The 72,089-nt window shown below is 35.1% G+C and overlaps 1 long non-coding RNA gene and 1 pseudogene across 1 annotated transcript; both read right to left on the bottom strand.

Annotated features, from left to right (window-relative positions):
* Nucleotides 1–24,543: 24,543 nt before the first annotated feature.
* Nucleotides 24,544–64,712, bottom strand: LOC131508735 (uncharacterized). Its single transcript, XR_009260126.1, has 2 exons — nucleotides 64,584–64,712; nucleotides 24,544–24,721 (listed from the first exon to the last, which is right to left on the bottom strand). It is a non-coding gene; the product is annotated as an uncharacterized LOC131508735 (long non-coding RNA).
* Nucleotides 64,713–70,011: 5,299 nt separating this feature from the next.
* LOC131489347 (U4 spliceosomal RNA) lies at nucleotides 70,012–70,140 on the bottom strand (annotated as a pseudogene).
* Between the last annotated feature and the right edge of the window lie 1,949 nt (nucleotides 70,141–72,089).

Genomic DNA, 72,089 nt, shown 5'->3' with positions numbered 1-72,089 from the left:
ATATATATTGACTCCTATTGAGATATTATTCTTTTTTATTAAAAAAAAAATTAATGTTTATTTATTTTTGAGAGAGACAGAGACAGAACTTGAGCGGGGGAGGGACAGGATCTGAAGCAGGCTCTAGGCTCCTACCTTGTTAGCACAGAGCCTGACACGGGGCTCGAACCCACCAGCCCTGAGGTCATGACCTGAGCCAAAGTCGGACACCTAACTGACTGAGCCACCCATGTGCCCCGAGATATTATTCTTATTATTGATCAAACATATAAACTCAAAGAGTTACAGAGCTACAACCTGTCATAATATTAAGACAAAATTTTAAGAAACAGTTCATAAGGACACTGGGTGGATGGCTCAGTCAGTTTAAACATTCAACTCTTGATTTCAGCTCAGGGCGTGAGATCAAGTCCCTTGTCAGCCTCTGCGCTGAGCATGAAGCCTGCCTGGGATTCTGTCCTTCTCTCTCTGATCTTACCCAGCTCTCTCTCTCTTTCTCAAAATAAATAAATAAACATTAAGTAACCAGTGCATAAATCTTCATAAATGGTTAATAATTATTGCAAAATATAAGTATTCACATATGGACACAGTGTTTGAAATAAACATAATCGTTTACTACATAAGTAGTTCTATGTCTAAATCTTATGTCCAAATATGCTAAATACATTTTGATCTATGATTAAAGAAGAATGCAGGGACATATTTATAGATTTGCATTGACTGAACCATGGTATAACTTAGTTAATTATTTCAGGCTTCAGGAATGTCTATCTAATTAATATAGCCAAATGTATTTTACAGTAATTCAGAGTTATTGCTACACAGGGTGAGTTATCAAAGCCAAAATCACATTTAAAGAAAATCATATGCCATCTTTGTTTTAACTCATGAAGTTTGATTGTTGCTTCATTCAAAAAAAAAAAAAATTCAGATCATTTAAAATGTTCTGGAAGATAAAGCTAAAATTTGTTTCTGGTTTACTACCAAGAAAGAAAGAATGATAAATAAGCTAAAATCTAAGCCAAAACTTTCAAATCTAAAATGCTGACCTAGAGAAGATCAGAACTCTCCTTTAAAGGAAAAAAGAAAAAAGTTCTTGGGTGCTCCATGGGATCCAGGGCATAGCATTTAGCATTCTCTTGGATTCTAAAATTTCACCTAAAATTTTAGTGGATTTTTCAGATAAGAGGGATGTTTGGGGCATGAGAAGTAAAACCAGAGAAAAATGTAAGTATTTATGGAAATTTATTTTTCTATCTTGATATGTTGCTTTCAGAGGTGCTTATTAACTTGTTTTAGGCCTGGAAACATTTCAAACATTCAATTGTAAAGAAGGAAACTGATATGTACTTTCTCTAATATAAAATGCACATAAACACCTACGAAATTTTATAGATGATTTGTGCCATTTAATACATAAGAAACATATCTGTGTTTCACATTTTAATCAAAAGATTTCAAGACGTTGCACTTGCTTCTGGTTCCTATAGTTGTATCATGAGTGCAGCCCACGTATTCATTTCTGAAACTGGTGTCATGTAGGTAGTAAAGTAAACCAGATGGCGTTTGCATGTTGCAGTGCTAAAGTCTAGGCTTCAAAACTAAATTTATGTGTGATCACGAAATTTGTATCAATTTCTCAAGACCATACCCCATTTAATAAGCTTTTTTAAGGGCTAGTATTCCTCTTTAGAATATGAATATTCGTAACTCCTTATCAAGGTGGTAGGGAGTAGAGATAATGAAATAATATATCTAAAAACACGGCACAGTGACAAACATATAGTAGTTACAAAAAAAAAAAAGTGGTGTTATTTTCACCACCTGTAACAAATGATATTTGTTAACTATGGTCTGTTACAATGGTCTGTGTGTTTATTCATGTATAGGTGGGGCAAATATTTACTTGGTACTTATCAAATACTATTCTGAGTACTAGAAATGTCCCAGAAAAGAACGTACCAGCTCTCATGGAATATTTATTCCAAATTGTAAGAAAAAATTAGAAGCAGGTTTGTAGTAGCAGATTTTTAGTAACAGGTTTGTACAAGGAGAAAAGAAAATCTTAAATATTAAAAATGTAAACAAAATGCCTTTAGCTAAATTTGGGGTAAACACAAGTCCACATATATTTAGTTTTTAGGTTTTCTTTGTTTTGAAATTAAAACAAACATACATTTTATTGGAGAGATTAACAAAAAGTATAGTTTCTTATGTTCGGAAGCTTCCCTCTTTCCCTTCTTATCCCAGAACACAAGGCCTTCGTTACTTTATAGCCTGTTGAAAACGTGATTTAAATATCAGCTACCTTACAACATCTATGCATGCTGTATACCCGTAAGATTTCACCTTACAGCATCCATACAGATAAATCTTGATACAGAAGGTTCAGGAAATGTCCACAGAAACCCTCTCAAAAGAATGGCAGCATTTTTCTTTTATGACCTCTTGTCTTTTGGGCCCAGTAATATCCATGCTCTTTGACATTTGCTTATCTAACACTCCCTCAGACTATATCACCTGTCCCCCATGTGTTCAGTACATTTCCCTTACATTTTCCTCTGTAGTTGGATTTCTGTCACTTACCATCAAATGAGATATGACATTCCTAGTGACATCAGATTACTACACTTAAAACTCTGTTCACACCTAATGTCAAGGCATTCATTCTTTCACACATTTCTTTAGTGCCTCTTTTATATAAGATCCCTAAAGTCAAGATTTGTATCGCTTATTGCCTACTTTTTACCACCGAGAGCAAAATTTGGCACATGGCAAAGAATCAATAAGTTCACATTTGTCGGATGATTGCATTTCATGGAACATGCATTATTTAATGATGCAAAAATGACCAATATAGATAAGAACCTCTGCCTTTAGTGAACTAAAGTTGAGTAGGGAATGATTTCTGCCCTCTGATCGCATTCCTTCTTTCCACTCCTCCTGTTGCTGATTTTTTTTCCTATGATGAGAAGAGGGTAGTTTTGCCTCCCCACTACACCACTTGCTTACGTCAGAGAGAGACTTTAAGATTTGACTTGGCAATTTTTCTACAATGACGAATGTATTGCATTGAACGGAAAAAGAGAAATGAAGGTATTTAGCAAAAATTTGTTTATATTTATTATTTTAAAAATGCATATAAGTTAATGGAAACTTGAGAGAAATAGATGAAACAGAGTGGAAGAAACTACACAATGTTTGTTTAATGTCACCATGGAAATTAAGTGAGTGAGACTCTGGAGTGAACCACATGAATTAGAAGGGTCACCTGAGTATAAGCAGAATTTGATTGAAGTTTGGTTACTTTGATGATGTTTGCCTCAGTTTTTGGTTAAGAAGCAATATGAAAAATTGCAAGTTAGGTGAAAGAAATATTCTATGAAGACAGAAATAAATTTATTTGGGATTAACACTCTACCTAGAAGAATATTGGGGATGGTTTGAGAGGGGTTGATGCATGATGTAAATAATTAAATAAAGATGATAGAAGATAGATATCATTAGATAGATAGATGATAGATAGATGATAGAAAAATAGAAAGATATGTAAGGAGGAAGGGAGAAAATTGTTTTTGGATACAAAATGTAACTCTTCTTATTGGTCGAATCAAAAATTGTGCCAACTGATCATGTCTCTGCATAGCTACTTTGCTTCTTCTGTGAGTGATCTCCATCACCTGGACAGAACTTTGGACTCAACAGTGACATTCACTCTTCTATTTTATTTATGTGAAGAGGCTGCTGTTTGTGAGAGGAATGACTGCCCAAGGAAGAAAACAGACGTGGAGGTACGAGTGAGCAATTTGCCTTTATCATGTTCAGGCACTTATTGTCGAGCATTTTGAAAGTTATGACATCTTAAACAAAAATATTATTGCCACAACTAAGTGTTCATGACAATGTCTGATGTGCTATGAATTTTTAAAACTCCAACAGCAGGCAGGCAACATAGCCTCCTATTGACAGGTTTTTGAAACAACCAAGCTTAAGCACAAAACAAGATGTGTTGAATGTATAATTATCATTATACACTGCCAATATTGTCTATGTGTAAAATTAAATATATTGACGCTTCTGGACTTCTATTATCTTAGGTCTGGTATTGCTTATATGTAAGAGTAATTCTTTAAAAGTTTTTATTTAAATTCTAGTTAGTTAACACCGTGTAATATTAGTTTCAGGCGTACTATAGTGATTCAACACTTCCATATAATGCCACTCAATAAACATTAAAAAAAATGAGCTTGTTTCTTGGTTTGTCTTTCCCCCTTTCCTTCCCCCTGCCTCTTTGCTCATTTGTTGTTTCTTAAATTCCACATATGAGTGAAATCATATGGTATTTGTCTTTCTCTTATTGTACTTATATGCTAAGTTCATAGCATATATAATTCAAAAATATCTAAAACTCAAAGTGACTAAACACTTCATTTTTTAAGTTTTATAAATATTTGATTTAGTTAATACATAAACATTTTTAAGATCAGTCTGAATTCCAGCTACCATATAAAGTGCCAAGATTTAAAAAAAAGAATGACAAATTACTGATTATAAGCATCATCATGAAACTTACCTTTGAGGTGTATATACTCTATTTGAATTACATCATGAAGGAGAGATTAATCATTATAATTAACTCAAGGAAAAGTATACAGAATGGAGCAGCAGGCAGTTCCTTAACAGAATATTATTCAAAAACTTCAAGATGCATTATCTCTTATAATCAAACCATATTTGTGAATAGGGTTTAAATGTGGAAAGCTGGGTGATACAAATGAGTTGAAGTAGAAAATTCCTATTTTTAAATAAATCTTATAGAATTATTTAACGCTTAAAATTAGCCATGTAGAACTATCAAATAAATTTGATAAGAAGTAACTAACATAAAATATTGAAAAAAGTAAATTAAAAAAATATGTGTGATCAGTGGAAAGCCAGAGGTAAATCTCGAGTTGTATTAATATTTGGGTTAGCTATATAAATATATATATAAATATAAAATTACATATAAAATATAAAATATATAGTTTCATATATTATATAAAATTATTATAAGTTTATTTCTATGTATTTTGAGAGGGAAATAGAGAGCAAGCAGGGCAGAGAGAAGAGGAGACAAAATCCCTATGGGGGCTCATACTTTCCAAACATGAGATCATGACCTGAACCAAAGTCACGAGTTGGTAGCTTAACCAAATGAGCCCCCCAGGCACCTCAGAAGAAAAGTATACATAAAACCACTGAATTATCCTAAAATTCCAATGAAATTTTTAAACTTCAGATTTAATCCACTAAAATTATATCACAAAATAATGTCACAAGAAAAAGTTTAAGATAAATACATATCTATTTATCAACATTTAAATATATATTTTAAAATATTTAATTGATTTTATATTAATATTATTTTAAAATAAATAAACTTCATGATTTTTTAAAGTGGCGCATTTTCTAAAAATACAGAAAAACTATGTAAAATGATGTGTAGATTAATTTGCAACCAATATAGAACAATTTATTTTTATTTATAATACAAAATATATCTTCTGTAAATAAATTTCTCACTAATATCTTTTTTTGGTCAAAAGAGTATCTCCCTTAAAACTATCCTTCTCAGATACTTCTTTTATTTAAAAATGTCCTTGGAATTACTAACAATTGTAGGTACATTTTAATATAAGAAACATTATCTTCACAGTGGAGGCCAACAGGCTTACACCTACTGATATCTGACAACCATTACAGGAATCCTGACGGGCAAATTGTTGCATAAAAATTATGTATTTTGCTACAAACAAAATAACCTTTATAGTTTAGAGGCAGTCAAATAAACAAAGCATATAATTACCAAAGCCAAACACATTTTATAAGACATTTTTCTTTGATCTTTTCATTTTGTCTCTGAGGAGACATCTTGTCACAAGTAAACGATAAATACAAATATTTCATTACAAGCAGTGTCAGGATTAACTTTTGGCCACAGAGAGTACAGGTGGAAATCAGAATAGCATGACGTATTACAGTACATGTAGTTTACCTCTAATGAATGAGCCCCCAACTTTAATCCATCTCAAATTCTAGCAAATTCTGTTAAGTTCTAATGATTAGGTATACAACCTTGTGTCCTGTGTAAGTTAGGGTCAGCATGGCTGTATTAAAGCCTTATTTAAACTCAAAGATATAGGAAATACAATTTAGAAAAACTATGATGTGATACAGCATAAACTTTCACATCAAGCAATAGAACGAAACATTGAGGGTTGATGTACTCCTGTTTTCTACCTTCAAAGCCCTTTAAAAACTATAAAAAGGCTGCAGACTTGGGTCTCTAGGCTACCAAGAACTGGTGGCTTCTTTAATCCACAGGGCTGCTGAAACCACTGAAAGATGAAAAGGCCTTGAATAGGAAATGTCACTGAACCCACTCAGGTCTATAATTTATTTTGGATATGTCTTTTGTCCAGCCTAAAAGCCGATGCGGCTTAAAAACCAACACACAAACAACCTTAACATTTTTTGAATTCTCATTCTCTCCTAACTTTAAACCTGAACATATGTTTGTGATGTGGCCAAACTCAGAATTCCAACAAGCCACTCTACCCCCGTGGCCTCCACACTGATTCTGTTTTCTTGCGTCTCCCTTCTCACTCTCAAACCATACGTATAGAAAAGACCCATCCATAAAACTGTGACATTGGCAAATAAGGTTGCAAACTGTTGTAGTGAGCAAATACTTTGGGAGTGGCACTAACCTCTACCACCATTGACGTCACCCTTTGTTAAACATTTCTTTATGTCTTCCGTAAAACTTAGGGAATATCTTTTGTACTTCTTATGTTGCATGCCAGACGGGGCCTGCTTTAGAACACGGAGGTCAAGAAAATCACAGCGCTGTATCCTACTGGCATCAGCAGGTAAAATCAGTAAGGATGACTATCTTTTACTCTGTGCATGTGTGGGGTTGGGGTTCCAAGTTATGAAAGGTTATACAACACTTGGACAGACCCCTATCAACTTGAGTGTTTCTTACGAGCATTTTGAAAGATTTTTTTTCTTGAATTGTAAAGTTGTCCTGACATTTTCCCTCCTACTGTGTGTCTACTGAAGTGAACCTCAACTATATAAATAGTTCTTCATGATAGGGCCACCTTGTCTACATTCAACTATAAGACAAACTAAAGAAGAGGTTGGTCAATCTAACATCTAAAGTGGTCTCTTCTTGTTCCCTCTTTTTAAAAATTTTTTTTTTAACATTTACTTTTAAGAGACAGACCATGAGCAGGGGAGGGGCAGAGAAAGACGGAGACACAATCCGAAGCAGGCTCCAGGCTCTGAGCCATCAGCCCAGAGCCCGACGCAGGGCTCGGACTCATAAACCGCGAGATCATGACCTGAGCCAAAGTCAGATGCTTAACCAACTGAGCCACCCAGACCTCCTACTTCTTGTTCCCTTTTAATAACTATATTAACTATGGTTTTTGAAAAGCTATTACTAAATTTTCCAATAGCCTGTAAATCTATGTCTGCAAAATCAGTAGGTTCATACATGTCATACGTGTTGTAACAGCTTATTGAATAAAAGATGTCTAGGCAGTAATGAATACCATAAATAGGCTTTTCTATTTCAAAAGTTCTCCAGCAGAGATAATACACTGCTGTTAGAATTGTGTGCTGCTTTGCAAATCAAATTAACCAAAACATTGGGTATCACAAAAGCTGCAATTAAAGTGATATGTATTTGTGAAACGTAATCACCAAAAAAAATATAATGGAAAAAAAAAACAAAAAAACAAAAAAAACAAAAAAAGGGGTTGCCATCATCCTGCTGTGTTAACAGCCACTATTCATTTGTACATACCACACTCATAACAGATTTTGCATTCATGTGAATAGTAGTCCTGCCAAAGTGGAGATTTTTTTTTTCTCTTCAACATAGAAAAACTTTGTAAATCAGCAGTCATTTGCTAGTATGTGAGCCTTTACGTTGTCACCAGGAACCCCAGAAAATATATTTTTCGCTAACTTCAGCACATGGCTTCTGTCATAAAGATAACCTCACAGTTCTAGCCTTCACATCTGCATTCTAAACCAGCTGCAAAATGTGTAGAAAGATTTAAAAAAGCATATCTCCCTGCTGACTCAACTGAATTTAATGAGTCATTTCCGAAGTCACACACAAATTGTCTCAACACATTTGCATCTAGACCCAGGGAAACATAGGAAATGTAGCATTGTGCCCAGTTAAAATTGGAATTCTGTTACTAAGAATGGGTACACGAACATTGCAAAGTCCATAGCAATCTCTGATGACATACATAATAATGACTTCGAATTAAATCTGCAAGCAATGATACACACCTTTGAAATGTTATCAGGTAGAAATAGTAAGTTCAAAACATTTCAGCAAAAGAATAAGGTATAATTTGTCAGTAGATGTTTTGTGTGTCAAAGAGGCAAAAAGTGACTGACTCCACTATTAGTGACCAAATCTATAAAACAAATAATATCACATGACTTTCAAAATTCCGTTTCAGGAGTATAATTTTTCTTGTTCACTTTTTGAGAGACAGAGAAACAGAACATGAGTGCAGGAGGGGCAGAAAGAAAGGGAGACACAGAATCGGAAACAGGCTCCAGGCTCGGAGCTGTCAGCACAGAGCCCAAAACGGGGCTCAAAACCACAAACCGCAAGACCCTGAACTGAACCGAGTCAGAGGCTTAACCAACTGAGCCACCCAGGAGTCCCAGGGGAGTTTACTTTCTTTAGGGTTCTAAGATTAGGGATAGGGAACTTATATTTTGATTCACCCATATCCTCACAATACTCAGATAGTGTAAGTAGCGTCAGCAAAAAGCAAACTCGTCAATGAATAAAAATTTAAAAAGTGAAGCAAAGAAGTATTATCATAAGAACATAGGGATAGGATAATACACTTGATATATGTGCGTTTATTGTGTTTGGTAGTTTGATAACACACGTAGAAATTTATTGCTCCATCCAATGTTGGAATTAATACAATTGCAGAAGCAATGATTAAACGGATACAAATCCAAATGTCAGCTCTATCACTTATTGTTTGAGAAAGGGTGCAAGGATGGTCCTATAGGAGTGTTCCTATGCATCACCTGAGATAAGCTTTCCTAAGAGGTTTGCATGACTACACCAAAAGGACAGGAGCCAAGAGCCTGCTCTTTGATTCGGCAGCATTGTGTGGCGTGCGACGCACAGTATTTGCTCTCTGCAAGAAGATAAAGGGAATGATTGAAAAACACGGGCTCAGACTTTCCTTCCAGAAAACTCACCAATCTTATAGTACCATCCTCCACGAAGTGAATAAGTGAGTAGTAGAGAGACTCTGTAAGGCTTATTCTTAGAAAAGCCTCCTGGGGAGAAACGAGGACTTTTGCAAACCATTTTGTATGGTTCACTCTTGAACTCTTGAACGGTCAGCTGTACACAGGCACTGATAATAAATAAAAATGTTCAAAATTATCTCTAGAACTCTAGGTGATTGAGGTGTTTCACTACACTTGCTTCATGACTTCAGACCCCTTCTACTTGGACTCTGCCCATACTTTCTGGGTTAAGAAAGAAACAGAGTACTATGTTTACTTTAAGAAAGAAACTACCCGTATTATGCAGGATCAAGTAACACCACTAAAACTCATGTTTATGAAAAAACACAGATAATTACATTTTATTATGTGTGTTCTAAAGAGAAAAGTAATTGTGTTCTGCAACGTAATTTTATAACGTACCATTCTAAATACTTTCTTTTAAACAAGATCATTATGAAAATGTTTTGCACACAGAAATATTTTTGAATACGTTTCTAAAATGATCACAAAGTATATGGGCTTTGAATGTGTTGAATTATTTTAATACTTTTACACTATAACTGGAATTCTTAAAGAGAATATGCATTTGCATAAGGCTGGTAATCTTTTTTCATTTCTTTTTGTGCTTCATCTGTTGTAATATCCACTGATAATGGTAATTATATGTTTATTATCCATGATTATCTCTAGATATATGTGCATTTTCTTTAATTAGACTATAAAGTCTAAATGGAAAAGCAAAATGAAGTTACCTCTTGTCTCAGTGTTGGGTATTAAATTCTCCTCCTTGTATCCAGAGTTTCCCAACTGCCCGTTGCACAATTTTACTTGGGGAGTAGAGAGTGGAAAATCAATAGAGTGAATTATGTTACAGGAAGGAGGTGCACAGAGTACAGCTTTTCATTACCTTCGCTCCCACCCCCAAATGCTACTTACTTATAAACACCAGCACTCACAAGAACAAGCAGTTTTCAAGTGCATAATATATTGTGATGAAAAGCTGTGTGAAACATTAAATAAACATAAAAATCAGAACAACTATCACTATTTTTCATTTCCATCAGAGGAGAAAAATCCTTCAGACATTTAATTATTTCAGAAGAATTTTCTATCATTAAACCATAATTTTGATAGAAGAGTTAGAATTATATATATATATAAAACATTAAAATATTTTAAATTATACATATATTAAAATATTTTACATTATATATTTATTATATATTATATTTATAGCTGTATTAATACATATTTATATTTATATTTATATTTATATACATTTTATATTATATATATTTATATATACATATATTTATATATATATATAAAAAAAATATATATATATATATATATATATATATATATATAAAACACAGGGTCAGATGTGAACATGTATTCCCTCTACTCAGGGTAAAAGGTTGTCTTCAACTGAGCAGGAGACTTTAGCTCAGGTCATGATCTCGTGTTTGTGAATTTGAGCCCCACAGCTTGCTGTTGTCAGCGAGGTACCTACTTCAGATCCTCTGTCCTTCTCTCTCTGCCCCTCTCCTGCTTGTCCTCTCTCAAAAATAAATATTAAAAAAATAATAGAGGGGCGCCTGGGTGGCTCAGTCAGTTAAGCGGCCGACTTCGGCTCAGGTCATGATCTCGCGGTCAGTGAGTTCAAGCCCCGCGTCGGGCTCTGTGCTGACAGCTCAGAGCCCGGAGCCTCTTTCAGATTCTGTGTCTCCCTCTCTCTGGCCCTCTCCCGTTCATGCTCTGTCTCTCTCTGTCTCAAAAATAAATAAACGTTAAAAAAATTAAAAAAAAAATAGAATAAAATACATAAGAGCCATCCATTCAACAGATAATGTTTAAATGGCTGTTCTATACCAGGAGTTCTAGATACAGGGAATGTACTGGTGAACAAGAATGGCCTGAATTAAAGACTAGCCAGTGCTTGAGGGAAGGTGATTAATGACAAATACCACCTCCAGTTCTATTTACGTGACCAATATGGTTCTACCTCCTTTCAATACAAGTCGTTCTGTCATTAACCAGATCCACTACACCAAGCAAGCAGCTTTCGATATACGTCTATTCCTCTTCCATTGCAATATAGTTTTAAATGGCTCTACAATGATACAATAAATCACTATGGAATATGGATAATAAGTCAATATGAATAAGTTATTATCCTATCTTATTTCTAAGGTAATGAGTAGAACTATTAATTTGGCATAAGTAAAAAGGGATAGCAAATGTAAAAATATATTTTGGTTCATTGAAATATCCAAATGTTATAATAATCGCGTTCTTCAAATGCCAAAGTGATGGGCTGCCTGCGTCCCTGAGAGTCCTCCACCATTCTACATGGTTCCAGATATATTCCTCAGAATTTCTTCATGTATGAGATCCAGTAAAACCTACAATGATTTCAGTAAACACATACACAAAAACAGAACAGGGAAATAAGTTGCTCCGATGAAGAAGCATAGTGTACGTGTAATTTGTATATTTGCTAAATATTGGAAGACAATTTAACAATAGCTTATACTGTACTACTTTTCATGTTTCCCCATTGTTTTCCTTTCTTCAGAAATCTACCTAAACAACCAATGAATGTGTGTGTTGTTTTCATATATTAAAAAAAAATATTTTCCAGAAACAAAACTTACATGGCCACCTCTGCATTTAATACACCATAAAGTACGTGGTGCCGACGCTGAGAGAGAATCTGGTATTTGACAATTTTTTTTTAAAGAGCACCCATCTGTAGAGGCAGGAGTGGGAAAGGAAGAAAATGAACCCTGGGTTTCTCTGGAAACGACCTGTCAGAATTCTCCCACTTGAGACAACATTGTCAGGTTTTTGTTCTTCCTTCTCCATTAGTGTTTGGATGCCACGTGTTCCAGGAAGTCCTACACTGGGTCAGATAACTCTTACACTTGAGACAATCCTTAGAACTGACAGCTTTCTGAGGCTTTCCTGTGACATTGCTCCCGGCAGGCTCGGCAAAAATCTTTGCTTGAAGAGGAATGTGTCCATCACAGTGTTTGCCTTTCCGCTTGTGTAAAAACTAAATTGTTTGTTTCTTAATTTTCTGTTCGTTCGTTTTTTCCTTCTTCCTCCCAACTCCTCGATATCAAGGTGTCACAAACTGAGGCATGCAAAAAAAGAAACACTTTTATTTAGGCAATTTCTTAAATTCCTTCAAATGCAAATTTGTGCTAAAATATTCCTTTGATACTAACAATTTTTAGGGTTTGTGAACCAAATCCGTCATGTAATGCATAAGTTTATGGCTAAATTCTGAAGGATTATTGCATAATCCAATATTCAGGTTGATGTACACATTTAAATAGAGAACATTATTTGATATGGAAATGCGCTTTGTGAAAGGAGAACGGGTAAGTTTTTAAAGTTGCTCTGAACGACACAAGGTGAACGATTTATTGGCCGTCTGCCGCCTTCAAACGGCTGCCAGTGAATGTCATTACATGTGGCATCTTTCAGATAGCGTGGGCTGTTTCAAGGAAGTGCTTCTCATGATAAAAATTCAACTCAAGGACCATGAAGAGGAAAGCGTGATGTCTATCCTAATAGCCCCAAACACATACCTCAAAGGTTCAAATCATTCATAAATCCTAGTATTTCAATAATGTGATTTGCACCCATGCATTTTAGTCCCAAGAGACAGCACTTCACTCATACAGAAAATCACTTACCTAATCATGCTGGATTTCAAACCCATGCTGTCCTGTTTGAACCGCTGGCAGGATTTGGGAATTAGAAGTGGAGAAGAGGTTTCAAAAAGGAACCAATGTTCTTGGCTTCCCTGATTTTACGCCCAGCAGCAGAGACTTTCTTAAGGGCTGAGGGAAAGGCGTCATGCTAAGCCCAGAACTGCTGTACGGAGGAATACAATGTGTTAGAGCTTTTTTCCTGTGCTGATTCTGATTTATCCTGAATCAAAGTATTATCCTGTCGTTATCACAGAGACTTAACATTGGTAATGTCTACCTCTTGATAATATTGATTTTCTTCTGTTATTAAGTAATACAAAGGGAAGAGAATTTGGATGTTAAGGGGCAAGAAAACCCAGAGATAAGTAAAATTTAACTTTAGACAGTTATAATACAGTTAACTTACATGATGCTTTAGGGATTACACTTTAAATGTACTTAGAAAAATTCAACACCAGCATTTTCAACTATCATTAAATAGTCAGCTAAAGTACAGTTGTGAACGATTGCATTTTGTTGAGTTTTTATATTGTTCACAAGTGTTTTAGACAGTGACAAGAATTTCTTTTAAAATAAATTTAATTGTTCAATGACCAAAGCGTACTTATTGATCAAAGAAAATTAGAAAAGAAATAGACAGCGTATGTAATTAAATAACCTACACTGATCACAATTATTAACACTTTATACATATATTTGCCTTATTCGTTCTATGCATGCGAGTACGTGATCAATTATGTAACATGAAGGATTCATTTTGCACATAAACTCACTATTTTTTCCCTTCAAAGTAAATGCAATGAACACATTTTCATATAACTTTGTTTAACTAGAAGAAGAATATCTGGACAAAACGCACAAATTTAAATTTTTCTTGTTATTTAATTCAGAAGAGATTTCCAAAAATGGTGTATTTCTAAATTTCACTTGTACAGCATAATATGACTACATCTTTTTCCTGAAAAATTGGCTAGATATTAATTTCTATTTTTATTTTTTAATTTACAATATATTTATGGATGATATCTCATACGTCACACTAATTTTGGACAGTAATAAGATTGAGTCCCCTTGTTATTAATACTGTGCATTTTGCCCTCTGTGGTTCGGCATGTTGAACACTGCAATGGTTAAAATAAACATTTTTGGAACCAGATTAGCTGTTTCAAATCCCAATTCTATCTCTAACTCGTTTTGTGATATTGGCAAATTTCATAATCCTTCAGTGCTTCAGGTTGTAGACGAATGAGTAGGAAGTTACTGCAATAATCCAGGAAAATTAGAATATTTGTATCAGAGTCAAGAAGTTTATTAGAAGTATTAAATGAGTGACTGCATGTAAAACAATCGAGAAAGTGCCTTAGAGAATATGGGTACTTACATTGTTTTAATAATTTAAAATTTCTATATATAAATCTTTGATTCATCTGGAATTAATTTATTATATGATATGAGATGAGTTTTATATCTTTTCTCCCAAAACAATTCTTCAAGACAACTTTTTAAACAAACAATTATTTCACCGTGATTTATAGCATGTATTGTTGATAGATTAACTTCTCTTCACATATTCTGGACTATATGTTCTACCTAATCCATTGTTCACTATTCATCACAGTGTTCCCTGGGCAGCATTTAACAACTGACTGCAAACTTGAAAAAACCCTTCTGCACATCTGTGGGACCATATTCTCTGGATCAGTCCCACCTCAAGTCAATTCTTTTTTTACCCTCTAAACTTTGAATTCCATGAGTATCCCAAAACTGGGTCTTGGATTTTCCTTCGACCATAGATGTGTTCCCATTTTTTATTGTTTATTCACATGACATTATACATCATGTTGATGCTGACAAATCCCAAAATTATTTCTGTGGCCTGGACCTGTCCTGTGAGTTGCAATGTGCTATAACTGCCTGATTGACAACAGGGTCTTGTAGGCATATCAAAGTCACCAGGTCCAAAACAGATACTTTGTCCCTATCTGTACTGTAACCAACTTGTTCCTTTCCTTCCCTCCACTTCTCGGTAGCATGATGAGCATACCACAACGTCACTATTTTTCCAGTTTTGAAATCTGGGAGTCATTCATCATTTTTCCTTTTTCCCTCTGTCCACGCATGTATACAATTAGTTCATTCTAAATCAAAAGCAGTGTGATTACAGTGGGAAGCAAATACTTTGAGTCAAGCAAAACTGACATAATTCTGGCTCTTTTGTTTACTGACTATATCATACTCTGTAAATTACTTAATCTTTCTGTCTCTAAGTCTTTTTATCTGTAAATATAATGCTTAACTTGCGATTTGATTGCAGGATTACACTGAAACTCCCATTGTCATGTTTATGGCTCCCTTCAGTCATTATTATTGTACCCATCAAGTACCTAAGCATTTGGTTTTCTCTTGAAAAAAATTTTTGAATTTCATTAAAGTGTTAAAAGAATGATTGAGATAATACATGGTATAACTACAGAGAGGTGTGAATATGCCTGGGAGGTAAGAACATATCATTTCTTAAAGAAATTGTCACATTATATTAAGGTGTCAGATTAAAGGTAATACGTGTGTTGCTTTATTTAATATGCTGATGAAAATACTAAAATTGTATTTTAAAGCATATACTAAAATACTAACATTGTATTTTAAAGCAAAAAAATACTTCCTTTTATTTCCTATTTAATCATTTTAACAAAAATTCATGATCATTGTTAATTATTACAGTTTTAAAATATCATCTGTCATTAATTTTTTTGTGTCCTTATTTTTGAAAAATAAGGATTTATGCTTCTGCCTTGTCTCCTTGAACACTCTTGATGTTGCTTTTCCTACGATTAGTCTCAGAATTCAGAATATTGAAACTGTTAATATGTCTTCTATGCACAAAATACCTGAGGTTCCCAGAGGGAACACCAGGTTAAAAAAAAAAAAAAAAAGAATTTTGTTCCTTTATCCTATACCCAGAGGATAATAGAAATAACTGTATTTCTTAGTATGTTCTGAGTGGCAATTAACTCAAATCTATTGTGAGCTATCTTTCATTTATTCAACTCATGAATCAAAGAACAGCTCATATTTCAAGTTTAATTATGTATAAAAAGATACATTAACATAAAGGCTTTTCAGTCAATATGTAGTTTCCATTTAAAAGAAGTATGCTCGGGGCACCTGGGTGGCGCAGTCGGTTAAGCGTCCGACTTCGGCCAGGTCACGATCTCGCGGTCCGTGAGTTCGAGCCCCGCGTCAGGCTCTGGGCTGATGGCTCGGAGCCTGGAGCCTGTTTCCGATTCTGTGTCTCCCTCTCTCTCTGCCCCTCCCCCGTTCATGCTCTGTCTCTCTCTGTCCCAAAAATAAATAAAAAACGTTGAAAAAAAAACTTTTAAAAGAAGTATGCTCATGTTCAAGAACGATAACTGGGGCAATAACTATCTACAATATGCTTTTTTTTTTTTTTTTTTCCCTCCAGGCTTTAATTCCTTCTCTAGCAGAGATAAGCAAAGTACATGGCATCAATAGACATGGACTTTGTCAATATCCTCCCTGTTCTTAATAGGTTCTTACTCTCAAGGACATTATTAGCTATATTCCCACAAATTGTATATCATAACTCAAGAGACGATTTCCCTCTTTTCTATCTACTGGTGTGAGTTAACATAAAACTTGAGTCAGAACTGTTCGGCTTTATTGGCACAGTGAGGACAAATTAACCATTGTCATTAATCAATGGTTTGGGAGACATTTTGCCAAAATTGTTGAGTGTATCTTTATTTGCTTGTCTTGGCAAAACTATAAAGCGTCCTTTGCGAAAATTCAAGTGTATTCCCCACAGCTTGAGCTGGAAGTAGATTTTGATTATGTCTTGATCATTTTTTTTCTTCTGGCTGTGAAGAAAACCATTCTCTCCAGCCTGGTGAACACACACCTATCCCCCCAGTAAAGAAGAAATCATTTTACTGAAATTTTTCTTAAAGAACTTGGTAAAGTCTGTCACTTAATCGGACTTCACTGTCCACATCCACATCAACCTTCACGGAAGGTAGAAAGAACAGATGGAAGTCTGAAGCTAAATGAGTCAATGTTCACAGAGACCTTAAAACCTGCAGAGTCTAGGGTACTTCCTCCTTCCATGGTTCAACTGTAGTTTGTGAGTTAATAACATACCAAACCACGTGTCTAGAAATATTACTTCTGATTCTAAAATCTACATTTGTTTCCATAAATGTTGTCAGGGGCTAATGGAATCCATTCTTATCACCAACATGTACTGAAACCTTAGTATTCTCTTGAGCCATGCCTGCAAACTTGTTTCTCAAACCTAGATATCAGGTTTGTTGAAGAGACACCATAGAAAGACATAAGTATAAAAGTCACTGACAAGCAGTTCTGCCAACTAGCAAAGTGTAAATCTTCAAAAGACTGATCCCTTGATTTCTGTATGTCAGATGAGGAGCACAGGTCTTCTTTGAATCGTGGGAAGGCTACTCCACCCAGAATCTCAAACTGAAGATGCTTAGGATTCTTCCAAAAGCGAAAGGTCTTGGACAGGAGTTGGCTTCCACTAATGACATCCAGACCAGGGAAATCATTATGTGATAAATAAACATCTACCAATCATTCTTCATAGAAAAAGAAGCACAGTTTGTCATACTCAATCTGTATGTTTTGATTCTTTTTTTGCACAACAATCTTTTTTTCATCCCTGCTTCTTCTTTAATGTTACATTTAATTACGTTACCCGTAAAACTATGATTCCTAATACTTCTTTTGTCATCTTTAGTCACTCCCTGCTGGAGTTCAATAACTGGTTGCAACTTGTTTATGATTTGGCTAGAACATACATGTGAATCATGGTTGAGTTTGCGCACATTCTCCTTGAAGTGCCAGCCAGGTCCTTTTAACACTGGTCCCTTGTCATATAACATTTGGGTTTATCAATATTTGAACTCAACTACTTATTGATATTTTATCTAGAGAGCAGAGCATTAGATAACTAAAAATCTAAAATCCCAACCAAGCTCATCTAGGAAGGGAAGCCTATGCTTATAAGGGACACAACACTCACAGATCATTTATAGAAGGCAGCTTCTACAACTACACTTTCAGAAAGAGAAGTCTTAGAAAGGCAATAGATTAAAATTGTATGTATTTAATACTTTCTCCTATTTAGAGACTTCAAACAAATCAGATCTACGCTGCCCCTGTGTGATAAGTTTTCCATTTTATATCCACCATCTGATTAACACTAGAATGGCACTGAAAGCAAACAATAAAATTTATCAACCCTAATGACTTCTATGGATTTGTAGTACCAGAGTCTAGTGACTATTACAACAAACTTGAAAGAAATGAACCATATTAGTGTGATAGGCAAAATACTGCACTCTCAAAAATGTCTAGATTCTAATCCCTCGAAGTGATGAAAATGTTGCCTTACATGGCAGGAGAGACTTTGCAGATGTGATTAAAGGTAAGGACCTTTAAATAGAATCATCCTATAGTTTTGGGTGGCCAAATGTAGTCATAAGGCTTTTTTCAAGTAGAAAAGGGAGACAGAAGAAGATGTAATGTGTAAGGGACTTAATACGCTCTCTACTGTTGAGCCCTAACTTGTATATAAAGTGTTGGTATTTTGCTATGGGGTCTTTGGGAAGTAATAAGATTTAGACGACATCATGAAGATGGTGCCCCCATGTTGGGATTGGTGTCCTTTGAAGTAGAGGCAAACACACAAGAGAAAGTTCTTATCTTCAATGAGCAAACACTGACGAAAAGCCCTGGGCACACATAGTGAGGCGTCTGTCTGTAAGAGGTTGGAAATCTAGGAAGTGGGCTCTCTCTAGGAAATGAATATGCTCGATCTTTGACTTTCTAGTCTTTAGAACTGTGAGAAATGAACATCTGTTCTTTAAGCCATCCTACTTTTTGCATTTTGTTGTGTCAACCCAAGCTGACCAACACAGGGTCCATGAGCTGAAGAATGTAGTTGGGCTCTAGGTATTGAGAAAGCAAGAACATGGATCCTCCTGTAGTATCAAAGGAGGAATGCAGTCTTGCTATTATCTTGATTTTAGCCCAGTAAGACTTGTGTTGAGCTTCTAATATGAAGAACTATCGGATAATGAATTTATGTTGTTAAGCTACTAAGCGTGTGGTAATTTTTGCATCAACCATTAGAAACTAATAAATTTGGTAAGTGAATACATGTGTTCATGATGGTCAATTAATATCACTCAGGTTCCATTTGGGCACATTATGTCTATTCCTTCATAAAAACAGAACAAAACAAACAAAACAAAAAAGACAACTTTATTAAGTAACTTGGTTTTGAAAAAGGAGAAAAAGTTGAGCTTTTAATCAAATTTGAAATGCTTGAAATCTTAACTACTTAACAGGAATTCTATAAAATTTTCCTCTCTCATCCAGTCTCTTCATATCACACTTTACACAAGGCATGAAAATTAAAAAAAAAAAAAAAAAACTACATACTATGGTTCACTGATTACAGATGAGCCATAAAATGTCAGTGAGCCCAAGGAACTCCTCAACTGAGAAGTTAATGACCATGGGCAGCTGATGGTCTAAAGCATTATAAATCATGTAATTAGATACTGTTGGCACATATTCTTGTGGTAGCCAACCACCAAGTATGTCTTCAATTATCTTTACCTCTTAGTGTTAATGCTCTTGTATAGTCTCTTCCCACATTGATCTAGAAGTGCTCTAAGTGACTAACTAGATATGGCAGAGGTGACAGTGTGTGACAGTGTGCAACTTCTGAGGTAGGCCTTAAAAAGCATGGTGGCTTCCATTTTGGCTTCTTCGATTATGCACTCTAGATGCAGCTAGCCATCATGTTAGGATGACTTTGAAATAGCCTTAGAAAAGATGAATATAGAGATAAAATGAGGCTGTCCATCACCAGCCAACACCAGTTTACAAGCCATGCAAATGAGCCATCCTGGAAGTGAATGTCCCAGCCATAGCCAAACCTTAAGATGACTACAGTTTCAACCAACAAATAAAGAGTAGCCTCTCGTAAGATCCTTTGCCAGAACAACCTGTCTTTATCGCCTACTCACGAAATTAATAGATATCTTCTACAGTGCCCATTTCCAGCTCTCCACACTCGTCAAATTGTAGTAGAATTTGTTCTTTTGACTTAATATGGGTTCTCTTGTCTTCCTTAGAAGTGGACTACACATATCGATTATAATTCTTCCTTTAGTATTTGTCTCTAGTATTGTTCAAATATGTGATTTCAAATGTTGTTCAGATGCTGTCCCATCAAGTGATATTACAGATGATCAACCAAACAAAAGAATAGAAAAAAAAGACACTATACAGTGGTCAAAATAACTCCCAGAAAACACCTTATCTATAATTACATCTCTTCAAACAACATTGTACGTCTGGATTGATCATGTTCCCAAATAATAATGGTCTCTCCTCCATTTCAGGCCGAGGGACAATGAGCTGGGATAAAAGCAATAAAACAACCTAAGTCAATATAACGTGGGTTTGTTTGTTTGTTTGTTTTATCTCCACAGTGTAAGCCTTTGCCCCTGAAAAAAAAAAAAGAGTATCAAATACTAAATAAATGTATTGTTTGCCTCAGGAAATCACTCAAGAACAATTGAGCTGAGACACTATGCTCATTCACCTAGGCAAATATCTTACCTATGCAACAATGGTTTCTTATCAAAACTTGCTTCAAGACCTTCACCTTGCTGTGAAGCTTCACTTGCATTATTGCATACTGACCAATTTTTATGTTACTCCCCTTGGAAGACTCATTTAACTCATTTGAGCCCATACTCCGTAACAGGGAAAAATCCTTCTCTGAGTCCTCACTATTGAGACATGACTAAGAGTCTGTCAAAGTGTCATACTTCCTTGCCAGAGAGAGTTTTAATAAGTTTAGTTTTACTTCAAACACAAGTTGTCCTGTGCTATTTTCGGGAGTTACATTGGTTCAAATACAAAACGTTAGCTAAGGTACTATTTCGTGAACTTGTGATTGTGCCATATATGGTAGACAGTGTTCATTACTGTAAAATATACCTATTATGCAATCAACAGGCATTTTTGAGTACATACTAAACTCTAACTGATATGAATACAGAAGATGGATCAAAAACATACCCTCAATGAATATACATACCTTTATACATAATATGCTGAGTAGAGAGCCCCTGACATAGTCAGTGTCATGGCAACAGGCAAGTTTAGGTGAGCATTTCCCATAACAAAAGAAGCTATGTTCATTTGTGCACTGTGTATTTGTGTTTGTGTTTGTGCTTGTGTCTGTTTGGTGAGACAGCTAGCAATATAATTTGATGTCTTAAATATCCAATTAGGAAAGGCATCTCAGTAATAAATAAATGGAGATTCTGGTTTAGTTATTAGTGTTTTTTTTTGGTTATCTGAGCTTTTTACTAGGATGTGATATCTTATCCCATTTTTACATTCACATCTACAGACACACACACACACACACACACACACGCACACACACTTAATATGGTGATATTCTGCTCATGGTAATGAAAGGAATAAAATATTATTTCTACTATCACCAAAACTAGTCATTTTGAGAGATGCCTCATCTGAAAATTAACAATTTATAGTTCCCTTAGAGATTAATATGAAAATTTGATGTTTCCTTTCCAGAAATTCAAATTCATATTTCAATAAACAGGCATCTCTCTCTGCAAAACCTGGAAATGTAGTTCTTTTGAAAAATAATCTGTGCTGGAAAATTGCATGTCATTTTGGGAAAAGACCAATCACAAACAGTAATTACACAGAAAATCAAGCCACAGAAACATCCGTTTCCCTTACAGTAAGAGTCCTTACTGCTCTGAAATGTACACAGGAAAACCAAATGGGGGACGAATGTTCCTGACACTTCAGAGAAAAAGTCACTTGAACAACAGCTCAGCTGACATAATCAAACATATGCAAACCTGGAAAGGAACAAGACGACTGTTTTTCATATTAGTTCAGCTGTCAAGAAAGTGTAAAATAAAACTATCATTCTTTACTGCATGATGATTTTTTTTCAAATCATTATTTGTTCGTTTTGCAACTTCAACAGCTAACTTGTAGGCTGTGTTCCATGACATTGAAGGACTACGAAATCACATTCATGATAGTGTAAAGGGAGATGACAAGAGAGTATGGTGGCATTTGGATTAATTTCTATTATTAGATGCAATTTGTGACCAAATAATTCAAGGTGTATTTTTTCACAGCATTTTTATCAAGATGAACATTTACTAATGAGTCATTTTAGGGGACTTTTAATTTTAAAAATCAGGGCCATCTTTTCTAAGGGTTAGACTGCTTATAACTTTAGTTTTTTTGTTGTTTGTTTTTGTTTTTGTTTTTGTTTTGCAATTTATAGTTAAAGCCTAAGACCTTAATGATTTCTATTTCCTTTCAATGTCTAACTTCCTTTACAGCAAAATTCCATATTTGGTTTATGTAACTACAGTACATTTGTTATTTGCAACCAAAAAGTGCTCAGTGGTAAACATTGCCTGCTGTATAAGAATAAGTTAAATTCCAGGGTGCCTGGGTGGCTCAGTCAGTTGAACTTCCGATTTTGGATTAGGTCATGATCTCACGGTCTGTGAGTTTGAGCCCCGGGTCGGACTCTGTGCTGACAGCTCAGAGCCTGGAGCCTGCTTCAGATTCTGTGTCTCCCTCTCTCTCTGACCCTCCCCTGTTCATGCTCGGTCTCTCCTGTCTCAAAAATAAATAAACATTAAAAAAATTTTAAAAAAAGAATAAGTTAAATTCCTATTCTCTGTTTTCTATAGAATTCCTATTTTCTTCCATAGTGTCAGATCAACTTAAAGTGTAATAAGATGAAGGAATCAGCCTATAGGAGTGTAAATCTAAACTGAGATGAACCCGTGAGTGTCTGATGATGGATGGCGGAAGAAGTTGTTATTGAAATTTGTCTCAGGACTCTAACCTAGTATTGGATATTTTTAACTGAGGCCCAGTGCATCTGAAATTCCAAGCAGGTAGAACATTTTGAGTGGAGATCTCTTCCAGGAATTGCCCCTCGCAGGGAAAACATGACAAGATTAAGGAAAGCTCCTATAGAGTTCTCATAGGTGACCCAAGCAAATGTGTTCTAGGCAGGTGCTGATCTTAGGAGATCTGCACTCATCCATCCAACAGTTCTCAGGATCAAACTGAGAGCCAAAATTATTGGACTTACGCTTATTCTTTTTCCTATGAACTTCCTTTTTATAGGCTCATAAAAATATGATGACATACTACAAAAGGAAAGTCAGCAATATTCACGTACTAAGGCAGGTTTTTGTCAAGAATAAAATAGGATCAAATGATCGAAGAATTCCTAAAAAGCATTCCTCATTTGTGGGGTCAAAACACATACAACATTTGAAGATCCAACAAAAAGAAATTCCATTTTAGGTCTAACACAAAACTTATTTTCACTATGATCAAGGAGGCTTTCAAATGGATGATTCAAAAGGTTTAAGAGAAACTCCGTTTCTGGGTTAAAAAACCTGAGTCATAATGGGAAGAGGGTCTTGGCTAGTTCCTGTAAAGCCCCCAGGGATGTTGCTTAGTGACTCCCCAAAAGACCAACTAAAACATGTTGAGTAAGTTAAGCTAAATAAAGTAGAAGTACAACTATAGAGGAAAACACTACCTTGACAGGGTGGTGTTTTATTAGAGTAGATGACGAGGTGATATTTATAGGCCATAGGAGTGTGGGTTCAAGTGGGTACGTAGGCCTTTCAAGGCCAGTAACTGATTAGAATAGGTAAAATCCATGACATAAGTACTGAGGATTGAGGGACACTTTTAGATGAGGGCCTTGAAGTGAGTCTTCATAAGTAAACCGCTATTTAATAAACAGCTATCTGCCCAGGTGAGAAATCTATTGTCTGAAAAGAGAATTGTTTGCTCACACAAATTGGTTTGCAGAAATTTCCTGAAGCAAACAATAAAGTTATTTATTGGTTTACCATCCTACCTTCCTGAAAAAATAATATGAAATAAATTTTTAAATCATGTTGACATAGACAGTCTCAGGTTTTATTTCTAATAGTTAAGCTAATGTAAATACAGGTAGTCTAAAGTTTCTATGTACTGTTGATTAACACTATCCAGCGAAGATATTACTTTTATTTACTATGAGCTTCAGCTGAAAATCTAAAACAAACAAACAAACAAACAAAAAACTTAATTTCTTCTCTTTAATGAGATTATTGTAGCTGTGATAATCAGCGGGCTGTGCGTATGTGAGGAGTGTGCTTACTCTGTCAACATATTCCAAAACATCTTCTCTAAAATTTCAATTTTGAGTGAATGGGAGAACTGTTACATTGTTTAAGTCTTTTATTACTTAAATCCTATATTACTTCAATTGATTGCTCTGTATTTTTATGGCCAAGTTTTTGATATGTTGTCATGAATTTAAATGAAAAATCTGTTCAGCATGAAAACAGGAGTATTTATTTTCCAAAAGGATTCTCCACCATATGTCATTTACAGAACAGAGTCAATTCTTCAGGGCATAGACGTGTACATTTCCTTCTGTTGGTGTGGAAGTAGGCAAAATGCCGATGATTATACATTCTTCACAGGATTCTGTGCAGCTTCAGGTAAAACTGTTAAGATGCAGAAAAATAAAAATAAGCTGCTAGAGATTCATAATCACAAATCGGGAAATAAAAATAGAATCATTGCTTGAATTTCATATTTCTCTCTAGGGAATTAAAAGCAGTATATAAACATTGTTTACAAATGTCGATATAGTCCTATGCTGATTCCATATGTGAGCAATTGACCTTCTGTCGAAGTCACTGTTGCATTTGTTTTTCAGACTGGAAAGTACTTGTCTGCCAGAAATTTTGATTTCTTCATCTGAAATGAGGGGATAATATATCTGAAAGCATATATATTTTCTAGCATGAAAACATTGCTTTTGTATTCTGACTAATATATGACTGAAAAAAACTCATATTTAAAAGAATCTAGGGAACAAGGTGCCATATCCAAGATAAATTGTACGATAAGTACATATTCCATGAATTTATACCAAATAAATATTTCACAAATAATAATAAAGGAACTATTTTACAGCCTCATTCCCACAACTAATAGCAATGGTGCACACACACTCATATGTGACTATATATACATATATATATATACATGTATATATATACATGCATACATAGTATAGTATAGTATAGTATATATACATAGTATATACATATATACATAGTGTATATATATATATATATATATATGTATATATATGTATATATAGTCACATATTATATATAAGGAGAGATGGTTCCATGCATATCATTAGCACTGTCTTCATCGTCATCAGTACCACCATAGAGCTGTTACTTCTTTTTTATATATGATCATGTGTGTATGTGCATGTGTATTCCAGGTACAATCGAGAATTTCTGCATCATTTCAAATATGCTGTTCTCTTATTACCAGATCAGTAAAAGGTAGTTTATGAATTATAAAATTATACACATAGACATCTTCTACTTTTTCAATATTCATTAAAGCTCAAAAAATATTTGGATTTCCATTCAAAACTCTTCCCTATCTCTTTGTCTATCTTCTTTAATTTTCACTGTTGCTCAATAGCTACCTTTTTGTCAAACAAATTCCAACATTAGGCTGCCCAACCTTGGTCTCAGAGTAGTCATACATATTACCGTATTAAGGCCTTGTCCTCCCTAAAGTCTTGACCACAAAAAAAAAAATGTAAGAAGGAAAAATACCGCAAATGTCAAATAAAGGCCCATTCTATAGTGTAATTGGTAAAGCTCTGAACTGATCGTCCTAACCCATTATAAGGTAATCAAGCAACTGAAGAGATTGGAAAGTATTATAAAAACTTTATTGCAATTAATCTTCATGGTCATTAGTCTATAGGAAGGTACTGTGTAATCGTACCCCTCTTTTTGTTTTCTCTTTAATGCCATATTTAAATATAAACTGATGGAATTCATGAGATATAAAGTGACATAAAAACAATGTTCTTCTGGCTTTCCAGTGGATCTTATTTCATCTAGGAAGTACATTTCCTCCATATGTATGTGATAATTATAGTCTCATAATTTGGATTTATTGAAGCTTGTTTTTAAGGAGCTTTGGGGCTGATAGCAGGGTCTCCTTTTCCTCTTGTATTTTCATTTGACCAGCTTTATTGTCTGTGACTTCCCCACATTACTAACATAATTACTGTGACCAGTGCTTTGATTGTTCAATATAAATGTGGAAAGAGATGAGTCATATTATTAGATAAAACACTGGAGACAACATATTATTAAATAAAGATATATTAATCAGCCAGGAAAAAAGTCGTAATACTCCTGGAGGGTCATTTCCAATAGTTGATATAATTATCATTGCAATGGCCATATAAATGAGCAAAAAGCTAAAATAAAAGAAGAAAAAACCAGAATAGCTTAATAGTAACTTTTTGCTTTGATTACACTTGAATTTTGTTTATTTAATACTATATACAAGTATCATTTTTGTTAAATGGCATTGATAGGACACTCATGATGAAGTAGAAAATTTAGAAGAAATATTTGAAGACCACACTTACAACATCATTAACTAAACTTAACTCAAATGCCCAAGTGTAGACTTGACCAGTAATATACCTATGAAGGAAGCTGGAAAACAATCTGAATGACACATATTTAGATTTGAACAGAGGCAGAGAAATATCATGTTCTTGGAAAAGACTCAAAATAATAAATGTGTCATTTCTCCTTAAATAAACTATATCTTTCATGGTATTACAAAACAGTATTTTTGGTGTTTACTTTCCCGGAGTTAGGTAAGTTGACTGAAATTGACTCAGAGGGGTAAAGAAGCAGAAATATGAAGTCAAGGTATCTGTAGGACAATGCTCTCCCTAAAGGCTCCAAGAGAGGATCCTTCCCATCTTTGTTTTTTTTTTCTTCCCTCTTAGCTTCTGATGTTGGCAGTAATCCGTGATGCTCCTTGTAAATGCATCCCTCTAATCTCTACTCTCTTCACACAAGCGTCCCTTCATATGTCTGAGCTTTCACATTGGCCTCCTCCTCTGCATGTCTATATTTCTTCTTTTCTTATAAAGACACCAGCCATATTGTATTAGGTCTCGTCTTAACCAGGTTACATCTATGAAGATCCTATTTCCAAATAAGGGCACAGTCCTGGAAACTGAGGGTTGGAATTTCAGTGTATTTTGCGGTGACACAATTCAAACCACAGCACCATCCTAATGTTTCACTCACTAATGAATTAATATGTATTGTTACATTTACATGGTGACTTTCTTTTATTTAAAAAAATTTTTTTTAATGTTTATTTATTTTTGAGACAGAGAGAGACAGAGCATGAACAGGGGAGGGGTAGAGAGAGAGGGAGACACAGAATCTGAAGCAGGCTCCAGGCTCTGAGCACAGAGCCCGACGAGGGGCTCAAACTCACAGACCGTGAGATCATGACCTGAGCTGAAGTCTGACGCTTAACCGACTGAGCCACCCAGGCGCCCCTACATGGTGACTTTCTAAATTATACTGTGTTGTATAGTTTGGTCCACCAAGAGGACCAAATGGAATCACCTACCTTAATCAGTTCTACTATGTTGCCTAAGCAGTGAACGCCATTGATGCTCAAATACAAGAATACCTTTCATTTTACCTGTAGAAGAAAAGTAATAGAATCCACCTTTGTTCATTTCCTGTTTCTCTCTTTTTATCCTGACTTCTCTTTTTGTTGTTCTTGCTATGTCTGGTTATTGGTGTAGGAGCAGAAAATGTTTCCTTTATTCTCTTCTGGGTTCTTTGGCTGGTCTAATAATTAAATTGACATAAAACAGATTAACACGATAAAAACAAATTTAATTTTGTACTTATAGGAGCCCCACCAAAAATATGAGCCTCGAGGGAATAACCAAGCAGGCAGATTTTTTACATTTTAGACAGAAAAACAAAAACAAAAAAATTGTGAAGAACTGATAAAACAAAGAAGTTGGGGTATGGGGTGGTAAATTAGTGAGGTATTAACAAGTGTTGTTGGCATAGCCTCTTTGGCCTTAAATTTCCTATTTTTCATAGTAAGGATGTTTTCTGCCTTCCTGGTACAGGGAAGGTGCCTTTCATATGGGAGGTTTATTTCCTACTTTTACCGAGACAAAGAATGGTCAGAGTGTCCTTCTTGCACTGGCTGTTTTGTAAGTAACTTTAATTCAAAATAATCATTATGCTAAAATGGCATATCATGGGGTAACATATTCTGCCCTCCTTTATAGTCAGTTTTGGTTCTAATTCTGATTAGTGCATGGCCACTGAACTACTCTCCACTGTTATAGCAATGGTTAATTTCTTCAGGACAATGTTGAATAGAAATAGGGAAGGGGAACAGCTTTGCCTTATTCTTAATCTCAGGTAAAAAAAAAAAATCTCAGGTGAAGAGTTTTTAACATATCATAATTTAGTATGATGCTAATGGAAATGTTTACAGATGACTTTTGACGGGTTGAGGAAGCTATTAACTATTCCTAGCTTGCTGAGAATTCTTAAAAATTAATGCTGAATTTTGACATTTTTTTTCTTCTATGTATATGATTATATGTTTGTCCTTGCACATTGTTATTTTGGTGAATGAGACTGATTTTTTTTTCAAATGGTGATTTTACTTTTCATTTAAGATAATATTTTATTACGGGACGCCTGGGTGGCTCAGTCGGTTAGGTGGCTGACTTCAGCTCAGATCATGATCTCATGGTTCATGGGTTCGAGCCCCACGTCAGGCTCTGTGCTGACAGCTCAGAGCCTGGAGCCTGCTTCAGAATCTGTGACTCCCCCTATCTCTCTGTCCCCTTCCCAGCTCATGCTCTGTCTCTGTCTCTCAAAAATTAAATAAACGTTCAAAAAAATTAAAAACAAAAGATAATATTTTATTACTTCTAATGCTTTTCACAGAGGTGGAAGCTGGAACTGATTAGTGAGTATTTTAAGAGATTTTGCACATTAATTTTTTAAAAAGGAAAATACATTAATATAATTTTAAAACTATGTTAAAATTCCAATTTTGAGTTGATAGAACAGCAAATGAAGTCTACAGTATGGAATACAAACTTTAGAAACTTTTCAATATAGAAAAAAATGAAAAGAACTAGAAAGAGAACAGGAGAAACAGATATACAATATGAGAGGGATGGAATAAAACACGAGTATGCACATCAAAAACAAAAATCTAAGAGATTTAAATACTATTCACATACAAACAGAGACAATATAAAAGAAAATTTCATGAGCTGTTTTTTTTTAACATAGCTGAATTTGTGTATCAGAATGTGAACTAGATTTCTGACTACATTAATAAAAATAGACCCTTTTCTAAAAATATCTTATAACCTTTAAAATACAATGATAACAAAAATATATCTACAATAATGACGCAGGATTAATATTTTGATTTCTGTAGTATAATATGTCTGGATAGCCTTAAACTTTTTTTTTTTTTTAATCTAACATCTAGAGGTTGGAAGAACTCTCTGTTGGGATTCGAAAAATATTTTCATACAAAATTTTATGCTCTGTATTTGTAAAAATGGAAAGTTTTTAAAAGTATTATATCTCCATTTGAAAAAAAATAAATGGTAAAAAAGGAACATGTGAATAACATTAACCAAAATAAGGGACTAAAAAATAAGATTAAAAAATGATTGAAAGTACTATTTATGACTACATAAATTTAACTAAAACTATGGTTACTGTATTGAATAGAATTAAAAATATTTTTGCAAAGATATATGATTAAAGTATTATAGTATTATGGGACTTATCACAGATTAAAAAATAAATAAGAGAATAATTTATTTCTTAATGCTTAACCTTAGTACATTTAGTGCTTTTACTTGTTTACATTATAAATGAGAATTATTTATTTGAAATATTGAAAGACATGAAATATATGAAGCTCCATTTAAAAATAAAAACAGCAGCTAATATAATTACAAGTATTAAAAGTGTTGTAAGCTCATAAAAGCTTTATGAAAAAGGTAAAAGCTCTATGTCATTTCTCACAATAAATACAAACCATATAATTTTCCTAAAAGAGATGTAAATCAAAATTTTTTTTTTTTTTTAAATTTTTTTTTTAATGTTTTTTATTTATTTTTGGGACAGAGAGAGACAGAGCATGAACGGGGGAGGGGCAGAGAGAGAGGGAGACACAGAATCGGAAACAGGCTCCAGGCTCCGAGCCATCAGCCCAGAGCCTGACGCGGGGCTCGAACTCATGGACCGCGAGATCGTGACCTGGCTGAAGTCGGACGCTTAACCGACTGCGCCACCCAGGCGCCCCTGTAAATCAAAATTTAACAAGGGAGAAGTCATTCTTAAACTATATGATTCGCATTGCTTAAAAAAATATATGTTTGAAGATATATTGAGACATACTGTGAAAAAAGAAAGTGAAAAGAAAGTGGACCTGATATCAATGTGCAAAGAATTCATAACAACATTGCATTAAACATGCATCAATGTATTGATAAAAGCCTGAGAGGGCGCTGTGATGCACTGTTATTGATTCTTATAGACATATTAATGCTAGAATGTCAAATATATAAATTAGGCAATTTATAGTAAAAAAAAAAAAAAAGGAACTGGCAGACATGAAATGAAATGTAAGCCTTTCCACATTAAAAGGCTTTCTGGGGCACCTGGGTGGTTCAGTTGGTTAAGCGTCTGACTTTGGCTCAGGTCATGATCTCACGGTTCAGAAGTTCAAGCCCCGCGTTGGGCTCTGTGCTGACGGCTCAGACCCTGGAGCCTGCTTCCAATTCTGTGTCTCCCTCTCTCTCTCTGCCCTCTCCTGTCTGCATTCTGTCTCTCTCTCAAAAATAAATAAACATTAAAAAAAAAAAAAAAAAAAAAAAAAAAAAAAAAAGCTTTCTAAGTTGCCCATGCTTTTCTAGTGACCTGTTTGGTAATGGAGTATAGGAAAGGGTGTCCAGACTTTGTAGATAAGCACAGTATTGAACCAGATCTCAGTGTTGAGTTTGATAGAAATAAAGCACAGACCACATATTTAATTCTAAAGTTGGTAAAACCTGAGTCCCCTTGAAAATACGACCAGCATAAAAGGAGAGAAAAGAAATGTGATTAAAACTGGGGTATATGATTGGATCAATTGTTTCAGACTGATTAAAGATTACTCCTAGAAGATAGTTTTAAAGTTTGGCTTTATGGTTTCCTTCATCTTTCAGTCTGATTTAAAACATCACTTTAAATGACTCTGCAGAGTATAAAAATATCAAATCATTGTGTGGTACACCTGAAACTAAAATAATGTTGTATGTCAATTAGACTTCAAGAAATAAATGACTATTTTTAAATATTAGAATAAAATCAATTCATATGTCCATTTCTTATTTTAATTGACTTCTACAAAAATATTAAAAAGTAAAATTAAAGCAACTCGAGTTGGCAAAAATAAGCTCTCTTCTTTTGGGTGGAAATGGATAGTGAAAACAGTAAGATAAACCTAAAGGCAGTTTATTTCCACAAATTGGAGCTTCTTTTTAAGCTTCAGAGAAGTCACTGAAGAATTTTAATTAAGGAGTCAACAGTGACAAATTTGTGCCATCAATTGGACACTCAAGACAATATAGAAACATACTTCTCAAGTTACAATGAGTATATAAATAACCTGGGATTTTATTAAAATGAAGATTTAATAGAGCTTAGAGTGAAGCCCAATAGTCTGAATTTCTAATGGATTAAATTAACAAAGATGAGGAGGAAAATTTTGGTTACTTTACTGCATATGTATTCACAAGCATAGGCAAACACATATTGTTTAAACTATCACTCTGGTAAGAAAAAACATGTATTTTAGAAGACATTTTTTTTTTAGATTCAGATTGATTTATTATTATAATAATAATAGAATCTTTTGACTGTACGTAACTCTATATTCCAAACAGCTAGAAACTTTTGAGTAGTAATTGTTCACCATCTAATAACATTTTTCCTGGATATCTAATGCACTTTTGGACAAAATAGCTGCCTTCCAGTGATTTCCAATTTATCCAATTTTCCAGCATCTTGTCTACCCACACAATGACAGATTACTGTTTCATTCTGTCTACTCTGAACAGCTAAGCCAATTGTTTTCAATCTTTTTTTTTTTTTTTTTTCCTTCAGCAGTCTTTCTCTTAAAACCTTTAGAGTGGTTCCTGGAGGGATTTCTTTTTAAATCTCTCTTTAAATGTTTATAGATAGACTTCTCTCATCATCCAGAGTAACCGACAGACAGATAATGATAATTTCCTTTGCATTAGGGCAAGTTCTATTGTTTCCTTCATCTTGGCAGTCTGATTTAAAACACCTTTATAGATCTGATAACTTAGTTTAGAGGTTCAGAAAATTTAGGGACACAGGGTTTCCATGTCTATTTGGTAAATTATTATTACGTATTATTAACCTATCTAAACTCTGTGGTCTCCTTAAAATAACAAAATGGAAATAGTGAATACTATGTACAACAAGAGTTTTCTTAAGAAGAGATCTGCTTCAGCAGTTGGTCGGTAATTTAATGCAAAATCGTCGATAGTTCCAAATGCTGTTTAGGAATGAGTCTGAGCAGGGAAATTATAAAGTGGGAGTTCTCCCTACAGAACATCAATAATCACCTACTGATTTGGGGATGGACCAGTCTCCATTATGCCTCCAAAGGCTATCACCTGACAATTCAACTACTTTTCCTGCTTCTAAGGAGGAAGTGTGCCGGGTGATTCCATTCTCCTATGCAAATTTCCAGAAAGCCCTTATAAAGATTTACATTAAAATTACATGATATCATGGGGCGCCTGGGTGGCTCAGTCAGTTAAGCGGCCAACTTCGGCTCAGGTCATGATCTCACGGTCCCGTGAGTTCGAGCCCCACGTCCGGCTCTGGGCTGACAACTCAGAGCTTGGAGCCTGTTTCAGATTCTGTGTCTCCCTCTCTCTGACCCTCCCCCGTTCATGCTCTGTCTCTCTCTGTCTCAAAAATAAATAAACGTTAAAAAAAATAAAAATAAAATTTAAAAAAAATTACATGATGTCAAGTGCTAGCCATTACTTTTTTGTTCAATGATAGCCTCTCAGAAAAATATTTGATGAGATCTCTAATTGATTTAATTATTGAACAATGCAGTCAATATTGTTTATCATATATCAATACTTTTATGTGGCTTTGTAATGTTCTGTGAAGTAGATAGTGCAACAACCCATTTGAACAAACACTATATTCTTTCCAAGTGACTTATCTAAGGTCACTGAAGAAACCACAATATTAACTTCTTGACTCTTGGCCCACTGTCATATCTAATAAAGTATTTTTTAATTAAAAATATCCATGGGACAGGGGTACCTGGCTGGCTCAGTCAGTTAAGTGTCCAACTCTTGATTTCGGCTCAGGTCATGATCTTGGGGTTTTGTGAGCTCAAGCCCCGCATCAGGCTCCGTGCTAACAGTGCAGACGCTGCTTGGGATTCTCTGTCTCCCTCTCTGTCTGCCACCCCCCACCCCGACTCATGCTGTCTCTATCTCTCTCAAAATAAATAAATAAAAGTAAACAAAATTAAAAAATAAATACAAATAAAAATTAAAAATATCCCTGGGAAAGATATTTTAAACAGATATTACCTCATATTTAGGAAATATTAACTCATGTGAGAGTTATTAAGACTCATCTGATGATACAAGTTGATTCTTCTTTTGGACCCTATAGAATGACCCTCATAATTCTCTTGAATATATCTATATCTATATCTATATCTATATCTATATCTATATCTATATCATCTATATCTGTATCATCTATATCTGTATCATCTATCTATCCAATAATACTTATGATCAGCTTATGGTAACACTTTAGATAGATGCTCTATTTATTACTAATTACATTTATCTTAGCTTCTTATTCATACTGGAATATCTCCTTGTAGCTGTTTGCTCAAAAGTTGACATGATGGAAGTGTTTAATCTTGGTATCATATGCTCTAAAATACAAAAATACCTGTATTTTTATTTCAGACAGTTTAATAGTTGAGCAAATGTTATATATCCATGGACCTACTATACCTAATACAGGCATGGTTTAGGCAAATTCATAATGTATAAAAATCATGGGAAGTCATATGAACATTCCATATTTTTACTTATGAAAAAATATCATATTATCTATTTTGTGAACATTCAGGCATATACCTTACTAAAAGCTTATGAGAATTAATAACTAATGTCCCCTATGCTCAGAGTTTGTACTAATATAAAAGCAAGATAAAGTGATAGAGAAAAAAGGATAGAAATAAAGAATGCTATCTTTAAAAACTAGAATATATAAATTGTCCTACTTGTCTATAGTTTCAAAACATCAGCATATCTTAACAATCAACATATATAAAATACCAATGACATTTATATGTACCATTGGAATACAAATAAATGCAAGGTAATATTTTCTTCATGATACTTTCACAAATTTTATCACAGGTTTTATGGTGTATTAATTTAAGATATTGAAATTATTATCCACTATAATGCTGGTTGCAACATAGCTAAAGGATTTTAAACACTTTGTAAAAAACCCATTGGAGAAAATGCAAATGGAAATTGTGTCTTACGAGCAAATTTCTAATGGAAAAGCTCATCTGATGAAATGTAAATTTGAACCATTACAAAATTATGGCCTCTGAAAATTGTTTTCCCCAAAGACACTCTTTTCTTAGAGGTTTCATTGTCATTTGTAATTTCTGACAGCCTCTTTTTAGCAAACAAGTGGAAGTATGTGAATTAACTACTATAACTAACCTACAAGTGTAAATGATTTCCCTCGTAACTTTGTAACTGAGAATATATATCCTTATAAACTATTGTGTATGATATCACCTTTAACTTTTGAAAACTAATTTAAACTCAGAGAAAAAAAAAAGGAAGTGAAATTTTGTTTCCATTATGACATTTCTGTGTTATTTTTAACTTTTAAAATATCTTTTATAATATTACTTCATAATATTTATACAGTTTATAATACATTATAGAAATATGTGTTGATTGAGTGTTGGAGATAAAAGCTAAAACTTCTGACAAATGTATTTTACTTGGAAATTCAGTCAATACATTATCAGACATGTATTATATACATGGCAAGATTATAATGTCAACCAATGTGACTTTGTGTAGAGCACACGGGATTTTGAACACCAGTGAATAGTTGGGAAAATATAAGGTAAAATTATACAATATTAGTGTGGATAATACCAGAAGGTCATGGTTCTTCTTGACATACAATCGGTAGAAAATACTTTTTTTTTCTTTTAAATAATGTAGTTATAAGATGTCAGGGGATGAAAAAAAAGGAAAAATTGTCACTTTTAAATAACTTGAGAATGTTGGCCTTTTCAAAATTGTAGTTGTTTCAAAATGTGTTTTAATTCTTAGCAATCATCTTTATACTAGCAGAGTTATTGCCTGGGGCTCCTTGAATTAAAATAAACAAGTCAGAGATAAATACTTTCCAGATTTAAAATGTTTTAAATTATCATATATATATATCATATATCATCATATATGATATCATATATATCATATATATGATATCATATATATCATATATATCATATCATATATATCATATATCATATCATATATATCATATATATCATATATATCATATATATCATATATATCATATATAATATCATATATATCATATATATCATATATATCATATATATCATAAATTATCATATATATCATATAATATGTCATATATATCATAAAATGTTTTAAATCATCATATATATCATATATCTACCTCCCGTGCTCTTTATTCATTCTCCTTCCAGCATATGTCTCTATTCTCTTTTTCTTTCAACTTTTGTGTTTTTTCTTGTCTTTCTGTTCTTATCCTTTCTCATTCTTTCTCTTTTATTTTCTTGCCTTATTCTGTTCTTTTTTTTTTGTCTTCCCTTGCTTTTCATTTCTTTCCTCTTTGTTGTTTCTCCCAATACATTCTGAATCCCAAAGATTATATTTGAGATGAACATCTTCTGGTCTAGGGAATAGGTGAACAGCACACATACGGAATTTCTAGAGACCCTCTTTACTTACAAATATTTCTAAGAACCAGTGATCCATTAATCCAATGTCATTATTATGATATTTTACATTCCAGTTCTCATTTTTGTGTGGATTTGTATTTTATTTTATATTTTAAAATTTATTTATTTATTTTGAGAAAGAGAGAGTGGGGGTGGGGCAGAGAGAGGGTGAGAGAGAATCCCAAGCAGCTTCTGCACCCGCAGCATGGTTCCAATGTGGGGCTCCAGCCCATGAACCATGAGATCATGACCTGAGCTGAAATCAAGAGTCAGGACCTTAACTGACTGAGCCACCCAGGCGCCCCTGGCTTTTGTATTTTAAAACATGCATTAGTAATAGTCCACTTTGGATGATGTAATTACTCACTCACTTGCATAAGCCCGAAATTTAGAATCCACTCTTGATCCGTGACTTTCCTGTGGACCTCTGCCAAATCCATTTCAAGCCTACTGATTTAATCTCCTAAATAATATGCAACATGCTTACTTGTCTCTGTCTGAAACCATCAACTTAATTCATAAGTGGGAAAAAAATCACAACCCTTGGGACCTTGGCTTCAGTCATTGAGGATGATGACATCACTACTGAAATGAGAAAACATGAGGAAGGTTGGTAGCTGACGTCCACGGAAAATTTATCTCCAAAAATATTTTCCCTGCTTCTACCTCCCGTGCCCTTTATTCATTCTCCTTCCAGCAGATCCTACTATGGTGGAAATTTAGCCATTTCACTCCTCTTTTTCAAATCATTCAATGGATCCCAATGTCCCTTGAAATACAAACTCTACATCTCAAACTACAAAGCCATGAATAATTTGAGTTATCTGTATTTTTTTAATTTACAGAACAAAACTCTTTTTTTATTTTTAAAAGTTTATTTTTAAGAGACAGAGACAGAGCATGAGCGGGAGAGGGGCTGAGAGAGAGGGAGACACAGAATCGGAAGCAGGCTCCAGGCTGGGGCTGTCAGCACAGAGCCCAACTTGGGGCTCGAACTCATGGACCTTGAGATCATGACCTGAGCTGAAGTCAGATGCCCAACTGACTAAACCACCCAGACGCTCCTGGGGCAAACTCTTAATTCCCCAAATATTCCAAGTTTTGTCCGATTTGAGGAATTGTTCCTCCAACTTCATTTTCTCTTTACCAACTCCTCACAGCTCAGACTACTGCTTAAATCATGCTGCCTTAGTGAAGCCCTCTCTACTCTTCTAAGTGGTCTCCTCTACTGCTTTTCTGAGACCATGTTTTGTATTCTGTGAACCATTTTTGATAACTGGGAATAATTTTATTTATGTGTGTGTTTATTTTCTCTAAGTCCAGTACGATGACGCAATTCCTCTTTCTGCAAATGTATGTCTGATGCTAGCACAGTGCCTGGTGGGCGAAAGTATTAGCTGAATATTTGCTAATGAATGAATACAAATATTTAATTAATTTGTGGTTGCATTTTGACAGAAGCTATCTTAATTACAATGTGTTTCTGGGTGTACTTCTCTAAACTTTTGCTTAAATTACAGCTTGAGGTATTCCTGCTGTTATTATTTTTCTTGTAGGGAATGACCTTCATAAATTACATACCCTATAATTGTATGAAGATGAAGATTTCCAGTTTTGTCTTTGAGTATTAGGTATACACGTTATTTTATGTATCGAGATAAATATTTTCACTTACCATGTGGATTGTTTTAATGTTTATTTATTTAGTTTGAGAGAGAGAGCTAGCACGAGACAGGGAGGGACAGAGAGAGAGAGGGAGAGAGAGAAAATCCTAAGCAGTCTCTATGCTGTCAGTACAGAGTGGGGCACGGGGCTTGATCCCACAAACCCCATGAGATCATGACCTGAGCTGAAAATAAGAGTCAGATGCTTAACCTACTAAGCCACCTAGGCATCACCCATGTAGATTTTTATAGTCATATAGGAACTTTTCTTTATGAGTTTAAAAACAAGGAATAATAGTTAATTTGTTCTTTGGGGGAAACAAGATTTTTACCCCTTTTGGAATTTAAAGTTTTCTACAAATAACATTTTCTCCAGCCATATAGTCTGTAATTCATTTTTTGAATTTTCTTTCTTACTCTCTTGCACAGACTCATCTGTATACAAATATGCATTTTCCTCATGTTTCAGGGAAGGGCTATTATGTAGACATTACCATATTGATTTTTTTTCTTTAGACCTGAACTATCAGTATGATTCTTAGTTTATTGCCAATATCTTTTTCTAAGTATCACCTTGGTATTACTAGTTTTTTCTACTTATGTAGAATAGAAATTCAATGCCCAATCAATTGTATTGTTAAAAGGTCATAGAAGACAGACATTTAGATATTCAAATTTTAACTTCATTGGAAATAGATTTTTATCAAGGATAGTTAGTGACTCCATTCCATATGATGCTAAAAATTAATTAAGAAAAATTAGGTTCGGGTACCTAGATGGCTCAGTCAGTTAAGCTCCTGATTTCGGCTCAGGTAGTGATCTCACGGTTGGTTAATTTGAGTCCCGCCTCGGGCTCTGTGCTGACAGCTCAACTAACAAGATAACTAACTTCTATTTATCCTTCTTATAGTAGTTCAAATAAAACTCTTAAAAAAGCCTAACCTGACTCTTACTGAATTCAGTGACCAGGATATTTTCCTGCCTTTGCCCCTTTATAATACATGTAATAATTACTCAATAATGTAATCTAATAATTCTATACTAATAGCTAATATATCTAATCTCCCTCCAACTTTTTTACCAGTTACTTAAAATTGTCTTTTACAGATTTTTAAAGAACAGCACAATTTCCTACTTCACATTTGGTCAGTAGTTCATTATATCCTTGTCTCTCTCTCTCTTTATAATCTTTTACTTATTTATTTTGAGAGAGAGAGAGAGAGAGAGAGAGAGAGAGAGAATGAGCAGAGGATGGGCAGAGAGAAAGAGGCAGACAGAGAGAATCCCAAGTGAGGTTCCATCTCAGAAACCGTGAGATCATGACCTGAGCCCAGATCAAGAGTCAGACAGACACTTAACCAACTGAGTCATCCTGCACCCCATCCTTTTGTCTCCTTAACAATATTTTAAGCAATATTGACTTCATGAGAGCTCAGATCAGTTGTTATTATTGAGTAGGATATTCTACATCCTGAATTTGTTTGATCGTTTCCTGTTAGTGTTAAGTAACTTGCCCCTATCTTGCCTGTTTTGCAACCTTACTGGATGTTAGATTCACAGGCTTCATTACTTTATGTTAAACAATTTTGCAAGAATATTTCGTAAGTGATGTATTATTTACCATATCAGAAAGCACATGCCGGGTTGTCCCGTTATTACTGATGCTAAGTTACATCTGTCACTCAGATATAGTAAACTTAAAATTTTCTTTTGCAATTTCTAAGTCATCGGTAGGATAATGCTTGGGCTTTATGCCATCATCTGTGCTTATTCACTGCATTTTTGAAGTCACCATATCTACTTCATAATTAAGCCATCTGAATTAAAATTAAATGAAAATAACTGGTTTCATAGGGCAGCATTCATTGTTAGGGCTCTTTCACTCACCCAACAGCTGTCGCCAAACTCTACTGTTAGGCTAAATGAAGACTTTTTGAGAAAATAGGGGAGATATCAAAGGCTCCAAAAAGGATCTCTAAAAAGTAGGGCAGCTGGAAGGTGTTGTCTTGGAGACTCTAATCGGGTCAGGGCTTCACCATGACTAAGGCTCTCTCATGTCTGTTGCCATATGGGTGCAAAATCATTCTGTCCTACTGTTGGACAATTTAATTTTCTTCTTAGGAGGAAGACAATCCACCAGTAATCAAATCAGAGGGGAAGGATGCTTTCTTTTCCTTTCTTAGCCTCACCATTAAACCTATAAAGAATGAATCTGGTTGATTTGTCTTGGGCCTGCCATGGCTACAGAGATTTGCTCAGCCTTGGTCGTGTAGGAGTGAATAGTAGTGGCACTGGGTCAGGCTGAGAATCATGAGTCTGTGGCCATTGTTAGAAACCAGGCAAGGAATTATTATGAACTGGAAAGTTACCTCAATTTGGGTCTACCAGAAGTTGTAAAGAGTGTCATTTTATATGGCTATAAAATTCAAAAAGGGAAGAAAGTTTAATCATGAAAACAATGTATTTTTTTTAACCAGAGCTTGAGCTCAATTATGTCTTTTATATCTTTTAATATACTGAGAAATGCTTTTTCCTCAAGTAATAAGTGATTAACTACTAAAAAGACTTCAGGGACTGGTTCAGCTCATATAAATGGACGTATGGATTCACTAAATGAAACTTAGTTTATTGTGGGAAATAGCTATCATTAGAAATAAAGCTTATTGGGTAATATATCTTACAATTTTAGATATGATTTTATAAATTATACTAATTTGTATTTTTATCTTATTAATCCAACGAGTAACCTACTCTTATGGTCACTGAATTAATCATGTACAACCTAACATTATTATATCTAGTCAGTGACCATTGGCCAATGAAAGAAAAAAACAAACAAAAAATTCTAGCATATATTCTCTGAAGTTCCTTATGAAAATAAATTATTTCCAGAAAATGATATAGAAAAGAAGAGGTGACAAAATAAAACATATATGTATTTTTTCTAATGTGACAAAATCAAAGTAATTCTTAACTATTTTATCATTTATTTCAATACTGTTAGTAATTACAAATGTATTTGAAAATTCCTAAGAAAGATGCACTATTATAAATTACTGAAATAACATGTGTCAATTTAGTTGGTAGAATATGTTTGCTTCACCAAGTAATTTTGTAAATATTTGTTTTCTTTAAAAGATTGGCAGAACAAAAAAATAACAATTAAATTTTTTGAATCGAACATTTTAATTATAGAAGCAAATAAAACTAGTTTCTAAACTATAGCCTGCTCTACTACAATGCCTGTTTTGAAATGTGAATTTGTTCCAACAGGATGGATATCTTTGGGGACAATTAGAGCACAATGTCGAGATGGGTTTGCTCATGTGAGATTTTGACCTAAGGAAATATTAGGTGAATGCAGAAAAATGCACCCTGCTGAATCAGGCACACAGGAACACACAGAATGCATGGGGTGTGTGTATATGGGTACAGCTCAGATATCTGCCAGCTGCCTCAGTTAACTATGTGTCATGTTAACATGACATGGACATGTCATCTATACATGTTAACATGGACATACATCTATATTGGGGAATACAATAATCTCATTACAGAAAATCTCCCTTCCACTACGTCATAACTCACAAGCTGTAACTGCTCCACGATCCACTTCTATAAGGAAATTTCAGGGTGAAGTGCCATAATTACTGTCGTATTTATTTAACTATTTACTATGTGTAAAACTGTGTTACCATTTTTAATTTTAGGTTTTTTTAAATGCTTATCTATTTTTGAGAGAGAAAGAGAGACAGAGTGTGTGGGGGGAAGGGCAGAGAGAGAGAGAGAAACACACACACAGAATCCGAAGCAGGCTCCAGGTTCTGAGCTGTAGGTACAGAGCCCAACGTGGGGCTCGAACTCAAGAACATTGAGATCATGACCTGAGCAGAAGTCAGACGCTTAACTGACTGAGCCACCCAGGCACCACTAAAAGGTGTTACCATTTTTAGCTAGGTTCCTATCTTTTTCTCTCCCCATCTGTCACTGATAAAGTTGTGTGTTATGCTGTATCTGCATGATTTTTATTGCATATGTGCATGGCCGGCTGATTTTAGGACTGAATACATTGCATTAGAGCAGGACAGATAGTGTATGGGTTTTTAGGAAACGTCCTGACCAAAGCAACAGAATGATCAAAACAATTTCTGAGGAGTTTTAATAATTGAATGTTACCATACATAATTTGATTTTATGTAATGTTTGAAATTAATTATAATGAAGGTTGTAAAGATAGCAATTTGAAATTGCACGTAGGCCTATCTCGAGTCTACTTATATAAATATTCATGCTATATTAGAACTAATTTCCATAAAACATATTATTTATGGATATTAATTATAAACTAAATATGGTATTGTTAAATGGTAGGATATTTTTAATGCTGTTATTTCATTTAAAAGTGTTTAATGTTACATTTGGGTAGGAATTGTGGAATGATTTATAAAATGTTCCGTATTACCTTTGAAAAGAGAAAATAAACATCATCAAGAAGAAAATAATAACATATATGCCTATGTAATTTATACAATGTAAGTAATTTTATTTGAAAATTAAAATAGCAGTTTAAATATATTTACTTATATTTACCTGAACATATTTAGGTAAAGGTTCAATTTCATGTCAAAGTTTCATATCAAAACATCTGATAATCTGCATTACGTTTTTCATAACCAAGAGCTTTTAGAATAATTAATTAACTTTTTTCAACCTCACATTTTTCATTAGAAAATACAAGGTATAAAATTTTAGTGTGACATTAATAAGCACATTTATATGAAATAGAACTAACTGCCATGCTTACCATAAAACATGCATAAACTATGTTCTTTTCTCCCTCTCCCTCTTTCTTATTTTGAAACCACATATTCATTGTGAATATTTTTAAACAAGAATCAAGCTACAGCTCTTGATGAATTATCATAAAGAGGGCCAGGAAAGAGACTGGTAGTAGATAAAAAACATTTGGATGGAAAATAAAAATAGCAGTTAAATGTCTAAAATTCATACTAATATCTGCACCTATAACATAATTTACACCTAGAACTTAGTATGTACAGAATGGTTGAATTTATTTTTACAGTCTTATTCCGGTTTCTGACATCTTATTAAAATTTTGATTTGCCTTCCTAAGCATCTGGTCCTTAAGTAAGGATATGGCACCAGCTTCCTCTTGTTGGAGATTCCTGAGTGCTTCATCTGTCAAAATGATTGGAAGGCACTAATAGCATTTCATAGATGGGGGCCAACAATCCCAGATGTCCTGCAATCCTACACTGCCTCCCCCAATCAAATGTCCCAGTGTATATCCACATGGTGATAATCTGTAACTATTTAGTCAAACAACAAAATCTTTATATGTAGATACTTTCAGAGGGTTTAATATAAATTAAAATTTTCAGGAATATAACCACTATATAAACTAAAGGAAAAATATACCCTGCTCATTCCAGAAACTTCCAAGAGTTTTCAACATTTGCTAAATTGTGTAGCAATGGGAATCCTATTTATGTTATTTGAGTCATCAGTAGAGTACTGTAGCAAGCTGTATTAGCACATCTGTACCTTGTCACATCCAGGATAATTGTAATATTTAAATATATAATGATTTAGTCCACATTAATAGAAAAGGTGTCCACAAAATTCATTTGAGTATTTCAACTTGGGCATTATAGTATCACCAGAAATGTACAGTTCCCAACATACCTACCATTTTTTGTATTAAAATAATAAAAATAATAATGTAGAGACTATTTAATAAAGTTGATACACATGTATATGTGTATGTTGCACATATATACATATGTATATAATGCAATAGTATATCATGCTATTAATATAATAATATATATTTAATTTTTGAAATCTATAAGCATAGTTTGGAAACAAAGTAGTGCCATATTACTGCTAGAATGTCTGCAGCACGTTTTAATATTTTAATCACAATGGGAAGAAAGGCACTAGACATTTTAATCCCTCTTTGTAATTAAAGTTGCAAAGAGCAAATGTTCTTATTTGGGTTAGGAAAAGTAAGTGATACACTTTTAATTTGAATGAGATATCCTGAAAGTCTCCTGAAATTAATTAGGGTTTTCTCAGAGGCCTTCTAGAATGCATGTATCTTAACAAGGTCCCCAGCCCTGCAGGCACTTAGAGAATTCTGAAGCTAAAAAAAAAAAAAAAAAAAAAAACTCCCTCCTTGTCCAAACTTTAGTCAGGAACCTGTGGGTTCTCTTTCCAATTCTAGTTTTAGCAAAGAATAATGGTTACCAATTGATCCAGAATCCCCTCACCCCTGATATTTAATCACTTTGGCCTGTCTTTAGCAAAAATGCATTTTGACAAGAATTCCCCTACCTCTGACATCTCATCAGCTACTCTTTGGCCAAACATTCCCAGCTGTCTTTGGTGTATTTGGGATGGAGTTCAGCGCGTCTCCTTTGTTGTAATAGCCTCTCCAATATTGCAATAGTCCTGAATAAAGTCTTCCTTTCTGTTTCTAACAAGTGTCAGTTGTAAACTTTTCTTTTTAAGAAAATTCAGTCATCTTTCCATGGGGAGAAGAGTCAAGTCAACAAAATGTAAAGTATTTCAAACCATAAAAACCCTGGAAAGGATTATCACACAGGGTATAAAATGCAGAAGGTAGATTTGGCATGTGAATAAAAATGTGCGATTTAAAACTGTATGAAGAACAGTTATGTTCCCAGATCTCCTACCATTACCGAACAGCTTGTTGATGACTCTTCTTTTAGCATAGCAGAGGGTGGGAGATTTATTTTGTAGAGAGGCTTGTAAGATATTACTCATTTGTTTGCTTGTATGCTTTTCTTCAGCAGGGTTCACGGATTAGAAATAGGTAGAAATCACACAGCAGACTTCACTCAGTGAAAAGGTTGGCAACTTGCTGGTGAAAAACAAAATAAATAAAGGTGTGAAAGAGGATAGGTCAGAGATCAGCAAACCTTTTAAGTGAAGGGCCAGGTTGTAAATAGTTTCAGTTTGTGAGCCCTACAGTCTCTAACAAGTACTCAATTCCAACCTTGAGTGCAAAAGCAGCCATAGGTGATACGTAGATGTGGGCTGGTTTCCAGTAAAACTTTTAGAGTTTATTTATTTATTTTGAGACAGAAAGAGAGTGTGTGTACAGGAGGGGCAAAGAGAGAAGGAGAGGGAATCCCAAGCAGGCCCCATACTGTCAGTGCAAGCCAAACCAGGGCCAGGAACGGTGAGATCATGACCTGAGCTGAAATCAAGAGTCGGACGCTTAACCCACTGAGCCACCCAGGCAGCCCAGAACTTTATTTTAAAAATAGCTGGTGGGCTAGAGTTGGCCAAAGAGAGGTAGTCAGCCAATTCTTGTTTTAGTTTACTGAAAATAGAGTGTTTAAATTATTCATAGAGTCCCCCATATCGATTCCCAAATATGACTGCATGTAAGAATCCTAAGAGGAGCAGTTGTAAAGTCGTAATGTCCAGTACCAAGTTTCAGAAATACTGGTATAATCTTAGTTGAGGCCAGGTCGCCAGAACTTTAAAAATCTCCCCCAGGTGATTCTAATGTGAAGCAAGTGTTGAGAACAGCCATAGGCATTTGATGCTCACAAGGATTAAGTATCCACAGGGGGGCTCTCATGGAATGGGGGAAGGCAAAGGTGCCAATGGTTTGGAAGTCTTAATGATATAGGAGAGTAGCTGCAGGGGAACTGTTAATACATGATAAGGGGATAAGAGATTGGTAAGAGATGTGTGTGCTTAAATTACTGACTTCAAAGGAACAGCGGGTTTTGTAATTATTATTTCAGGGACTCGGTAGGCAGCCTCTAAAATTTCCCCATTGATCCATACATTTTAATATTTGTACCCTTGAGGAAACCCCTACCCTTGAGTCCTGGTTGAATTTATTAGCTCACTTCTTTCATATACACTATGACAGAAGCAAGGGGATGTCCCTTCCAGGATTAAGTTGCACAAAGACTGGCTTCCATCTTCGGAGCTCTCTCTCTGTTCCACTCTCTCTCTCATTCTAGGAGAAGCTGGCTGCCATGTTGAGAAATGCTATGTGGAAAAGCCCACATGTCAAAGAACTAATGTCACCCGTTAGCAGCCAGTAAGGAGTTATATCCTACCGAAAACCACATGAGTGAGCTCGGAAATTGATCCTTCTAGTATGTGCCATTGGATAATGGCAGACCTCACCAACCTCCTGACTTTCAGCCTTATGAGAGACCCTTAATTAGAGGATCTAACTAATTATTGCTAAATTTCTTCACCTAGAGAAACTATGGCATAATGAATGTGTGTGTGTGTGTATGTATGTGTGTGTGTTTAATGTTTATTTATTTATTTGGAGAGTGAGGTGGCAAGGAGAAAGAGAGAGGGAAAGAGAGAAGCCCAAGCCGGTTCCACGCTGTCAGTATGGGAGCCTAATGCAGGGCTAGATCTCATGACTGTGAGATCATGACCTGAGTTGAAATTGAGTCGCTCAGTCACTCAACCGACTGAGCCATCCAGACACCCAGAATGTTTGTTGTTTTAACCCACTAAGTTTTGCTGTAATAAGCTAAGGAGCAACAGGTATCTAATAAAATGGGTGATCTGGAGAAAGGAAGACTTAAGCAGAGAGAAGATAAAAGTCAGTAGATTATAAATATCATTCAGTGAAACTGAAATGCTTGTAGTTGGGAGAAAAGAGCTGTAAGTCTTATTGCTAACAATTTGGTTAACATGACTCATAATCCAGGGGTCATATGCTTACATGTGCCTCAGAGAATAGATGAGTTTATTCCTGGGTATAGGATTAAACGTTTCCAAAAAGCACGGAGACCAAATAAGATAAGGACCTCACCCTTGAACTCTGATATTCAAGGCATGGGGCGGATGAAGAGCTCATGATCAGGGCACAAACAAGTTCATGGTAGAACAATTTGTGAAATATGAGAGAATTCAGGACAGCTTTCATGATCGACTGAGTGATTAATTGGTTGATTTGGAGGGGTGTCAGTGGTATTTTGTCTTATTTCTATGAGTGCATAGAAAATGTTTTCTGTCTTTCCTCCTGGATTTCCTGCAATATAGTTAAGGCGAATTGATTTCAGAAAGTATTCTGAGAAAGCTTTAATGGTATTATTAAGTTGGTAGAGAAAATAACCGATGTTATAAACTCAGGTTTTCAGCCAACTTTTTTAGCACTTTCAGAATGATTCCAGAAAAACCTTGAATAAATTGGATATTTGTATTAATTTTATGCCCTTTTATTGTGACTTTATAATAAATGAGAATTTTTTGGTAAATATTGGAAGTTAATATTCTATAGTTGGGAAAACCAATTTGAAACACCCAGACAGCAAGCCCATATAAAACTACATAACACCACAGACTACAGCAAAAGAATAACTTAATGAACTTAGAAGACAAACTATGCACTTTGCGCCAAGCTTATTAAGGAAGATACAATTTCAATACCAATGAAATAAACTCCCACAAATTGATTTTTCTTTGTGTGCACTCATCAGTGTAAATACAATTAAATTATAAAGCCTGTACTTGTTCAGGAAAGACATTTTCTGTTCATATTCATGCTATCTGGGTGCTTTGGCTTCTGATACTTTGTTATATAAAAACCTTGAACAGTGACAACAAAAATCCAACAAGTACAAGTTTGTAAAGCCTGTAAGTATCCTCACAACACGGATGGACCTAAATGGTATTATGCTAAGTGAAATAAGTCAGACAGGGAGAGGAAAAAAAAGCATACTATTTTATTATATATGGAATCTAAAACAAACAAACAAAAAACAGAAAATGGTCTTATAAATACAGAGAAGAAACTGGTGGTTGCCAGAGGGAAGGAGGTGGGTGGGGATGGGTGACATAAGTGAAGGAGATTTAGAAGTACAAACCTCCAGTTATAAAATAAAAAAGTCACAGGGATGAAAAGTACAACATAAAGAATATAGCCAATAATATTGTAAGGACTTTGCGTGGTGATGGATGATAATTACATTTACCTTGATAAGCACTGAATCATGTACGCAATTATGGAATTGCTGTGTTATATACCTCAAACTAATGTAACATTGTACGTCAGCTATACTTCAATAATTAAAAATAATACAATGAAATGTTACAAATTTACAAACACCTATGCATTTCCTTTAACAACTAACATTACAGTTTTCATCAAATGAGAATGTCATGAATATCTTTTTGAAATAAACTGTCATTATTATGAGACTTAAAGTTTTAAATTAGCACATTCTGTAATTTAAATAATAGGATCATTTTTCCTCATTACAATAGTATGAAAGACAAGAAAATCCAAAGTTGTGTGTTTTTTTTTTTAATTTCAAAGAGTAAATTCACCTACAAGTACCACTTTTCAAGGGCTGAAGAGCTTCCAAGTACGATACAAGTTTATAAATTACCTAATTCAATAATTTAAACTTTACAAAAATCTCCTAAATTACTGTTAGGATCTCTGACTTTCTGATAAGAACACTGATTCGGTGATTACCATCTTGCCCCATATAATGCAGTCAGTGTTACGATTTGGAATTTCACTTTTGCTGACACCAAATTTGATTAATTTACCAAATAATCAGCTGAGTTAAGCTCCATGTAACCAAATACTCAATAACGGATGTTTTCAGCAATCTCCATTTGGCTGAGAAGGGAGGAAAAGGGTCCCCTAGACGTGCCCCAGATAAACATAGACATTCTAGAATGTGGTGAATGTGAGAACATTTAACTTTGAATCAAAAACAAATATTCAGTTTGGGGTTTTTGTTTGTTTGTTTAATTTTCGGTTTTGTTGTTGTTGCTTTGTTTCGTTTTGTTTCAAGTTTCTATAACATAGGAATCAACATAAGGAAAACACTATTCCACTCCCCCCCGTTACAGAAGGATGGAAGATATGTTCAGCTGCACAAGTCAAGAAGAATGAGCAAGATGACTACGTTGCAGGATATGGTCTCCAGATATAACAGCCACATGAGCCGGGGTTGGAAGTGACAGAATGGAAAGTTACAGCCAATGAACAATTTTCCAGGGACCTTGATGGAATTGAGCATTAATGTATTTTGAAAATCTCTGTGATGATTCTAATGTGCAAGAAAGGCTAAGAACTCCTTTCTTTGAACAATATAGACAGACCTTTTTATTTCTTCTCTTCCCTCAGGGGTGTATATGCAAACACTCCAGGTCAGATATGGAGTTTTCATGACTGTCAGACATCCAGACTCTTTACTCTTTTCCTTGACCATCTTCCAAATGGTGCTTTTTCTCATGCTCTCATATGACTGCTCTGGATCCAGCCATCACAGCACCTCTTCCAAGAAGGAAGAACAGTAAATAAATATACTGCAGAGGAATAGAACAGACCTTTTCTTTTAAAACTTCTCAGAATTTACACATTTCTACTTCATGGGCCAAAAATTAGTCATACGTGTCATGCCTAGTGTCAGTAAAGGATTGGGAATATAGTATTTACTCCTGGTGATCATGTATCCCACTAAAAATTACAAGCCTCTTTTTTACTGGTGAAGAAAGAATAATGGATATTAGAGGTAATCAGCACTCTCTGCAAAAATTAGTACACATTCCATCGTAAGTGTTATAGGAAATGAGGCACCAGGCAGTTTAAAACATTTTTTTTACATTTATTTATTTTTGAGAGACACGGAGAGACAGAGCACAAGTGGGGGAGGGGCAGAGAGAGAAGGAGACAGAGAATCCAAAGCAGGATCAGGCTCTGAGCTGCCAGCACAGAACCCCACATGGGCCTCGAACTCACAAACCATGAGATCATGACCTGAGCTGAAGTCGGATGCCTAACCTACTGAACCACCCAGGTACCCCCAGACAGTTTTAATAGGTTAAAATTACTGTCTTTTTCCCCCTTTGGGGAAATGCTGGCAATTTTGTTATGGAATTAAAACGATGACATCATAGCCCACAAAAACATAATTGTGGAAAAGAGCTTTTGTTTATTTATATTCAAACACACAAAATAGATTTTTTTTTCTTTCTGATTAGTCCAGCCAAATGGAGGGAGCATTTATTTGTAAGTTATTATTGTCATCAAGTTTACATCTTTCCTTCATAAGAATAAAGTTTTGTTTAACACAAAAATCCTTGTAATAATTAAGCATAACTAAAAACTTATGCTATATCCTTACAAATTCTCAACTGTATTTATATCAGTAATTGATAACCCTGGTCAACTTCAAAAATGCTTTTCTGGTCTCACCACCTGCCTCATTTACATAGTATTAGGAAAATCCCAGAGTCAGGCGTTTCCAGCATACCTCCAGCGCTGTGATCCCTAATTTCTGGATGTGCTAATAGAAAAATATTTTTGTAAACCATGCCGTATTAAAGTGAACGTTTAATGTACAACTTAACATACATTTTAATATGACACGGATTGCAGGTTGTGAAAGTTAAATTTGCAGGTTGCATTGAACCTTTTATTTTCCTAACTTTGCCTCATTATAGACAAGGATACAGCCCCAAGATCCAAGAATTCCATAAAGATCAACATTGACGTTTGCTGTCTGGAGTCTCGTTAGCTTTGCCCCAACAACACACATATCAAGAGGTACAGAAACTGAACGAAGCCTATTGTTACTGTATTGTTACAATCAGCTTCTAGCTTGTTTACAGTAAGGCACCACATTTGGAGGGGGTAGGGAAGAACCATGTGGGTAAATTTTCACCATACAGAATGCTTCTCCCCATTAGGTGTTCTATGGTGATCTCCCCAAATCCCTGATGGGAGTTGGGGAAGGGATGCAAAGTCTTATGTAGTTTAGAGGGAAAGAAAGAACTTTAAACTCACCCCCCTCATCTGAGTCAAAGAGAGACTACGTAAGTATTAGCAATTTTGAGGGAGAGCATACTAGGCAGCTGGTAGCAGCCTAAATAAACTTGTCTTTTAGGAGCATCCCTGTTTCAGCACATCACATATTTCTTGCCTTGTTTGCTTGTACATGTGTTACACACCTAGGGTTATGTTCTTGGGTTATATTAGTAAGAGTTGTATATCTAAAGGAAAGTGCGATATTCTCATTAAATGTGAGAGAACTACTTTTGACATTAATATAAACAAGCAAATTTCTTCCTTATAATATTTTCAATCAGGTTATTGGAACTAAATGATATCCTTGGAATATGATTTTCCAGAAATTACTTATGACCACCAGATAGCAAAAATCTGAAATTAAAACAAATTTCTGTTTAACAGCTTGACTTGTTTATGCAATTAGACTGATTATTTTATTATGAAATCAAGGTGTCACGCAGTAAAGAGTCAAGAAATATGCTATGGTAAGAAATTAAATTATGACCACAAGGCCCTAGTATATTGATCCCACAAGCGTTTTCCATTTCTACAGCTAAGTTCATCAAAAACAACAGCAAAAGCCAGAACACAAATGCTTGATGCTTGTTTTAAAGCCAAAAAAATACAGAAAAATTAACTTCCACTTGAGAGGTATTTAAAAATTGTTTAATCTATGACCCAATTTGAATCTCATTGTCTTGAGAAGTACAATATGTCTCCACGAGGAATCATCCCTATCACCTAAAAATTAGCTGCAAATTATAGACTGTATCTGCTTACCCTGCTGGAAAAACACAGAAGTTATCCCAAAGATTTAATTAGATATGGACATTTTAAAAACTACATATTTTTATTTATTTATTTATTTATTTATTTATTTATTTATTTATATATTTTTTAAAGTTTATTCTATTTATTTATTTTGAAAAAGACAGAAACAATGTAAGTGGGGAAGGGCCTGAGAGAAAGTGGGAGAGAGAGAATCCCAAGCAGGCTCTGCACTGCCAGCCCTGAGCCTGACGTGGGGCTTGAACTCATGAAACCATGAGATCATGACCTAAGCCAAAAGAGTCAGATGCTTAACTGACTGAGCTACCCAGGCGTCCCCATATTTTGATTTTTAAATATATAAGCAATATAATTCTGTATTTTGACAAGTGATTTGATAAACTAGGTTAAGTGATAGTTACTAAACAGTGATGTTGGTAAACTAGTGCTCCAAATAACAAAGTCTGGATATAGTGTTTCCTGATCCAAGGTGTAAATCCTCTGACCATGGTTGCTTTCAAGCTATTAACACACCATTCTCCTGAATGTGAAGTTAGGGATGTTGTCAGCAGAATGATTAAGTGTGCCCAATCTTTAAATAAGAGGATTCAGCAATGCAAAGCTTCTGAGGCATGAATAAACCTAGGATTTTTGTTCAGCAAAAGAGTCACTGGGCTGAATGAACAAGATGAATCAGCTAACAAAGCAATTTTAGCCAATGATAAGAAGGAGTTTGCAAACATCCTTTTGAATTCAGCTTTAAATTATTTTGGCTAGTACTCTTGCTTTTATTTTCCCTTGAACTTGTTTTTATAGGCTCTGGAGGTTGGTAATTAAATCACTAATTGATGCATTTTACTATTCTAATATGAAATTTTGGTACTTAAAATTCCCATGTTATTATAAATTCAGCTTTGGCCAATGCATTTAATATATTACATTTTAATGCTTATTTAATCTAAAACAATGCCAGTGTCCTATTGGATTTCTTCTTTAACGTGTGCATTATTTAGAAATGCATTATTTAATTTCCAAATATGTAGATATTTTCTCAGTGTCTTCTTATTTTTTCTATTTTAAGAAAAATAAGATAGAGAATACTCTTAGCATGATTTTAGGTTTTTTAAGGTTTGTTTTATGGCTCAGAATGTGATTTATCTTGCAAAATTTTCTGTGTTTACTTTAAAATAATATGTACTATGCTATTGTTAGGTGGATTAATCTATTCATTTTAATGAGTAAATTTTTGAGAGTTTGTCCAAATCTGTTTACTTATTGGTATTTGTCCTCTACTTTTATCAATTATTGGTGAAATGTGTTGAATTTTTCTACTACAATTGTAATTTTCTCTATTTCTTTTTTCATGCTTAGCAGGTCTTTCTTATTGTGTTTTGAATATTGTTATTAGTTGCATACATATTTAGAATCATAGTGACTTGACCACTTATCAATCATAAAATAAATCCTTTTCCATCTTTTTACCTTGCTTTATATTTTGAAATTATGCTTCGTAGGGGTGACTTAGAGGCTCAGTCAGTTAAGTGTCTGATTCTTGATTTCAGCTAGTTCATGATCTCCAGTATTGACCCCACATCGGGCTTCATTGAGCATAGAGCCTGCTTAAGATTCTCTCTCTCTCTCCTCTGCCCCTCTCCCCTGCTCATGCCTCTCTCTCTAAAATAAAATAATAAAATAAAATGAAATGTAAAATAAAATAAAATGAAAAAAGTTTTATATACAACCTATAGTTGGTTCTCACTTTGTTTTAATACAATTTGGCAACTTCTGTCTTTAAATTGCCGCACTTGTATTGTTAGTTTTTCACGTACTTATCCATATGGTTGTGAAGTCTTCCTCTTGGCCCCTCTGGCCAACTTATTAGACTTTTAAGTTTTAGCAAGTACCTTTAGTCCACGTGATTGCTTAACTAAACCTTTCATTGTATATCTACAGATCATACATTTTTTTTCCTAGAGATACTTGAAACCAAATCTTATACAACCTTCTCTGGGGCGACCTCTCATGTGCACAGCCTCCAAGCACCACAGGTAATGTCTGTAGCTGGCACCGCTGATTTTGCATGCAATCAAGAAGTGTTATAAATCACTGTGCTCCCCTTTTACTGACTAACAGCCCTAATGTTCCTTTAAAAAAAATGGGGCCGGGCAAAAAATTGAAAACAATAAATTTCCCCTTTGGGGACAGGGAGAAACCTGCGAGTTGGTTTTTGAACAAGAGTCTGCTTTCTTCCCAGGTGGCTGGCCTCCTGAATAAACTCCTCTTTCTTTCCAATCACCACTTGTATCTTGATTACTAGCTTTCAGAGCAAGCAGCAGCCATTCTAGCTTGGGGTTTTTTTTTGGCAATGACTGGATTAAAATCGACCATCTTGTTAGATGTTCTCTTTATTTCTTATCTATTTTTTTCTTTTTGTTCCTTTCTTCCTTGTGTTTGCATTAATTATCTTTATAATTCTATTTACTCTCTACTACCATCTTATCATTCATGCCTTTTTTTAAAAAAATGTATTGTATCTGGGGATTACAATATACAATTTAACTGACTTAACCTTTTGGTATCAAAATAAACTCATCTCCATATGTATTACAATTCATTATGAGTAGAAGGTTTTCAATGAAAAGAAAAGTTAGGTTTATAATAGTAGATCATTGATAATGTCACTAAAAATCCCTCAGGTGCCTCTCAATCTTGATTTTTCCAGATGCTTTCTTTTTTCAACTATTTATCTAGAAAACTCAAACAGAAAAGTATGTCAAAAAGGGGGGACATACACGTTTGGCAGAAAAGTAGCAAATTGACATGGAAAATTAGATTTTAATTATAAAGATTATAGCTGGAATAAAACATTGAAAAAAGCATGGAAAGTGTAGCATATTTGAATCAGTAAATTGCTAACCAAATTCTTCAGTTTCATCCCTTTCATAAAAACTTAAAGACACATATATGCTCACATGAATATTCCTACTCTTTTTTTTTTTTTTTAACTGCGGTTCCCTTTGTTTCAATTTCCATTTGAATGCTGGTTTCTGTCATTAGGTATTGCAGTTTCTTAATTACTATGAAGTTTATTTGTTCTGAGTTCTTCATCTAATACTACCCTTTTGTTTTTTAATTTTGCATGCTTAACAAATGGCCAGTAAGAGTGGAGGATAATTTAATCAAAGAATATAAGAAAATTGATTCTTGTATATAGCATCCTTTTTATTTTTTTTGATTTTATTTTTTATTTTTTTAACATTTATTCATTCTTCAAAGACAGAGACAGAGCATGAAAGGGGGGGAGGGGCAGAGAGAGAGGGAGACACAGAATCCAAAGCAGGCTCCAGGCTCCGAGCTGTCAGCACAGAGCCAGACATGGGGCTCGAAACCACAAACCGTGAGATCATAACATGAGCTGAAGTCGGATGCTTAACCGACTGAGCCACCCAGGCGCCCCTATAGTATCCTTTTTAAACGAAGGGATGTTTTAAGAGAAAGGCATGCAAGAAAGAAAAGTAAGGTGATCTCTTAAAGTTTGTGCGTGTGGTTTCCGATATAAAGAGAGTGTATTATCCTTTGCTATTCTTGCTGCTGGGGGAAAACATGTTTATTGAAATCGACTGCATTTTAAGAAGCTTGTCATATTCTCTAAGAATAAATACCAAACTTCTCTGTCCACAGTTTAATTTAAATACAGAAAAAATGAAATCCCTTGAATCTGTTTCTATTGCACCATTGGTATGAAAAACGTGTGACTAACCAATTTTAAATAGACCTACTTCAAGGAGAAAAGAAAAACAAAGAGTAACATATTATTTTTTTTAATGTATGTATTGACCTCAATAGCAGGAAAATAGATTTCATAGGTTAGGAATCTAAACACATCCTTCATAACAAAGGGATTTTCAAAAAGGATATTTGAACGGAACCTGAAATGTTATCAATTTAAACAAATCCAATCCAAAGCATCATTTTAGAGCTTAAAGAGCTAAACATGCTTCAGAATTGGTCCTTAACAAAACAGCAGAGACAAAGTTGTCTTTTCCCTACCTCTTTCTTTTTCAGCTTATCTTTTTCCTTTTTTTAAGTTTATTGATAAATTTTGAGAGAGACAGAGACAGCAGAGAAGTAGGAGAGGAACAGAGAAAGAGGGGTAGAGAGAGAATCCCAAGCAGACTCCGCACAGCCAGCACAGAACCCAATGCGGTGCTCAAACCCACAAAGCTGCGAGATCATGACCTAAGCCAAATACCAAAAATTGGACATGTAACCGACTGAGCCACGTAGGCATTCCTTCCTTTTCCTTTTCTCCCCTATCTCAAAAAACCCTCCTGCAATGTGTCCATTCTGGAAACAAAACTGCTTCTTTTGGGTACTATCTTGGACACTATATCCCTACTGTACATGAATCCAGTTTTTCCTAAATGTGGACTAAAGGTTTCCATTCCTGAAATGCTAATTCCACATCAATAATCCTTGACGAATTAAAAAGAATTCAATCAGATACAACCTCTACATCAGCAAAATATTTCAAGGTGGAAGGGAGCACTGGCGCTGGGTTTGTGCTCACTTAATAACATTATTAATGATGTGGATGAATGAACAAATATTATGAAAAGGAAATTCATAGGTATTAAATATGTAGAGTATGCAGAAACAAATAGGCTGGAAGGTGATGTCTGCAAAATGACCTAGAGAGGTTAAAAAAGTTAATAACTGCCCAATATTCTTCTAGTTTTCAATAAGCTACATCACTTAACTGGTAAAAATAGTCAAGAAATATGCAGCAATGATAGTTAAGCCAAAAGGTGAAGAGGAGAAATTATATAATGCTGCATTTTTTGTATAGTACAGTATCTTATGAACATTTCTAAAGTTTTAATTCACACATGAAACAAACCAAACCAAAAACAGTAGTTCAATTGTTCTTCACTGAGAGGATAAATTATTTATGTGGAAGCATATTCAAACTCACATAAATAACATGGGTAATCTCTTTATTGGGAAGTTATTCATAGCATTTAAGTAACTTGGGATCTTAGGAACTCATTAATTTTCATCAATAATTGATAATCAAGATTCAGTATATAAAAAATCATGATCTAATATTGAAAGGTGAACCATTTTAACCTTCATATTGCTTTTCACCTTGGCTATGGGTTGGAATTCATTCTCAGTCTCTATAGTTTATTTTGAAACATTTTCATGTGAAGGTCATACAAATATTTTATTATTCCTAATTTGGGGAAAGTTGTTAACTTATTACATCATTCATTGCCTAATTTCCTTTGATGATCCAATGTAAATAATTTTTTCTATATTCTTGCTATTTTAAAAATTCAGAGCGTATATATATATATATATATATATATATATATATATATAATGTACACATTCACATACTCAATATCTATGAAAGAACTTAACTTCGAAAATAAACAAATTAGAATCTTTTTAGGTCACATAATATAATATCTATGGCATTCCTACTTTTACCATGACTCAAGTTAATATCATTTCATTGTCATTCCTTAGATTTCACACGTAAAAAGAAACATCATGTGCTGCATGATAAAATAGAAATGAAACCAAATACAGTGTTTTAGGAAATTACAAAAAAGTTTTATTTTACCTTAGGGGACATATAATAAAATCTCTCTCCCTTAGTATTTTGCTCACTATCTAGCAAAATTGAATGGAATCTACAAGCATTTTTAACAAGGTTACTTCCGAATTTTGCAGCATATCACAATCAGATATTTACTCAGGCCACTGTTCACATTCTAGGCTTCTATAAATAAGGTGGAAAAAATTTCAAAATGATGACACTTTCCTGCCTAGACAAATTTTCATGCAAAATACTCAGTTTCCTCTTTATTTATAACAGAATAGTAAAGAATTCACCTTGTAGATTCAATTTTTGTTAGCATTTCTACTTCTACTATAATTAGGTTTTGAGTAATTCCTAGGTATAACCTTTATGTTTAATAATTTAATTTAAATGCACTGATAAAGCAAATAAAAGTACTAACAAAGTAATTCTCTGTTATTCGCTTATATAAAAGTCCTATAAATTCAAGATTTCCTTGATTTCCACCATGGTAGCACATCAATACATTTTTTGTGAGTAAACCTTTCTCTTCCACTACATTAAAAATAGCAATTTTTTACTTCCCCATTTAATAGTCTGTGAACTATTTCAGTTTTTTTATGCACAGATGATGAATAGAAGCAATGCAGTGTTTCGGTTCCATCTATTTTCAAATCTATTAAAATTCCATCAGTCTGGGATCTAACAGTTCTCAGGCCCATGATTAATTTTGAAGGAAACAACAACCAACTCCTATGTGATTATTTAGAGCCCACATTTTCTTACCCCTTCTTCAGTTTTAATGGAGCTATCAATGGTTTTGGCAAAGTTTATGGTTAACTATTCCTTTAATTCAACATATTTCTTGAAATGGTAAGTTATCATGTTATGTAGAGTATAGTCTCTTGTGCCCCTGTTTAGAAGTGAATTCTGCCACAAGCAACTCTCAAAGATGCCCTAAGCGCTCCTCTGACCTCAGGATACAAGCAGCGAGTTGCAAGGGCCTACTAACTTTGAGAGTACTTCCTTAACCGAGTTTACATGATTTTGGTGTTAGAGAAATCAGTACAAACAAAAGCCAACAGAGTAATACTTAAACTGTAGAGCTCTTACAAAAACCCATACGTTCCATGCTTTTTCTCATTTCCAATGCTACCTGACACGACCAAGTCCTCTTGGACACTTCCTCCAGACAGGAGGCCTAGCAAGTATACATCTTGAGGATAGAGGGGAGCTGTAGTATAATCAATGTTCTGGTACTTTCTCTTACCTTTTCCAATGATGCACCCATAGTCGTGGTGAAGTTGTATCTGACCTTTTCTAAAACTTAAAAATGGCAATTAGTGAACAAAATTCTATTCAATGATCTCTCCTACAAATCTTATTCTGTGGGGTAACAATTCAACATAATACAGTGGTTTTTATCTCTACCTGACCACCATCTCATCAATCTCTAAGGCTCAGTTCAAAACCACTTCTCTGAAGCCTTCGTTGGCCCTCAGCATCCTTTATTTCTGCCATAATTCTAGAACTATCCAGAATTATGTTTTTGTCAGCTTTGGTTTGCTTGCTTTCCTGTTGTCCTCCACAATAAATTTGGAACATGTGGTTGGTAAGGTTCATGTATTTTTTTTTCTGTATATTCAAGACTACACTGGATTCTGATTAGATATTCGATATATTTCCATGAATGTGTAGTTAATCTTATGCTACACAGCAGATTTTAAAGAGTTTAAGTCTTAATGCTTTTGAATTCTAGGGAAAGAAATGCAAAGAAAGAGAAAGACGTGAGTCATTTTAGGAGCTGGTGTACAAAGACTGAAATGTGAATTTTGAAAGATTGAGTATCAAGTCAAACATATTTTTTTCAAAGCAATTAAACTGGGCTTTTAATGATATTGCTTAGACATTCCAGACAAAATGCGTAGCAATGGAACTAATTCTTATAAAATGACTTTGAAATCCCTAAACTCAAATATAATCTCATGGAGTCATTATTTGTGATAAAGAATTAATATGTTTTATACCTTCATTATAAAAAATAGTGGAAGAGGGAGGAGAAAAAAGCTTTATTATGAGTTACAAAATTTAAAACCTAAATTGATCATTTTTATTATTTTAAGAAATTTTCCCCCAGAGCTATTTTAGCAGCAACATCAAAGTCAGGAACCTAAGTTCCTGTAAACAAAAGAGTTTACAGGAGTTTAATTGTATCGCACTATCCCTTTTTCCTCTGTCTCTTAATTTTCTCAGTAGTTTCTAAGGAGTAAAAACCATTCCCCATGGAGAGGAGAGTTCCATGGAGGTCTGATGATGGTAATGATCTTTGTGAAACAGAGTCAAGTACTGTCCACCAAGTTGTTTATAATGAGGTGTCTGGGGAAAATCGTGTGGCCTTCTGTTGCGTCTCCTGTACCTAGCTGGCGTTGTCTTTGTTTGGGGGAGATGTTCTGTCTTCTGCATATAATCATGGGGCTGTTGGAAGTATCTCTTCTCTGGGCGTCCTGCTGTGGCACAGAGCACTTCTTTTTTTTAATTCCTGTTTCCTTTCTTCTTTCCTTTTTTGAAGATATTGATGCCTCTGTGTTCACATGGTCAGTGACAACAGTACAGCCTTCAAGTTTGGAAACTTATGTCAATCTCATCAATGTTTCCATTATACGTGCGTTTTAAGCTCATTACTGCTACGGGTTTATTCTAATTTAAATACAAAATAAATAATCTTAGCAATGGCTAGAGGTTTTATACTCACAGATGACAGAAATATGCATCTGGACATACTTTGGGGCACATAGGACATTTGGGGATATAATTGATAATATGAACTGACGTGTTATTTTGCATATGCTACGCTGTCCACGTTAATAGAGCCTGGGATATATTTATACGGCTCATTGGTTTGAGATTACTAGTTAAGGAAGTAGAAATGACCCTGAGGTGGAAGCAAAGAGTGGCGTTATATGGTGGGAAATTAGTCTCTCGTCTCAATACCATCATTTTCTTCCTCAGATGAAGTCTTGTTTTTGTCATCAGTAAAATGTCAATTTTTCGCCATGCAACTGAAGCCAATACTATAAATATCAAAGGACAAAATGATGGAGTATATATTTTTTAGCAGGATAGCCATGCAAGCCTGGACTTCTGACCTCTTGACTATTATAGTAAAGACAGATTAACAATTTTATTTAAGCTACCGTATTTATCGCAATGCACAAGTCTCTACCTTGCTCAGCTCCAAAGGGCACCATTTTCATATAATTCATTCCCAAAGGTAAATCCATAAGTATACTCCCTTTAACAAATGGTGTATAACATATGGGACAGAGAAGAGACACTTGGGAAGGATGGGAAAATGATCATCTAAATGTCTATGTTTATGCATTACACTTTAGCTGTTACAAGCAGCAATGAACTCATTATAATTATAGGTTCTTAATTTAGACAACTGATTTTTAATAAAATCATGGAGTGATGTTAAACAGTAGAGTCTATATTAGTAGAGTCTCTAAATAGTGGAGTTCACTGGGAAAGTGAACAGTAGCCACCAGAAAATATGATAAACATGGTAACCAATGGTCAAGGGAAGATGATAAATAAATGGGAAAAAATAAAATTAACGCTGACTCATTCGATACATAGAGATAAAATCATATGATTAACCTTTAAAGCAAAAATACCACTAATGTGATATGAAATGACACATGTAGATATTTTACAGGTTCTATAATTCCTGTTAAAGAATTGGAAATATTTCATTCTACTTCTTTGTGTACAAGAACACATACTATGTTATAAAATAAATGCATATAGAGCGAAATGGGTCTGTGAAGACAGGAAATGTAGATGAAGAGAGAGATTGTAGAAAGCATTTTGTACGGGTCCCAAGGCCCGTTAGTATGTCTTTACATACTATATATATTTGTGTATATATAAAGGCCATGAGTCTGAAACACCTATAAGGATATGGGGCATTGTGATAGGCATAGTCAGGTATGTTAACAATGACAACAACAACAAAACGTGTCATGAGAACCCTTACATAATATAAGGTCCACAAAGTCTCCTTGCAGTTCTGTGTTCCACAAAGTTGGATTTTGAAAAGCTGAGGCAGTCTGAGAGCTCTTCACCAAAATATTCTTCCCTTCTTCCTGTGTAAACAGCTTGCTAAAATTTCCACACAACTGAGTCCTAGTTAATATGTACCACTTCCAGGGCTGGACCATAAACCCCCTCCCTGATCCTCCTGTTCTTTCCACATTTGTCAGTTCAAAATGGAGAACTCCACAACCCTATGGGCGGCTCCAGCTGGAAGAAAGGAGTAGGCCACTTTCCTGAGTTACGGGGTAGAGAAAGTCAACCACTGACCAGGAATGTTTTCATTTGAATGTTGCCAGTGAGAAATACATTTTAACAATTAATCTACTTTAACCTTGAGAATTGTCAAAACATTTAATGTTACCCAGGCATTTACAGGAGACTAATAAATAACTCTCCGTTTTTCCCTCTTCAAATTCAGATTGAACTGAGGTATAGGTATGGAAGTAAAACAGACAGTGGTAAAATGTCCCCTCATTTATGGATAAAGCTATTTCAAGGGGTGTGGTTTAGCATTCAGACTTGATCTCATGGGCTTCTAGAGACATAAGGGTAGGTGATCCTCACTCTAGTTTTGAAGTTCAGTTTTAGTTCTGAGCACACATATACACTTCAAGGAGGGTTACAGAGCCTACAGGGGCTGGGATCATTCATAAGGCCTGCTGTTATACCTAAACTCACTGACCCATGCTGTATCTGTTAGTCAAATTGCATCTGGTATAATTGTGATAAATGAAATGCACCAGCCTTAGATAAGCTAGTCCCTGACACATGTCTAGACAAGACTTAGAGAAGAATGGCTTAAGGTGTGAGTGTCAAGGCGCACTTTGTTGTCAAGGTGTGGAGCTTCCTGCGTTGTGAGGTAACCTTCACCTCTTCAGAAGTTATGATCTGCACTGGGGGCTCTGGGTACCCTGCTGTTTTAGGCATGTTCATTGGTTTGTCATGAATTTGAATGCACTCTCTTTCTTCTGTAAGTATTAATGTTTTTTCTTATGTTTTTTAATGTTTATTTTTGAGAGAGAGACAGAGAAACACAGAGAGAGAGAGACAGAGTGTGAGCAGGGGAGGGGCAGAGAGAGAAAGAGAGAGGGAGACACAGAATCTGAAACAGGCTCCAGGTTCTGAGCTGTCAGCCCAGAGCCCGAGGCAGGGGGCTCGAATTTGGAAATGGCGAGAACATGACCTGAGCCAAAGATGGATGCTTAACCGACTGAGTCACCCAGGCACCCCTCTTTCTGTAAGTTTTAGTAGCTAGGTTTTATTTGATTTTCCCAGGTGATTTGCCCACTCATGTGCTTATGGAAGGCACTCTGGTCTTCCTATAAATTTGAACATACTATTGACGTTAGTAAGAACAAAGGACATGCACAAGCAGAGATAGATTGCTGTGCCTTGCATGAAAAGCAAATGAAACCTAAAGTCCTTTTGCAAGTAAGCTTTTGTTTGGTTTGGTTTCTTAGAACTCCCTGAAATGCTATGATAATTACAGTGGTGTAGTGAGAGTTTCTACTGTTTGCTAAAGCTATCCATGCACAGTAATTTTGCAGAACACTGAAGTATGTAATGCGGATACTGAGTAATAAAATGATGAAATTGCTACTGCTTTGTACGATGTTTGAATCCCTTTGTCCATTTCTTGGTAGACTGTTCTTAAATAATATGCTGCTACCATTCCCACAAACTGAATTTTTTTAGTTTAAATAGAAGGTGGTTGACACGAGTTGAAATATCTTTGCTACTTTAATTGTTTATTTTTTTCCTTGTAATTGAAAGAGTAAAATTAACAGACACACACACACACACACACACACATGCACACATACTCAGAGCTCTAAACAACAACAACAACAACAACAACAACAACAACAAACATACTGCCAGAGAAGTAGGAGGATTTGCTGTGGAATAAAAGCTGTAAATGGCTCTGCAGATTTTTATGCATTATTCAATCCATTAAAAACCACCTTAGAACATAAAAGCAAACACACTAGAAACTAAATGAGATAGTTACAAAGAACATCAAAAATAGTAATTTAAGCTCCCATATGATAGCAAGCTTGTTCAGAGTCTAATTTTGGCTCTTTGGGTTCTCTTTAGAATCTAATTCATTTTACACATGCATATGTCTATAGGGAGTGGGGGATAGAATTAATTAACCCAAACATTGGACGCCCACTCCTCTAATATTTCCTATGTTAACACACAAATCTGTTCTCTTCATTACTATTAGACCGCATTCAAATTACAACACAATTAGAGATCATTAACTCTCTCCTTTATAATCAGCAATTTTCACAGGCCTCAAATAGACATGCACCTTTAATATATTCCTATTCATCTTACACTTTCCTTTAGGAGAATGTCAAAACAACTTTTTTTTTACATTATTGCTATTTGTTTTAGTTTTTGCACGCTGGCTGGTAGAAGATAATTATTTCTACTAAACGTCTCTTCCCTTCAATCATTCAAATAGCAATTCATTGCTGTTTAAAATGAAAAGAAACAGAAGAAAGAAAGAAAAAACACCACTGTAAAAAAGTTGGTTCTACAACTTTTGTTTCATGCACAAAGAGGTTTATTTATGTATTCCAAAATATCATGCTGAGGAGGAAGACATCCTCACTTTTTATTATTTCGTCTGCATTTTAAAAGGAAATGTGTAGAGAACAGATTTTTCCTGAGGTATTATATTCATGAGCTTTAAAGAGGAAGAATATTCAGTATGCTAAACAATGGCTGTTTACAAAAACATGTTTTATTGATTAATTTACCTAAATTCAGTTAAAGTTTCTTTCAGCTTAATGTACTTGTAGATATAAAACTGTGTATTTATGTTTTGTGGTAATGTGTTTAATCTGGTGTTACAATTCTAGTGTCCAATAGGTTTTACTCAATTTCAATTTATTCGCTTTATGGTTTGCCAGAATGTGCTTATGGAAGGCACTCTGAGTCATGAAAATGAAATTCTAAGCAGGTTAGCACATAACTATTTTTTAATTTATAAGCTTCCTGAGTTTTAGGGAACTGTGTTCTCTCTCTCTCAGTCACCCAGCTACAAGAACCTAGAGGGCCCTCGTTGTGGTTCATGGAAGGACAGTTAAGGGAAAGATGGCCCCTTTTTCTGTCTCTCACAGCGAACAGGCTCTGTCTGGCCTCTCGGTCACACAAATTCTCTCTTCTCTACTTTCCACAAGGCAGCCAGTGTACTACTCCCCAAACACACACCCAAACATGTCAACCCCCTGCTTGGAGGAATGTAATCACTTTGAATTGTCACGAGCAATTGTTTTGAACAGAATACAGATTCAAAAATAATCTGCTGAATATTGAAGGCCCCCAGGATAAAGTCCAAACTTTAATCTGTCTTCACTTACCAGTGTTCGGTGACCTTTTAGCTTCATTACTGATCATCGCCCACTGTCACTAAGGTGACATGAGGCCTCCTCCACAATATTTAGCAGGAGAATACAGGAAGAGATGAGATCATTGCTTCAGCATTTAAATGTCTCAGCTCCGAAGGGACACATGTCACTTCTACTCATATGCCATTGCCCAGTACAAGTCACATGACTGCCCAACTACAAGGCAGATGGGGGATGGAAGTCTCAAATAGCAGGGCACAGCAGTACTATGTGTTATCGTGGCTGAAACACAACAGGAATTTCATAAAAATATTTAAGGAATAATCGAGATTCATTTGACTGCAAGAAGTAGACACAAAAACAGTTTGGCAAACAAGAGGGATTGACTAGTTTTTGTTGTTGTTGTTGTTGTTGTTGTTTTTCAAAATCTTAAGAAAGGCAGGGGCTTTGCTTGGCTTTATTTTTCACAGAGACAGTGACTTCTCATTTTTACACACTTTTTCTACCGATTTCCAATCTCTGCTCCCCCTGGACCTCTGTCTTATCTGTCAGACTGGCCTCTGCCACAGCTATATTACTGAAGACCTCTGGTTCCTGGTTTAGCCTCCTGGACCTAATAGGTCTGTGGGAGTTGGGATAATATGACTGATGCAATTTGAATGAAGAATGTTTCTTTGGACCAATCACCACATCCAGAAAGCAGAGATTAAGCATTTGTGATGCGACTAAAATCCTTATTACCTAGAAGTCTGAGGCAGTTTCTGCCCTTCTAGAATGAGAAACTGAATATACAAATAGGCGGTGGCCATCCTATATGTAAAAATAGAACACGGACCCACAACTGCAGCAACCACTTTGGATCACAGCCCCTGTAGCATTTGGCCCCAGATGGGAAGGGATTGCTTGAGGACTAAGAGCTTCCCTAATTTTTGCCTTCTAGACCTAACTTGGAATCAATGACAAAAAGCCAATTATCCTTCCTAAATGCTCACACAGAATGCCTCACTTCTAGGTAGTCCAATCTTCTGTCTCCCCGTACCAACAATCTTCTATCAGGGTGTAAAAGAACGTTTCGATTTTTCTACAACAAATCTTTCCCCCATCCCCTGCTTGCTTTTTAATCCCTGCCAAATGCAAGTAATGGTTGCTGATTCTCTGGCTGTCTCAGGCTCTGATAAATATCCTTTGCTTGTTCTCACTTGGGAAGTTTTGGGTTATTTTCACACTATTAAGGAGAATGCAACAACCTTTATGCTAAATGCACCTAACTATGCAAGCCTTTACTTTTTACCTAAATAAACATCATTTTGGTTCATGTTACCAAAGAAGGCTCCCTTTGACTTGAAACCTTGGGATCGCTGCTAAATTAGTGGAAGCCTCCACCTTCCTCCCTTATTTTCCTTTTCTCATTTGTGCACTGTCTTCTTGATTCCCTGTATGATAGCAACATTATTCTCCAAACTAGCACAGTGTATTTAAACTCATGTTACTACTACTTACGAGATTCTTTTGTGATCGACATGTCATATTATCAGCAAAAAATGCTTTGCTTTTAACCTGATATCCTTTTCTGCCTCCAAGATGAATTGTAACCACGTATTTCCCTGATAGATATTTAAACTCTCATCTTGTCCAACAGAGTTGACTTAAATGGCATTCCTTTAATCAATCCTGATCTCATATTATCTGTTGACAGTCTCTACCTTAGGGGAGAAAAAAAATAATAAGGTAACCTTATTTTAGATATGCTATTACTTCTGAACACTCTGTCACCTGGATAGTTGAATTATTTCATGTAATTGGAACATGCAACCTAGCCTGAGGCAGGAGAAAGAGAGAGAGTGGGAGAGAGAGGGAGAGAGAGAGAGAGACAGACACACAGAGCAAGAGAGACAGAGAGAGGGACAGAGATAGACACTTATATACAGTTAGTATTAAGACAGTATTAGTATATAGATAAATATTAGGAGTTGTTGATTTTGTGATGTAGGCTCTTCATTTTCTGCTCTATAGCTGCAGGTAAAGAAAAATTTTTAAATAGTAAGAATGTACTTGATTCTTTAGGAATTATGCTATTAAGTTAAAAACACACTAGTGAAGTAGAAATAGAATTTAAGGTGAATTCTCTGGTATATTTCCCACAGGAAATGCTGCCTTTCGTAGACTGATTCCCAAGTTTCTTCTCCTTTTGTAAAGTTACTTACCTGAAAGGATTGTAACAATCCACATATTCTTATCAACTTATAAAGCATTAGACGGTATTCTAAAATTATTTACCTATTAAGATTTATATGATGGTTCAATCATAGCCAACTGATGATGCCTAAATTCATATAAAGAATTTTAGCAACTGTACTACATGGATATAACTAAAATACTAAAAATTGCTTGGAATCAATGTTACTAAAATATCAATGGAAGACGTGTGTGTGGAGAGGCACAAGAGTGCCTTATTGCCAATGCGATCACTAACCCAGCTCTAGTAAGTCTGGAAGGCTGAGGGAAAACTTTAAACCAGCATCACAGGCCCTTTTCAACACTGATAAATGACATCATACAAACACCTTAATCCTAAGGATATCAATATATCCTTACGTGATTTGTAAATGACCAACCAAAGAACCAAAAGAGAAGGAGGAGGAAATTTTCGATCCCTACAAGCTTTACCAAGTGATGGAAAAACTCTTTTCATAAGCAAATCCCATCAAAGATTTTCAAGGTGGTCATGTTCTCCGAAGCGTGATTATCCTCATAGCCTGGAAATATAGAAAAGGTAGAGAAATTAAATCATGTGTCCAAACAGATGTTACCTGACCTTTCAGAAAAATTTCATCTTCCTTGGTCAAAGGTGTTTCACCTATTTGCTTCTTTTTCCCCACAGGTTTTCCTTTTCCCTCATGAAGTCATTTCTTGGTGACCTATAACCAGTTCTTCAGCACTGTGTTTAGTGTCTAAAATGTAGACAGAGACTGATGTAACAATCTCTTCATGTGACTATCCACATAGCTATCTTAGTATTAGAATTCAGTATTGAGATTGTAGTTATAGGAACACTTCAAAACAGAGTCAATTGAATTTTAAAAGAAATTTGGCAATTTTACTGGACAGAAAAGAAAACGGATTTGGTTGATTTGCCATTTAGATTCCTAATTTCATCTGAGGCCTGCTGTCCCCTGAGATGAAGGGAAAAGGATTCTGGCTGGGCAGTAACTTTAACCAGTTTTCAAGTGTCAAATCTGAATAACTGTGCCCTACCTAACGCTTTCGGTTCCTTTTTCCATTCTTCCTGTCAAAGAATCTTTCGCACACAAGGGTTTTATGTTGCTGTTGTTTTTCTTTTTTTTTTCAACTTTTTTTTTTTTTTTTTAATTTACTTTTGGGACAGAGAGAGACAGAGCATGAACGGGGGAGGGGCAGAGAGAGAGGGAGACACAGAATCGGAAACAGGCTCCGGGCTCCGAGCCGTCAGCCCAGAGCCTGACGCGGGGCTCGAACTCACGGACCGCGAGATCGTGACCTGGCTGAAGTCGGACGCTTAACCGACTGCGCCACCCAGGCGCCCCGTTGTTGTTTTTCAAAAAAGAAATATATCTCAAATTCTTGAACCTTTCTTTGTAGCTTTGCCCCTTGGTGTGGAAATTTCCAGGATGCAAAAGAAAGGAGAGACTCAAAACATTCATCTTCATTAAAAAAAACAAACAAACAAACAAGCAAAAATGAAACAAAATGAAACAAAACAAAACAAAACCCAGATAATTCTAATGACCAGGTAACAAAACCTTTTACCAATGATTTTTTTTTTTAGGTTTTTACATTAAATTCTTTTAAAATCTTGAAGAAATGACTAATTGAGTTATCATTGGCCCTTGCTTATAAACTGGTTTATATGGTAAACCACTCCGTAGTTTTTGCTATAATTCTTTGAAGGAGTTCACAGAACTGAGTGGCATTGACCTAACAAAGCCCCTCTTCTCCCATCTACTTCTTTCTGAGTATGGGATTTCTCAGTGCTTAAATGTGTAAAAATGAGAATATAGGAATAGATATAACGATGACCCAGTCACATTCTAGCAAAAAGCAAGATTCATCTATGAAGACGTGCATTTACAGGTAAACACTTATTAAGAAATTGATTTTTCCAAAAATACTTTAAAAATCTTTTTTTAAATGTTTTTATTTATTTTTGAGAGACAGAGCACAAGCAGAGGAGAGGCAGACGGACAGGGAGACACAGAATCCCAGAATCTGAAGCAGGCTGCAGGCTCTGAGCTGTCAGCACAGAGCCTCACGCGGGGCTAGAACTCTCCAACCGCAAGATCATGATCCCAGCCGAAGTCGGCTGCTTAACTGACCAAGCCACCCAGGCGCCGCCAAAAACGCTTTTTAAATAATTGTACTTTAAAATCTGCCACGTGTTTATGCTCTTGTTCAAGTTTTTAACAAATAATAATGAAATTAATAAGTCAAAAGAAACAAAAGCACAAACTATACGGCAACAGAAAATTTAAATGTCGAATTGTCTCAGTGTCCACAGTATCGATCTATGGCTGGCAAACACTAAAACGGATCAACCTAATCGGTAAACGTTTCGTAGAGAAACTGCAATGGCATGAACTCTGGAGCTCTTTGCCTTTGAAAGGCTCACAAAGGTACGAGTGGTGGAGATTTTAGGGATGGCAGGAATGGCCCAGAAACCAAAGGCCCTTCCTCTGTGTCTCTGAATTCCACAGCTTGCAGGGTTTTCGTAACACTGAAGGAGGGGAAAGGGGCCTTTAAAATGGCAGGTGTTTAATTTTTTTCACAAATTAATTTCAGTAGGGGCAGAGGCACATTTAACTTTGTTTAGAAAATTAAGCGAGCATGGCAGTTTGCCCCTGAGCGTTGTGAAGAAACTTTGTACCCCTTCAGAGCAGCGTCACCAGCTTGTGCGTTTCCTGGGGATAGTGACAGAGTTTGGCGTGTCGATGGATCCTAGACCTCTCCTCCATCACACTCCATAATGGGTCAGTAGAAAGACTGTTAGGTCATGAGGACCAGCCTTTGGAAAAGCAGCCATAAGAATCCAGGGGTCACCAAGCATCATCTCTGAACATACCATCTGCCTGACATCTTTTTTTCAGAGGGCCCTTTCTCTCTGAAACTTCACTTGCTTTCATAAATGGTTAAATGGACAATTCTTTTATTGTGAAGTGTCCTCTTTCTGGTCTTTCCAGTGGAAAAACTGAAAGTAGTCTGAGCTGACATTGTAGACTTTTCTATTTTCTTGATAGAAGTTATCTCCTTGCAGGAGAGTTTAAGTGTCGTTTTAAACAAAAACTGAAAAGCATTGTCAGTAGTTCTACGTTTCTAACAATTACCAAATTGACTGAGAGCATTTGAAAGTATCATGCTCTTCCTGTGTTTGCTTTTATTTAATATAGCTGTCTGGAAGGATAGACTGTCCTTTTCAGGAAGGGCAAAATTGTATCTCGATTAGTATTACTATCGTATCAATGCATTAGTTTTTAATTAGTGGTAATTGTGCCCCGGGTAACCCTCATTGGCTACTATACTGCCATGGGACAAAACTTCAACGCAGTAAATTGTGGAAAAAGCAATGTGGTGTTGCTACAAGAGCAGCGACTTTGAGTATAAATAGTACCTGACTTGAATCCTGATTCTCTCACCTTTTTTTTTTTTTTTTAATGTTTATTTATTTATGAGACAGAGGGAGACAGAGAATCTCAAGCAGGCTCTGCACTGCCAGCACAGAGCTGGGTGCTGGGCTTGAACTCGTGAACCATGAAATCATAACCTGAGCCCAAACCAAGAGTTGGACGCTTAACCCACTGAGCCACGCAGGCGCCCCCATCACCTTTTTTAACCATTTACTTCAGATATTTGGTTAATTGTTATGTAATTGACACTTCATAATTTTAAAAATATTAAACATTGCTAATTTGTGAAGACTAGATGAATACTTTGTATTTATATAAACATATGTATCATATTATTAATTTATATATTCTGACAATATGTCTCAAAGGGATGGGGCTCAATATTAAAAGGTAATATTTTTGAAATTTATTTCATTATGATAATAGATAAAAACGAGTTCTTCCCTATTATACAAAATAGTATAATAGAAAAGAGCTTGGAAAATTCAGACAGCTCTCTGCCTCCTTTCTTTGAGCCTGTTTTTGTCTGTTTTAAATAACTGAGTTGGATTTCTTGAAATTATTTTCGAATCTAACATTTTGGTGTTCCTCATCACAGAAATCAATTTATCCTTAACCTCACAAGATGTATTTCCCTTGATGGGAAACCTAAGAACACACCTATCAGAGTTCTAATTCTTCCTTACAGTACAGGTCTCCTCTAACCTGAGTCATATTTACAGACCTTCTTTTTTTTTTTCATAATTTGTATAGATTTGGCACTCTTGGGTATGAGGTAAGAGTAAATGGTATAACATAAAGAGTGCATTATTACACTACACTAAACCTGTCATAACAGTAACCTTTTAAAACAGGAATATTAATTTTATCCCTTATCTTTTTTTTTTCCCTTTTTTAAGTTTTTATTTAAATTGCAGGTAGGTAACATACAATGTAATATTAGTCGCAGGTGCACCGTATAGCGATTCAACACTTCTGTACAACACCTGGTGCTCATCACAAGTGTACTCTTTAATCCCCATCTTGCCCTATTTACACCTACTTCCCCTCTGGTCAGTATTACTTTGTTCTATATAATTAAGAGTGTGTTTCTTGGTTTTCCTCTCTCTCTCTTTCATCCTATGATTGTTTGCTTTGTTTCTTAAATTCCACATACGAGTGAAATCGTACGGTATTTGTCGTCCACTGACCGACTTATTTCACTCAGCATAATACTCTCTAGCTCCTTCCATGTCATTACAAATGGGAAGGTTTCATTCCCTTTTGTGGTCGAGTAGTTTTGCATTGTATATACGTACCACATCTTCTTAATGCATTCAGTTGATGGACATTTGGACTGCTTCCATAATTTGGCTATTCTTGATAATGCTGCTATAAATGTTGGGGTGCATGTATCCTTTTGAATTAACATTTTTGTATTCTTCAGTGTAACTAATGACTAATAGTGTAATTGCTGGATCAGTGTCCTTTATCTTGAATGTGTTTTGGCATCTTTTATGTTGATCTACTTTGAGTGAATACATTACAAGAGCAGGTGTTAATTTGGAGTGTTCATATCCTTACTACTCCAAGATAACAGTGTGATTTCCTTTGGGGAATAGGTGCACTTTAACTCTGCATACCTTACCAGTATCCCCTTGAGCTTGAACATGCAGTATGAAATTCTCATTGCCTTTGTAGATGTGATTTCAGGGATCAATTCTAAACTAAGTAGAGAAATTGATGTACTATTATTAAGTTACAGTCACAGATGTTGACTTTAGGCCTGATTAAAATTAAAATTATGAATATTCATAATTCTAAGATTCTCGGAGAATCGAGTAGCATTTTAGATACAGAGATACATATATAGACAGGAATA

The sequence above is a fragment of the Neofelis nebulosa genome, chromosome 1 (assembly GCF_028018385.1).
Source record: "Neofelis nebulosa isolate mNeoNeb1 chromosome 1, mNeoNeb1.pri, whole genome shotgun sequence".
Classification (NCBI taxonomy): Eukaryota; Metazoa; Chordata; class Mammalia; order Carnivora; family Felidae; genus Neofelis; species Neofelis nebulosa.
Note: the sequence above shows the minus strand (reverse complement) of the source record. Positions and strands in the feature narration are given on the sequence as shown.